Source organism: Vanellus vanellus, assembly GCF_965231255.1.
Source record: "Vanellus vanellus genome assembly, chromosome: 1".
NCBI classification, from domain to species: Eukaryota; Metazoa; Chordata; class Aves; order Charadriiformes; family Charadriidae; genus Vanellus; species Vanellus vanellus.
In genome coordinates this window covers 89869771-89941859 of record NC_138905.1, presented here as the reverse complement: position 1 = coordinate 89941859, position 72089 = coordinate 89869771, and the positions used below count along the sequence as shown (strand labels likewise).

At 43.0% G+C, this 72089-nt stretch overlaps 2 protein-coding genes across 4 annotated transcripts; both read right to left on the bottom strand.

Annotated features, from left to right (window-relative positions):
* Positions 1-12375: 12375 nt before the first annotated feature.
* USF3 (upstream transcription factor family member 3) lies at positions 12376-41893 on the bottom strand (the record flags this gene model as incomplete). Its single annotated transcript, XM_082498519.1, has 6 exons — positions 12376-18932; positions 20058-20154; positions 21727-21809; positions 24207-24235; positions 26345-26409; positions 41846-41893. The coding sequence occupies 6 exons, from the start codon at positions 41891-41893 to the stop codon at positions 12463-12465; spliced, it is 6792 nt and encodes a 2263-aa protein (XP_082354645.1). The 3' UTR covers positions 12376-12462.
* A 5967-nt stretch (positions 41894-47860) lies between these two features.
* NAA50 (N-alpha-acetyltransferase 50, NatE catalytic subunit) lies at positions 47861-71517 on the bottom strand. Of its 3 annotated transcripts, XR_014269241.1 has the most exons (6): positions 71339-71517; positions 55866-56002; positions 55265-55384; positions 54230-54296; positions 49633-51823; positions 47861-49588 (listed from the first exon to the last, which is right to left on the bottom strand). XR_014269241.1 is itself a non-coding variant. In XM_082483930.1 (5 exons), exons 1-5 carry the CDS (start codon positions 71344-71346, stop codon positions 51643-51645), a joined length of 513 nt encoding a protein of 170 aa, XP_082340056.1. In that variant the 5' UTR covers positions 71347-71517; the 3' UTR covers positions 47861-51642. The 3 variants fall into 3 exon arrangements, 2 of the variants coding, with proteins under 2 accessions (XP_082340056.1, XP_082340057.1); XM_082483930.1 differs by having other exon boundaries at positions 47861-51823; XM_082483931.1 differs by having other exon boundaries at positions 47861-51823; positions 55866-55999.
* Between the last annotated feature and the right edge of the window lie 572 nt (positions 71518-72089).

The following is a 72089-nucleotide window of genomic DNA, read 5'->3' as shown; positions in this document are numbered from 1 at the left end:
ATCTCCTAGAAAGGTTTTGCAGTAGCTCATTTTTGTGTTTTTCTAAGTTGGAGTTTGTCGAGATGGTCAATAAAATGAATGTTCATGCCTTCCTGCTCTGCAGGTTGGTCTGAATTCTTCTTGCTCCAGCTCTCGGCAGCAGCAAAGAGCACTCGGGGCAAAGGGGTCCCCAGTGGTGTCACACAGCTGCTGTCATCCTTAGATCCTTAGGAGCCTCACAAACAGTTTCCTGAGCATTGCTACAGATGACCTGCTTGTTTTCTTAACCAAATTGCCTTTGTGGGGCTACCTGGAGTAAAGAACAGACGCTCTTGTTTGTCACTGTAGCCCCTTTGGCAGAGCGCAAAGAGGGCTGGAGGAGGAATGACACAAGAGGCTGCCAGCAGCTATCTTCCCGAGCACAGCTGTACTCCTATGGAGATGTAGCCGTGTTTCAGGCAGGGTGTGCCAGAACATGCAGAAGATGGTGGTGGTCCCTGTGTGTTGCATTTTATTAGGATACTCTGAGCTTGACTTACGCAGATGGAGTTGTGAATGTTCAATGATGCTAGAAATAGGGGTAGGTTTTTCAGGCTTGTTGTGAAGCATGAGCTTCTCTTCCTTAACAGTGTATGCATGGACTGCAGGGAAGGAGACAGCACTTGCTTTTGACTGAGTAGCACCAGCAGAGGGATATCAGGCTGGGGATAGTCCACATTTTCTATTCAGCCACCCTGCAGCCTTGCCGTGTGTTCTTGGTCTGTCTAAAATGTCAGAACCCAATATTATCTACGCAGGTTTGTCTGCAGCTTCCTTTTTCTTCCCATAAAAAAGTCTGCCCAGAAATCTGAAGTACAAAAAAACCCAAACCAACAACCCCAAATCCTTACTGCTGAGTGCAGCAAGACTGAGCCACCCCAGTCAGGGGCTCCTGGTGGGGCTGTGGTGCTCTGTCCTGCCCAGCATGGTTATAAACATGCTGTGCAGATGGAGCCACCTGGCTTTCTGTACCCAGAGGTGTATGAATGTTTGACCTAACAGATTTTTTTGTAATGCATGCTCTGTGCTGCCCTGTCCTCCTCCCTGCAAATGCAAGAGCTGGAGCAGGAGCCCAAGTGCTGCACTTCCAGTTCTCTGACCAGTGAAACCAAAATTTGTTGTAATAACATCTATGCAGGATGTGCTCTTTCTAGAGCTCTACTTGGAGGGCAGGTGGTAACAGGCAGTGATAGCACGGCTGCCAGCACCATCCATTCCCTCCCTTCTCTCTGCCTCTCTAGTCCTGGCCCCAGCAGCAGGAGCAGAGGTCTGAGGCACGGCTGCATGGAGACCTGCTGCATGGTGCCACCTGGAAGCTGCATGAAGAGCTGCAGCAGTAGGTCTGTTGAGAGGTGATATGCTCATGTGATGGTCTAGTCATTTGCTACTGAGGTGAGCTGGGGAGCAAGTGGGGCAGTGCTTTGGGGCTGGAATTGGGGGAGGTAGCAGAGGGAGGAGAGAAAATGTCCTGATGGAGTCCTCTACCACGGCCCTTGCACGAACAGCCTCTTGCTCTAGCAAGTGCCTGGAAAAGTTCAGGTCAAGCCCCCTGTGTGCCCTCAGGGTGGCTTACAAGGCTTTGTGTGGGGAGGTGCTCGCAGGATAGCAGTGCTGCGGCGGGCAGGATAGAATCATAGAATTGTCTAGGTTGGAAGGGACCTTTAAGGTCATCAAGTCAACTGTTTTGGGGTGATTAAAGGTGCTTGAAATGGACATACTGCCCTGCTGTTGCCTGAGGCTCCACGGTTAGAGCATCAGCCTCCTGTAGGAACTTCACCAGCCTTTAATTTTTTACTGCCTGGCTTCTCTGGTGTCCATGATCACACCATGTAACTGCAATTGCACCATGCAAAGCACTCCAGAACCCACTGAATATTTTTATATGAACCAGGATAGCTTGGCCAGAGACTCCAGTGCACTTTTTTACTAGAATTAGCAAACGCTGCCTCCTTCAGTCCCCGTGAGCCAGAGAGATGGGGAGAAACAGGACACTAGTTTAAAAACCTCTTGATCTTGGCAGATCATCAGAACTGGTGTACAAGCGGGTATTTGCAGGGGAGTGAGACTGGGAGAATCCAGTGCTGGATCCTGCTGTTTGTGAGTCTGATCTCAAGTCCTCTTTGTTCGCTGCGCTGCCTTCACACCCACTGCTTAGTCAGGTGCCAGGCCTTGCAGGACTGCCCTTACCCCATGTTTTGGTGTGGAGAAAGATGAGCAGCTTTTCCTCTTGTACAAGGACGTTCTGCTCTTGGTGTATTTTGTGGTGGGCAGAAGTCAAGGACATAGGACAAGGTTTTGGGGTAGTAGGAATATCATTTCTTTGCCAGACTGAAGAAGGGCTTGTGTGCCCCAAAGCCTGTCCAGTTTTGTACACACAATTTCATAAAAGATATTCTTTCTCCCTGTGTCTTCCACAGTCTGTAGTCTCAGACCTTGTTCCAAGCTCGTACTTATTTCTAACCGGGAAGCTGGTTATCTTCTCTAAGTAGGAATGTGAGAAAAAACTAATGTTGAACAGCAGTTGGAAGGCTCAACGTAGGAGGTAGAAGAGCAACATATGGGCTCGCTGAGCTATGCAGAGAGGAGCACAGCACGCGAATGTCAAGGTGGTAGCAGCAGCGAGGGAGAGAGAGGGTGAACAGCACAGAACATGCAGAAGAATGTGAGAGAATTAACATAAATACAAGAAAAGGCGCCTCAAGCCTAAGAGATGGGAGGAAGGGTTGGAATCGTCTGCCTGCTGCTTCTGTGCATCCAGCTCAATGCATCAATTTTTAAAATTTCCTCTTAGCTTTGTTCTGCCTCCTGGTTTCTGTTTGTACTTCAGTTCTTCCACCTAGCGGCTGCAGGGCCCAGCCTGACCCGGCCGCTGCAGGGATGCCTCGATGGCTCTGGCTGGTGGGGTGCCTGGCTGGGCTCTGTCTCTCCCGGCTGTCCTAGTCGAGCTCGGCTGTGCATTGTTCCACACCTGAAATGCGGCATCTTTAATCCCGCTGCCCTTCACTGGGTGACTGCCATCGGGGAAGGGAGGAGGGCTCCCTGGGCAGGTGGGGGACACTCGTTCCCTGACTTGCAGGTGTCATGTTGTTCTTGTTTCACCTTTCTCTGTTCACTGAGTGAAACGGTGTTAGACAGAAGTGTGTAGAGAGACAAGCGGAGCAGCTGGTGTGAGTTGTGTTAGGAGGCGGGAGCCCTTCTGCTGCCGATGGGCAGGTAGCAGGGTCCCTGCTTCCATCACCTGCTCATCACAAACCTGATGCTCAGCACAAACCGCTTTAACAAGTCTTGAAAGAGAAGCAAACACTTCACTCGTCTGGTGAATTCTCCCCTCAGTGAGTTTAAGTGGCTCGCTGTAACGGCTGAGGAGCTCAAATGCAGCAGGAGGTGCTCTAGCTGGAAGTGGTGGCTGCCAGAGTAACTTTCCATACATTGTGGGAGCTGTACCTGCCCAGAAACACCTGCCTGAAGCTTTCTGCAGTTGCTTATTTGCCAAGCCATGAGATATGTTTGCTGGTTTTATAAAAGAGCTACTAACACTCAGCTTTGTACAATTTTTGTGTTACTCTCTCCTGCAACACCTTGCCCCATTCTTACACCAGCCTGGGTCTCTAACACTTTCCCAAGTAAAAGCCAGTGCAGTGCTGTGGTTGGGTGAAGAGATTTTTGGGTGGTGCATGGCCAGAAAAGTGCTGCTGCTGAGCAGGCTCTGCTCTACCTCCCCCCGTAGCAATGCTGTGACCTGTCTCTTCTCACTGCCATGCTCTTCACACAGCTCCTGGGCACCTGAAGGTGTCTCCCCTCTCCCACAGCTGCGTTGACCTCAGCCCCAGGGAGGAGGTGGATACAACCATATAGTCACAGTTTTCTCAGGAAATATAGGTAAAGTTGATGGTCTGTCCGGTACAATGCAAGGGAGACAGAAGTAGTTTTTGTATTACAAAATAATAATAACAACAACAGTAAACCACACTCAACAGTTTAGAGAACCTATTAGGATCATGCAAGCTGACAGGGTTAGAACTGCCACCACCACCCCTGGGATGGCAGAAAAGCAGCCCAGGCAGAGGGAGCATGCTGCACTTTGAAATATGAAGGCAGTTTTAGGAGAAACGTTAAGTTGACCACAGCTAAATGCAGATTTTGTGCCTATCAAAACAGCTGTATCTACACAGAGCAAAAGTGGGGGGGGGGGGGGGAAGTTAGCAGTGACAGCAACAGGGAGATACTGAGTTTATCCAGTATGTTACCAGGGTGTATTTAAGACTGAGGTACGCTGCCCGTGGGTATGCGCCACCTCTAGCTTAAGATGGGGGAAGAAGCACTCTGAACCAGTTTCACTTGTGCCTTTGTCTGTGGTTTCCCTCACATACAGGTGCATGTGGCTGCACCAAGCCTTTGTACCAGCTCAGCAGGCCTGAGGGCCCCAGCAGCTCTCAGCCTGGAGGAGGGCTGACCAGTGGGACCTCACTGCCCTGGGGCGCTGCTGGGGCCTCGGTGGAAATGGCGCCAGCAGCCCTGATCCATCTCCCGCAGGTAACACCGTACCTGTGTCCCTTGTGGTTACAGTGGTGAGGGCATCAGCCCATCCTTGAAGGTACCGAGATGCCTCGCGCCGTGTTTCACCCCCCTCTCTACCAGAATAGGAAAAAGCAGGTTGCTACAGCAGGAAACTCCACCTTTATGCAGTGAGCCGGCAACATGCCGACACTGAACTTGGGGCTGTTGCTCCTGGGCAGTGCTGGGTGCGGTTAACTCACTCCGCCTGCTCTCAGGCCTGAGCTGCCTCTCGAGGTAGGGACTGTGGGCTGAGAGTAGGTTACTGTGACCGCTCAGAGACCGTCCTCAGTCCTGCACACATCTTCTTGATGCTCTGAACCACAGTGGTCTCTGAACACAGCCCCCTTGTTAAACTATAGATACTGTCATTAAAGTAGTAAAACAGAAGCTCATCTGTCTTAACACTAAATTGAAAAAAATCATCTTCCATAAAGGCATATTCCGTGTCCATGAGGATTTTGAGGTTTACAAGCAAGGCAGCTTGGAGGCCGTGAAAGGAATTGCTTCATAGCAACTCTGTCAGCTCCTCCTGCATTATGCTGCCTCCCCAAAAGCTGTCACTTACCTTGCAGTGTCTCCGTACCAGTCTCTTCCAAACCACATCCTTCAGATTCAGACTGTGACAGAAGAACTGTTGTAGAGCGCTTCACAACCAACGCGGCAGGGCGTGATGAGAAGCATTTTACAAAGCTGAAGTTGTATCTTAACACAGTGATCACTATCACCTGCACAGGGACAGCATCTCCCATGCATTATTCAGATACTTGATTATCAGTACATGTTTCTTCTGGAATATGTAGTTTTATATATTCAAATAAAGTGGTGCATAACTCTGGTATATGCAGAGCATATACATGAGTGGAGAACTTTAATTGTAAATTCCCATTCTCAAAACAAAGCTTTTATTTTTATCTTGAAGAGTGAAATGCATGGCTTGCCACAGGGAAAGAAGCTGTACCAACAAGAATACAGTATTCAAAGAGTGTTTTTTTTTTTTTTTAATAAAATACTATCATGTTCATATCTATACAAATAATTATTACAACTATTAAACAAAGTATTACATTTAACAATAGAAATCTCAGAACTCTGAACAAGATCATGGTTTGGGATATTTACACCTGAATGCAACAAATTTGTAAAAAGATGTCAAAATAAACAGAACAAGATCTTATTTACAATTGGAAGATGATATTCCTGTTCATTCATTTTAGATTTCTCTCCTGCAGAGTTCCTTTTTTTCCATTACAAAATAGTAAGGGCTTTCCACTGGGGCTGTATCCAAGTAATTTACAGCTGTATAAAACAGAAGCACAGCAGAAAACCCTGGACTGAATATAAATAATTTACATCGTGGAGGGCAACAGCATCTTTGATTAATCTCCTGTGGCAAAATCCTTATTTGTTTCCCTTCTCACAGCCAGCGGGCAGGAACAGGGGTACAACCCACCACAAGCTCAGTTGTTTCACATTTGTGATTGCTGAAACAGCAGCGCATATTGCAAACTTGGAACCTACTTGTAAAAATACTTTTTGTGAGGCAGAAGGAAATGTTTTTTAAAAAATGTTTTATTTATCTCATAAAAACTGGTATCAGCAAATGATAAATGGTTTCGGGGTAACTAAGCAGGGCTTGTTTGCAGAAAGAAGACAGTTTTGTATCGTCATGACCAAAAACCTCTGCTAAATCTTTCACTGGTTCACAGAATAACTTGCTCTCGGTATAACTAGTGGGAATAAAGCGTCGATGCTCGGAGGTTTTACTTTTACTCCAAGGATCGCAGAGGAAGTAGGGGGTTGAAAACACCCTCACAGGCAAACCTGCGTCTGCACTGACACTCCTGTCCACGTGGCTCCTAGCTGTGCTGCATCAGTGGCAGTGGGAGAAGGGAACAGCAGTAGTTGATAGCTGAGGTAATGATAAAGAATGGAGCTCCTTATATTACTGTATCAGACAGCAACACAAATTTGACTGATCTGGTATAAATAGATTCAATGCTACTGTCTTTCCAGTCAAAGTGAGATCATTATTAAAGTGATGAGCATAAAACTTATTTGGGGAATAGCAAAAGATCACAGCTCTTAGCTCAGCTGACTACACTTCCAGAAACCGATGACAGCGTGACTTTGTGCCAGCGTGTCCTTGGGCCAGGACTGCGCACGTACCTCTGAACAGGGTGAAGAGACAACAGCAGATCGGAAACAACGAAAGGACCCCTTTTCTCCAGCAGTGCCCTCTGCAGTTGCTCTGCCACATGATTTGTTTCCTGCAACAGCACTACAGTCACCAACCACAGCAGCAGCAGCGCGGCTTTAAAGTGCAGTAGGAAATCTGTGCAAAATTCAGGAGGCTCTGTACTAGCACAGCGTTTTGTTTTGTTTTGTTTTTTTCTTCCAGAGAGGTGCTCTTCCACCTGGGTAGCAGCGTAGTGACTAGAGCTGGGAGCAGGAGCTAGAAAACATATTCCAGTAAGGCTCAGCCACCAGCTCAAATCACTTCAGGTCTAGGTTTCCTTAGCTACTCTTAAATTATGTCCTTTCTCTCAATGAAAATTACATAAATCCTAATAAATTACTATTTTATTGCCTGCTTTCAACTTAGTCTGACTCTGCTCTTATTTTCCTAGGCTTCTTAAGGCATTAATCAAGGACTACACTGACACACATGCAATTCGGCCCTATACCCATTTGCTATTGTTTGTTGAGGTCATTTTAGGCCAAGCTGAAAACCACAGCTGTGGCAGTCCCACCCTAGAGGTAGGGCTGAACCTTTCCCTTCTGCTGCTTATTTTGCTAAATTAGGCAGTACTGGGTATTTTTCCTTCCTTCAAAACCAAAACAAACACTACTTTGTGTAAAAGTGACCTTCAAAAAGGTACTATGGAAGAGAAAATGTTGTTCTTGGGCTAACAAATTGCAATTAAAACCACAAAATCTTTTCCAAATGTATCTTGAAAAACAAAGGAACTGCTAATTGCCCAGGTAATTCTTAGGAGAAAAAGATAAATCATTGGTGTCACAGATGTCTGCTGAAGAAAATGTATTTGCTTGTCCAATTGGTATTATAACAAGTAAACCGGAATTATTTGATCTGCAAAATTTCCCACCTCCCCACCCCCAAAAAAACATGTATCAAGGTAAGGTGAGTTTTCCTTAACGTCTCATCAATCTGATACCTAAACACAACAGCTTCAATGATAGGGAAAAGGAAAAAAATAAAAGGGAAAAGAAAGAATAGTTTCCACCCAATGGCAAAGATATTGCAATCGCTCCTCTTTCTGAGAGCAGAGCCCAAAGCCCTGGGAAAGGGCCAGCAGTCGGCAGCTGAAACACCGACCTGTCAGTGCCACAAACTGACCTATGAAACTAAATGCCAGAAACCTGGTTGATGTGGAACGGCAGGGGTGATCCCGGTTTACGATGAAGAGGAAAACTAAAACAATTTCATAATTAAAAAAATAACAAAAATTACTTAACATCTGATTTCCTCTCTTTTGATGTGAAATATCCAGTCCATCCGCTGTTCTTCCTAAAGGCACTGAGCAGGAACACGTGAGAAGCTGAAATCTGCGGCAAACCCACAAGTTGCTCTTAAACCAGGGGACCTGGCCAGATTCAGCATTCAAAGACCATCTTGGACAGCCAATTAGACCAAAAGACTGCACAATAGAGACAGTTTTTCTTTAATTAAATGGATCTAAAAGCCAAGCAGCAGTGTAAATAATAGAATCTGGAAGTAAATAAAAGTTTGGACAAATGCATTTAGATGAAGCTCCCACAGACAGGTCTGCCTACCTTTCTTTTCACAGCAGTCTTCCTGATCCCACAACAACGCCACAGGGTGATTTAGCATCATTTATGGCACGTAAAAAGACTCATGCTGGTTTGTGGCTGAACTTCAACAGAAGTTGCCATGTTCAAGGAGTGTAATGAAATGATATTTCTCCACCCTGGTCTCGGCAGGTTTCAGAAAAAGTCCTGAGAAGGACGAAAAAATGTCATGGTGATTATGCAGGAATCACCATGCCCTGTCACAACAATGTGAGGTACAATCCTCCAGGAAGACTGAGAGTCACTTGGTAATTACTGTTGAGCCACACACCGCAAAACTGTGCAGTTCCTGCAAAATCATAATAGTTTTTATATCATTGAAATGCCTGTGTTGTGACTACCTGCACTACAGGTATTCTGTGAACAAGGTCACTATTTTTGGTCCTCTTTGTAAACAGAAAAGGGGTACATGAAAGTTACTGACACAGTTACTGCCTCTTCAGAAAATGAGGTACAACATTAAAAAAAACAACACAAAGTCACAGCCAACATATCCTATTGTGAACACTGAGGATCACATTTAACCTCAATATAACACCAGTGAATTTAATAGTGAAATCAATATGAAGGAATATATAGAATAGAATAGAATAGAATAGAATAGAATAGAATAGAATAGAACAGAAAAGAATAGAATAGAGTAGAATAGAATAGAATAGAGTATTTCAGGTGGGAGGGACCTACAATGATCACCTAGTCCAAGTGTCTGACCACTTCAGGGCTGACCAAAATTTAAAGCACATTACTAAGGGCATTCTCCAAATGCCTCTTAAACACTGACAGACATGGGGCATTCACCACCTCTCTAGGAAGCCTGTTCCAGTGTCTGACCACCCGCTCAGTAAAGAATGCTTCCTAATATCCAGTCTAAGCCTGTCCTGGCTCAGCTTTGAACCATTCCCACGTGTCCTATCACTGGATCCCAGGGAGGAGAGACCAGCATCTCCCTTTCCACTTCCCCTCCTCAGAAAGCTGCGGAGAGCAATGAGGTTGCCCCTCAGCCTCCTTTTCTTCAAACTAGACAAGCCCAGAGTCCTCGGCCATTCCTCATAGGACATTCCTTCCAGCCCTTTCACCAGCTTTGTTGCCCTCTTCTGGATGCATTTAAGGACCTGCACATCCTTCTTGAATTGTGGGGCCCAGAACTGCATGCAGAACTCGAGGTGAGGCTGCACCAATGCTGAATACAGCTGTGTTTGATGCACCCCAGGATGTGGTTTGCTCCCATGGCTGCCAGGGCACACCGCTGACTCCTATTGAGCCCATTGCCCACCAGTGTAAATTGGAATAATGCTGGCTAGCTTCCAGTCCATAGGGACCTCCCCAGACTGTCAGACCTTTGGCAGATGATCAAGAGGGATCCTGCCACAATACCCATCAGGCCCCATGCACTTGTGAACGTTCAACTATTGCAACTGGTCCGAATAAGTTTACAGGCTCACTCTAGTTTTCAAAGACATCATGAAGTAGTGTAGTTTTCCCAGCAGAGGAAACTAATGTGGTACTACATGAATGCCTGGAGCAATGAGCACGATTAACATTTTCATATAAAGTTCTGGAAGGCAAGGCTTAATTTTTCACCACTTTGTCCTGAAAGCCAAATACACCATTGCACACAATGCATTTAAAGAGAGCAAGAATGGCCGTTTTGCTTCCCTCCTAAAGGTCCAGACAAGTATGTAACGCGCAGCATAGCCACTGATTTAATACCCTTGCCTTTATTATCCACAACCCAGGGAGCCACTCATCCTTATGGAACTCATTTCACCACCTGAGGCAGCCCCTTTGGGATCTACTGCGTTAGGGAAATCAATTTGATCAGAGAGCCTCCTCAGATAACACCCAGACCTGCAGTGCACTTAGTCAGTTTGGTGTTGAGGACTGACCGCCATTCCTAAGCCTCCAGCTCTGCACAGGCCGGTTGCTGCCATTTGGTTGGTAACTATACTTTGGCAGCCCATTTCACATTCAAACTCAGACAAGCTGCCTTGCTTTGAAGTGAAATAAATATTCAATTTATCATTTTTAATAAACAAACACAGAAAACTGAAGCACCGCTTAGATTTAGTGTCCTAAGATAAGCTCCATCTGCATGAAAAAGTGATTCCCAATTTGGATCAGAACCATTTTACTTAGCTTTGCAGGAAAACATCAGACCCTTGGTTATAAGAGCAGAGACGTTGTCAGGACAGACTACAGACACAGCCCAATTAGTTTTTATGTTTAAGCCTCTCTACTTTCCTGGATCAGTGTGAAAGGACTTAGCAAAAATGTGGCCTGGGCAGTCAAACTATGGAAAAAGCCTTCAGAATCCCTCTTTGTGGGTCCATTCTTGAAGATGGAGAATATCTTCTTTTCTGCCTTTCAAAGAAAAAAAAAAAACAAAACCCTAAAAAAATCCAAGGGAGTCTGCTCCTCCCCACGTCCCCTCTAGCAGAGGCATTGGGGAAGAACCTGTGACAGGTCCCAGGAGCAGCAAGATGATGCGCTGGTGGGCAACACACAAGTGCTTCAACCTTGCCCTGCCCAGAGAAGGGGCCCCAGAGCAGTTTTTGCCACTCCCCGGCTGGTAAAGGGAGGACTGCACACAAGGAAACCTGAAGTTACTCTGTTATTTGAAGAATCAAAACCATAATGGTATTTTCAAGCACATAAAAACGAAAAGACAAATATTTCTGCCTTGTTTGAAGGAAATCACACTGCAGAGCCATTAAATAAATAAAACTTACCTAGTTCTTCCCTTTCCTTTAAAAGAAACGGGACTGAAATTTGTGAAAGTACTGGAGACTCAGCCAGCGCACGCACATTCACTCCATCTCTCACGCACATACAAATACATCCCCCTTCCTTGTGGTGCTCAAATCACAACATCTTCCTGGTATGCAGCAGTTCGGTCTTGACACGTTCACGTTCCTCCTTCAGCCACAATAATACGAGTTTAGACAAAAGGTGCATTCAAGTGCAGGGTACTGATATTAACTCAGGCCCGATCCTGTCAGTAACGTTAAGTAAAAACTGTGCCCCCAGGAATCCACACTCATTTTGCGGGATGCTACAGGCTCAGTCCTCCTCCCATGTGATGCCTGGTACAACAAAGGGCTGTCACTCACAGAAACCAGAAAGCTGGTGTTTGAGCATGGGCCAAAGAAAAGGAGAGGGGGGGAAAAAAAAAGACATTAAGAAGGTGCTAAACAAGGTACAAAACCCACCCTGAGGTAACTTGCAGCATACGAACAATGAAATGGCAACAAACAAGACTGCTGTCTCTGCTGATGACACCAGAAGGAGTTGTAAGCTACTTTAAAACATTGACCAAGTTCAGCAGTAACTGAAGCCATTGTTAAAACAGATTCAAATAAAATTCTTCTTAGAAATGGAAAACCATGGGTTAAAGAAATCTGAATTTTCTAACCCAGTATTTTTAATTGCTGACCACAGAAACACATAGTATTTTTTGCTAGGTAAAGTCAGCCTTAAGTCAAGTGCATGTGACAAGCTTCAAGCAGACAAAAGCTGCACAACAAATGTCTTTATCAATTAACTCTGGGTTAACACAGACTTGACTTGTGTTGAGGCTCCTGAAGACATTTTACAAAAGAAAAAGGGAAACCCAAGCCACTTCAGGTTCATCTGTAGTTTCGGGGAAGCACATCAGAAACAAAACGCAACCTGTAGCATTTGTTTCCTGTCTCCCATACAGATGCTCTCGCTCCTGTCTTTACATGCATGTTTTACTGAGGGTGGCCCTTACCCTGGAACAATCGGACATCAAACCTGATTGTTGGAAAATCAACAACCAATATTTGCACAGCTCTCAATGTTGCATCCTTACTGTTACTAGTAAGTAAGCATTGCTATAGGCACTGGTGCTTTAAAGTTAGTAAGGTGGATGGAAATACAGTGTGTATATAAATATGAAAAGTACCCATATACATACATTTAGGCAAATAAACAGTGATGCCATGAATGGTCTCTTCAGGGATGCTAGTAAGATCCACTTTCTTCTTCTTAAATATATAAACAACGCATCAGACTAGAAGTCAGTCTTATCAGTTTTCATACAGCTGAGCTGCAATCATGACCTAGAATATGGCTTATGTTGTGGGCAGGTCGGTTTGAGGACTGCTTGGAAGAATCTGAAGCAGATGTGTTTGCAATGGAAAGCAAAGGCGACATTGCTGAACCATCTGGAGGAAGAGCTGTGGCTATTTCTGGAAACAAAGACGTCAAGTTAAAATTGGATAAGTGCGACGTGTTGGTCATGTGCATTGGCGGCATATCTGGCAGCAAAGGAAAACTTGGCTGAGCAAAACCAACAGGCCTGGGAGGAGACAAAATGGATCCAAATCGATTGTTTAAACTTCCACTACTTGGCTTCTCCGTGCTTGGGTTAGGAAACATTTGATTGGGAAAGTAAGGGATAGATATATCGTTGGAAAGGGTAGGGTGGGCAGGAGAGTAAGGAGGATAAAAGGATGGCAGGGTATTTTGGGGATCGACTGGGATTAGAGCTGGTGTTCGAGTGGCACTAGGCTGAGTGACTGGTGGGATGAAAGATGCATTGGCATTTATTGGTGGATTCATGCCACCCTCCGGAATAAAAGGGAATCCAAAATTCTGAGAGAGTGTATGTTGGTCAGGGGCTGTGTTATCGTTGGACACTTGAGGGCCATCAGACATAAATCGAACAATGCTTCCTCTTTTTTCTATCGCAGACTGCTGGCGCCCAAGGATCATACTGCCACTGGTGGACAGAGGAAGATGGGGAAGACTAGGGTCAAAGACATTTCCATGTCTTTGATTTCCAGATCGATTCCTTTCAGGCTGACGTATTTTAGAACCTCCATTATCTTGCAGAGGATGCCTTGACCGCTGAGTAACTGAAGAATTTGGCTGACGAACAGAAGGTTGCCCTTGCTCCCCATTTCCGTGAGAAACTGTAGGGTGAGGATGAGTTGGCCTCACAACTCCATGCATGTTGCTGGAAACAGGCGTATTCATGTGGCTCTTAGTTCCATGACTGTCCGTCATCCTCATGGGATTGGACTTCTGCACAGAGATGTTTGGGCTTGTATTACGACCCTGAATATCTGCCGAAGAAGAAGAACTTGAAAAAGGAATATTCAAAGAACTGTTCCTTGTGTTAATTGCACCAATAGACATGTCACAGCTCTCCCTACTCTGGCCATCACCATCTCGTCGAATGTGGACACTCTCCCGTGCTGGGGGACAATTGTACTCAATTGTGGAGGAGGCACCGCACTGTGCGTTCCTTTGATGTTCTGGGATTGATCTTTGGCTTCCACCAACTTGATCTCCAAGGTGAGGGGCAAGTAAACTCTGCATAAAACTTTGGTGGCACGTGTTTTCATTCTCCCTTGATGGCAGGGTATTTCCTGTTGGAATACCCTGTACTGGCTGGTAGGGCAATCTCTTCTGTCTTTCTATGGATGGCCCAGTATTTTGACCGATTCGAAAAGCTTGCGGCTGCATGCTCCTGAGGGATGACACAGAATTACCAATTTCACTGTTTCTTGAAGCCTGTACATCGAAGTTGCCCGTTGGTTGTTGATTTGGTCCAGCTGGCTTAAATGTTTGACAATCAGAAAGCCGCTGCACATCTGAGCCAACTGTATGGTCGACAGATAACCGGCCCTGCATATTATGAATGACCAGCCCTTTATTTCTAGAAACATCAAGATAGCTTCTCATTTCAAGCTGGTCAGAAACCCTAGGGCCTTGAAGAGATATTCCTATTCTCTGTTCCGAATTAGAGGGTGTCTTCCCAATGAGCGCCTCAGCAGAGTAGCTGGAAACTCTATTTCTTTCCTGCCTATGAGGTGTGCATGTCATATCTGACGGTCTGGTTACAATACTCGCCTGGGACACCATTTGCTGCTCTAAGCCCCTTGAGGTCATAAGTCTCTGCATCTGATTGTGCCCTGACACATGTTCAGAAGCTGAACCTTGCTGTCTGCTGCTAACATCTTGTTGCTGTTGATGCATAATATCCTGATTTATATGGCTCTGAGGGTGGTTATGATGGTTTCTGCTTGTTGCAGGATTTTCACAGTTCTTTTCAGGCTGGGAAGCTCCAAAGTGCTGCTGCATCTGCTGCTGCATTTGCTGGTGGTGAGGGTGAGGCTGACCACCTTTTTGCCGTGTTTGATCACTTCCGTGGTGTTTTTGCTGTAGAGAAAGTTGCGTGGCTTGTGTTCCCTGGATGAGATTTCGTTTCTTTTGCAGCTGCACCTCCTGCTGTATTGTTCGCTGTTGGTGGACACTGTGGGGTTGAGAGTGGACTGCGTTTTCCCCGTGAGTGACATGGTGCTGCAGCTGATACAAGTGGTGCCTTTCTCTTAACTGACCAGCCTGCTGTTGCTTTAAGTATGGATGATTACTGTGAAGGTGAGATATGCCTTGAGCAGGAACGTGTTGAATCGGCTGCAAGTGCTGCCCTGCCTGGCCTTGCTGCTCTGAAATTGATGGCTGAGAACTGCACTGAACTTCAGGTTGCCTCAAAGCTGGTGTTACAAAGTTGCTGTTTGATGGGAATAACCTATTAAGGCCATCAGTGTGCCCTTGATTGCTCACTGACACCACAGAATTGGATGAATTAGGAGGGATCTGACTGACCAGCATTTGTGTTTGATCAGCAATACTCTCCGCTGTTCGGTTCATCAACGCCATCCCTTCAAGCCTTATGGGTGTTGTCTGGCACTGCTTTTGCCTCTTTGCTGTAGAAAGCAGAAGGTCATCTTGAACAGCCCGCTTGGCAGAGTCCTTGCGACCTTCATGATTTTGCTGCTTTAAGTGTGATTCCTGCAGCTGGGAAGCCTGCATGGTGCTTGCCCTAATAGCATTCAGTTGTTCCTGAGCATACTCGCTCATCATAGCGGGTCCTGGAGAATGATTGACATATGTGCTAGACGGAAGGGAGAGACTCACAGTCGCAGGGACACTTGCTGGCTCTGAAGACTGGGATAAACTCGAACAGCTCACAAGGGGATGGACAATGCGGCTCTGGTGTATTAGATTATTCACGCTTAAACTGGTTATGCTTGGTGACTGGGAAATGGAAATCTGCAAAGAAGTGTTTGATGTTTCCACACCTCCCACAGAGCAGCTTGGCTTTTCAACCTGTCTATCGACATTTGTCTGTACTGTATCCTGAGCACTGAATTTGTTTGGTGCTGCTTCCAACGGTCCTGCATTGTTTTCTTTCACTGGTTGAGTCTTAAAAGGCTCTTGCTCTCTCTCCAAAGGTACAACCTCAGTTGACTTAGAGACGGCATCCCTCATGTTAACCTGTATTCCTCCTCCACCTTTCTCAAGGTTTTCCTGGTCAAAAATAGCTCTTGCTGCAAGAGCTACAATGTCAGTCTGTTCTGAAAATGTGCAGCTGTTACATGTACTGGTTGAGGTGCTGCTAGTAACGTCTTCTCTGGTGGTATCTGGCAACATAGATGCTACTGAGAAGCCTCGACTGCTGCCAGAGCTAGTTGACATAGGGGAATCAGCCTGCCTGCTAGCGATAAGGGAAGCACTGACTACTTCCTGATCAGAAATACATGAGTGATGCTGGGAGAGAGTGTCACCTTCCGTGTTCATTAACAAGAGTTCCTGTTTCTCAGGCAAATCAACATTTGATTCTGCTGATTTAGAGTTTTCCATGGGAAAATTAGAATGCTCCCCCTGAACGCTGAAAGAAGAGTTTTTTTCCACAGCTGTTCTTTCTTTCGTGAGATCAGACAGCATTTTGGTTAGACCCTGTCCTTCTAACAGGTCTGCATCTTGCATTACCACTGAGGAATCCTGCGTAATGTCGCAGGACTCTGAAATCATTCCTGCCTTGGAAGTATGACCTGCTGTGCTGCTCTGTGCTGCTGATGTCCCAACAACCTGAGAATTTGTCACATGTGCTTCGGTATGAGAGGATGTTAAGGTGCTGGGGGGTTCACAGGACTTGGGAGACTCTGACAAGGCAGAGCTGGTTGGTGGATGGTTCTGAGACCCACAGGCCTGCTGGCGAGGACCAGCATCTTTGGCAGTCGGCGGGACAAGCGCCAGCTGCTCTGACACCACGGACGCCAGTGGTGAGGAAGCAGGCGCCTCTGCCAAACTCGGCTCAGGGACAGAGCAGGTTTTGGCTACCTGTTCAGAGCTCACAGTCTCTTTGGAACAACAGTCAGAAACGCTGACGCCACTCGATGCTGCCACACCACTCGCCTGCGACGTCGTTAAAGCTTGTGATACTGCTGGAGTGTTTTCAAGCAGCCCCTCGCTGTTTGCATGCTTTGCCACTGTCTCCACGGGAGCACCGTCCACCTTCCCTACATCTTTGCAAGGAGCTGCTGGGCAGGACATTTTACTGTTGATTGCTTGGTGTTTCTTTGTACTTGGCTTTTTGTTTGTCCTTTTTGATTTTGCATTGGATGGCAAGGCAGCAGCTGCTTTTTTAGGGGAAGCATTTATTGAATTAGATGCATTAGTTAATACTGAAACCTCTGCAGGTACTGAAGATGCCACAGAAGTTGGTAATGACACACAGTTAACTGTGGCAATCTGGTTATTGACAGTTGTGGGATTGGTAGGATGGCTGAGAGACAAGTGTAAGCAGCTCTGTCCAGCCATTTGTGATATGCTTTGATTGAGGTTAGCTAAAGCACCAAATGTATTGAGGGCAACATTGGTATTTGGATCCTCGCTGGTGGTGGGTTGAATAATTTGCATAGGGGCTTGATTTGAAGCTCCAGATGACGACATCACAGGCTGCAACGCAAAAAGCTGCCCGTTCAATGAGATAGTTTGAGGATGCTGTTGATTTGACATTGTAACTGAAAAAGTTTGCGTAGAGCTAGAAGATGGCAAAGAGGATGGTCTTGGTAATATATGGACAAGGTGTTTCCCTCCAAAAGTCTGTGGAAGAGAGGCATTTTGTATGGAGCTGCTAGAGTTCGCGATTGCAGTTGGCCCATTCACGGGAACCCTTACAGAAGCAGAAGGCTGAGCAGAGAGGAGGGGAAGAGGATTCTGATTAGCAGCTTGTATAATTACAATCTGCTGACTAACATTTTGGCTGGGAACTTCTGCTCTCATAATCGGAGGGCATGGAGTGGGGTTTGGAGGCTGAAGAATGATGACATTCTGGTTAGCTGGTGCTCCTGTAACAGCTGACCCAACTGGCTGAGCCATCTGAATCACCTGCATAGCTGAATTTAATGGAAGGATATTTCCTGCAGCCTGAGTTTTAACCTGTGGCTGGCTGATTAATGGCTGCATAGGTAAGGGTGGGCACGAGGGCAAGGTAACGACAATCTGTTCAGCTGCCTGGCCATCCCCAGGCAGAGAAGTGTTCAAACTGATACTTGTAGTCAAAGGCCTGCTGTGAGCAGAAGATACAGTACCAGCACCATTAACTGGCTCATTTAATAGCGTAGTCATTATACCAGATGGTGTTTGGCTTAGTGGCTGAACAGTATTTCCCGCTAGCTGCAAAGTTGTCCACGTGGTCTGTGTGTTTCCAGCTGAAGGCATCCGTGTAAGGCTACTCATGTTTTTCAAGTCTGAAGTACCAACACCCGAAGAGCCTGAAAAAGACCAGCAGTTCTCTAGGGGACTGACAGGCAGAGTGCTTATTGCCATCGCAGCCTTAACTCCTTCTGCTGCAGAAGTCACAGGCATTCCAGCACTACTTACCAAGTCTGTACTTTTGAGGACATTTACAGAGGAAGGACTATCAGCAGTAGACAGTCTCACAGATGGCACAGAAGCTGTGTCCGTGGTTGAAATGACACAGCTTTCCTGAAGGTCACTCCTAGAATTGTGTGTATTTGAGCAAGTTGCATTCACCTGTTGAACTCGGGAGGCTTCTGTGGAGGCACTGGAAGGAACGCTGGTTCCTTGCAGGAGTGTTTTCTTTGTTAATTTAGTGCCCTCATCATCATTTTTACTTTTGGGAAGATTTTGATCATTTTGTGGTGCATTACTTGAAGAACACTGTAGTTCCTGTTCTGTTCCAGATCGAGATGCACTCTGTGAGCTGGCAGTAGCAGCAGTGAGCACACCTCGCTCATTCTCTGGGGTGGAAAGCTCAAGAGCGCTCCCTGCTGGAGCTGTCTGAGCAGATGTCAGCGGAGAAACTGTAGTTTGTGACCATGGCTTGTTTTCTGTGGGGTAAATACCAGAAATAGTCACAGGAGTCACTAGGTTGCAAGTTCTCTGGACTGGCACAACATTGGCTGTTTGCTTTTGTAAATTATTACCAACATTAAATGTTATTCCCTGGACAGATGCTCCCTGGTTATTTCCATTGGGTTGACTCCCATTTGAATAGACAATGATGTTCTTTTGAACCTGATCACCAGGAATAACAACCGAGACCTTTGCATTTTTGAGATTTCCCTTCCAGTGGATTGTAGGGTCATCATATAGGCAAATATCATTTGCTTTCAGTAGTTCAATGTATCTCCCGTTTTCCTTTTGCAGTTCATCCAACTGTTTCCGGAGTTTTTTTATCTCTTCAGCTACAAAACAGTGAGAGCACCCCATTACATTACCAGAGCAAATACTAGTTAATGTTACCACATGACTTGGACAGTAAATACTATGTAGTATTGAAATAAATTTTTAATAATGCATGATGTCTTCAAATGGTTAAAATAACATAAATGAAGACTCTTAACCTGATAAGCGTCTCCACTGAGTGGAAAAGTGAATGAACTCCACAGACTATTCCGTTACAAATAGCAGGATGTGTCAAATTGTTTAGTTAGAAAAAACATCAGGACTAACTCAGATGAAACTGAACACTAATCAAATTGTTTAATTCCTGAAGGAAAGACGAGCACATTAATTTATCTCATTAATTTATCTTTTTTCTTTTCCATGCTCCCTCGCAAACTCTAAAACTATTTTTACTAAATTGATAATCTCATGGCTTTCCAGGACAATTAAGTTCCATTACATCAAAAAATGATATGCAAAATTAAATACAAAGCACTTACGTAAAGCCACAAAAATTGGCAATGCACTTGAAGATGGCTCACCTAATTCACACCCAATTATATTGGCAAGATAAAAATAAACTATTTAGAATTCCATTCTATGGGTAGAAATAAAAATCACAAACTGCAACATTAGCTCTGAGATTATTTCTGTCATACCTCCATCACTGTATTTTTATGCATCTGTTCAAGAAGATTTTATATAATCTATTATATTTTTATAAAATAGGCTTTAACACTTTTACAGCATCTCAAAGGAAAAAAAATAGCTCTATGCATGAAGGATACTCCACGTTTTCGATGAAAAAAATCTACCTGAAGTTTGTCAGAAATCATTCTGGTCACTGCAGTAGAATAAATCAGGACAGAATGTACTAGATGATGTCGCATCACCTATAAGCTCTGCAATTATATCACAATGCAATGGCTTCATTATCTCATATCTACATGCAAGAACACGCACTTGGGCATTCTGTTGGCTTCTTGTTTCAAGATATTCTAAGCAGCTATATTTTTCCTGCATGCGCATAGTGTTTTGGGATTCCCAAGTTTGTTGATCCAGGCTTTGTTGTTAGTCAGTACTAACAGACACACAGTGGAAGGAGTGGCAGAAATTCTAGAGCCTCCAGCAGCATCTATACTTACCCTGTTCATTGTTCCCTCCATTTAAAAGTAGTTCATCATTCTGTCTTTTCATTTCTGTTATATACTTAAAGGCCTGATCCAGGATCATGTTCTTGCTCTTTAAAAGAAAAAAAATATATAAAATTAGGTCTATCACTGGTAGATCCATTAATGATGAAATTGCCCTCACTCCAAGAGGTCTTTACTTTAAAAATGTGCTCACCTGAATGATTCTCTGAATATTGTTGGATGTTTTGTTGGGTTTTTTTTGTTTGTTTGTTTCAGGGTTTTTGTTGTGTGGTTGTTGGTTTTTTTTGTTTGTTTGTTTTGTTTTGTTTTTCAGATGAACCACGGGTTTCATGAGTGATACTGACCCTAAAATGCCATGAGTTTTTACAGAATAACATTTTCAATTCTGGACCTGACATTTTCTGATGCCTGCAGCTAGATAGTAGGGCCACAGAAAGGAACCGTAAGCATCATTGCTTGCTGAGAGCCTAATTTTCTTGTTCACTAGTAAGCATATACATCACATGAAATTTCCAGGATACTGCCTCATAAATATTTTATTAGGCACGAAACAAATGTGGAACAATTATCCAGAGAGGTGTATGCATAATTTTGAAACTAATATACTGGAGAATATGGAAAATCTGCCATAACTCCTCCACCATCTTCCTTTTATGAAACTATGCTTATTCTGTCTGCAAAACCTCTTGTTCATTCCTTAATTTCTTCTTCTACTGTTCTGTAGGAACAGCCTCTGCTGTAGATTGCTGTCTTGAAAAAGACACTTCTGTGCATCAGCCTCAAACCATTTGTCTTGCTTCATCTTTCACAAGGACACTGCCTTAACTTACTATTATTATATCACTTTCTGAATTGCTTTCATGAAAGACAACAAGACTAGGCATGCATTCAAGTCTGTTTACCTCTTAGGACATTAAGTGATCACCTGCAAAGGGCAGAGAAGGGATTGGAGAATAACCCAAAAAATGATCTTGCTCAACCCATAGCTTTCAGCACTCAAGCATCATACAGGCTACATTAAACAGCATCAGTAGTAAATGACTTTGCCAAACTGGAGTTGCACAACGTAAGCAGCAACCCACTGGCCAGATCCAACTTACTTCTGTCTAGCCTGCCACCCTGCCTACAGAGGAAAGGCTGAACAGCTATCCATCCACTCAACGCAACAGGGCAGGGAACAGTTGAGATACAGGACTTTTACCTTCTGTTGTTTCTAATGTTCAGGCACCCTGAATGAGAACTTTGGGAAGCTGTGAATCAAATGCACAGGCAGACATCAGCAAGCTGACCAAATCGCTACGGGTAAATTAGTCTAGCTTACACCTCCTCAAAGATACTGCACATATGAATTGAAGAGAAAAAACAGTCACATGTCCAACTCGTACCATTTCATTCCTTCAGCAGTCATATGCAATACCTTCAGATACAAAGCTCAAAATCTGTGTAATTACATTCATGTGGCCTTGCACTTCCAAAAAGGAATTCTATTACAAATAATTTTAAAATAATAATAACTAGTAAGTTTTTCAAGCATAGTAATTCAGACAGTTTTGCCTTCTTCCTAAGACAAATAGCAAAATAAGTATTTATACTTCTACAGGCAAGGAAACACACGAGCATCTTACAGGAAACTTGTATGTACCTCTGAACCGACACTCACCTGCTTAAGTGCTGGAGAGCAGGGGATGAGTTCTCCAATTCTGTTTATCCCAGCATTAATCTTCTTCTTTCTATGTCTCTCCACTAAGCAAAAATAATATGTGCTATGTCATCTTGTTGGGCAAGTCAGCACAACAGTAGCATAACTAGTACTAATTAGTTAATACTAATAACCAGTAAGGGCTCATAAATACATTATTTCATGACATACTGGAACCCTTAGTAACTTGAGGGAAGCAAAAAATTTCCTCTAAAGTAAACATCAGTTATTGAATTAATACTCAGCGGAATTAAGACCTGGAACATATCTTTAAAAGGTGGGGATGTTCTGGACCCCTTTGTGGAAAAGAAGAGTTACTGCAACTCAAAATTCAGGTTTTGTAATGCTTTCTAGCTGAGTTTTATGAAACTCTTTTCACAAGGCAGATTGATTAAATTCAGCCATAGAGAAAGCAAATGAACTAAGATTATGGAAAGAATCCGTTTCAGATTTGGGGAGGAAATCCATGTCTCTTAAATCCTAATATCAAGTTTAGCACTAAAAGAGAAATAATTTAAACTGTACCAGTTGTCAATCTGAATTGTAAATTTACATTGATGCAGCAGCCAACACTGAATATAGCTGAATCTCTAGGTATATAGACTATCAGTTACTCTTGTTTATGTATAACTGTTCCACAAGGTCTAATTATGACTGGCAGTAAAGAAAATATTTAATGAACAGTATTTCCAGTGAATTACCTATTTTGGAGAAGGTCAGAAAATGCTTTGTTTATAGTCTTCTAATGGACTCTTCACAAGGCCTAAACGCTGGTGCAAAGGGTCTGCACTACAAGTCTACCAGTGTAAATACCTTCAGGCATGTTTTTTTCAGACCATATTAATCTCTGTTTTCCACCCACCATAGTCATCTCCCTTCAAATATAGTTCACTCTCATGTAGCTGGTTTTTTGACTGAGATACTTTGGTGTTCTATGCAAACTAAAACTATTAGATGCCTTTTTCTCAAAGAGCCTGAAAAAAGTCCTGTCATGGCTTTGTTAAGATTCAAATCAACGTATCATTCATTGTGCTGAATATCGCCTTGTGGTTTGTGCAGCCAGGCTGCTTTTGGTGGTACACAGAAACACAGAGTGATCGGCAGATGAGTATATTTTATTGTGCTCCTTTACAAAGGATATACTGATTTAATTTAAACAGTTTTATTTCAGTAGTCTGTCACTTCAATTTACATTTTTTAAACTATTATTTTTTGTATCTCAGGACAGACTGGTGGTGTTGACAGAGACAGGCCTAAATACACTAAGCACAGCAAGACAAAGTCTCTTCTGCAATAAATTTACCATATAAATCAGAGCAGCTGTGCAAACATTAACACACATGATCCTTGGGACTTAATTTTTATATATCTTACTAATACACACAGATATCTCAGTGGTTGTGAAGTGCTATTCCTTTGTTTTGATAATAATTTCAATGCTCTACCCAGCTTGTCCAGATATTAATGACTAGGCAAGCTACAGGGTTGAAGGAAGCTGGTCCCAACATCTTGCAGAGTTCAGCCCTGTAGATGAAGACTTTGGAAAGCTATCAACAAGTAAAACAGGAACTGAGAATCAGAACGAAGTTGGTAATCTTAAAAGTAAACTTGATAAGACTATTTCCTGATACTTGTTAAACCTTAAGAAATTGACCACACCCAGGGCACAGCCCGATAAGCACTATATTCCACAGCTTTCACATGGAAACTACTCAGTGGTTTTTCCAGTTGAGTTTGTGAAGATCACACAGTAGTGCTGTTGAGTAAAAGAACTGGAATCAATTTCTCAGCATAAACCATGCCAAAACCTGTCAGACCCCTCCCCAGTCCATCTTTTTGCAGCTACTTGCAGAAGATGTCACTGGAGCTAGACACTGGCAGGAAGAAAAGGCTGCATGGTGCCCAAGGGATGCGACTCCTGCAACACACAGATGGTATTCCCACAGAATTTCACAGAATGTCCAGGTGGGTGCCTCAGGGACAGGCTACAGGAATATTTCCAATCCAGGGAAGCTCTAAAGCTCTTGGGTTGGATATCCACCTCTAATTTGTATAAGTGTTGACCTCTTTATTTTAAGAGAGGTGGGTATTATTTGCATGTGAATGCCTGTGCGTTTATTTTCCTTTAGAATTGAACACAACTGAAAATGTTTACTTCTTAGTTTAGTAGCATTGGAAAGCAAGGGACATGGTCCTACTTTGATACTTGGGCATGCTACTGTAACCTTGTACTGTGGAAAACGGCAAACTAGAGACTAATCAAGAAGCCTTTCTGCACAGATATTCTATGCAAGGACACAGAAAGGTGTTTGGTAGGGTGTTTTTTTTGGTGTTATAAACTCCGGAGGAGGAACCTTCTCCATCTCCTTCTCCATATGTTTTACTAGTTCAAAGCATCTGTGCGTATTTCCAGACCAAACAACAAAGCATAATGTTCCTACCTGCATTATGTGTCTCCCGGTTTTTCTTTCTGTGAAACATAAAGGGAAAACAGTGATGTGAAACAGAAGGGAAAAAATCTGCATACAAACCAATGTTTCTTTTATTATTTCCATTACAGCTAAAACCACTAAATATTCTATTCTGCTCTGTGAACAAGAACGTAGTAGAAGTCACATTCACAGGGACTGGTTTTAGACATCGGTGTGAAATAGTTTCTAACCAAAATTCATTTCTGTTTGTACTTCAATAAATTTCAGCATAACAAGGCATAGTGTAATACCCCATTTGATTATTGTTACATGTATTTATAGAGCAGAGCTGGATTTTTATGCTTCTGTTCAGCAACAACTACACAGTAGCAACAACTACTGAACGCTACCCAGTGTTCAGTAAGGCCACATATTAAAAAATTAGAATTAATTTCTGAGCAACAGCATAGTTAATTATTTGTTTGAAATGTTGCTTTTGTGTTCACTGGATCAATGAAACAGGAGAAAATGTTACCATGCAAATTGATTTTTCCAGACATGTTACCTTCGAACATCATTCCTTCTGGTATAAACATGCCTTCTTTGTGAGAGAAACCAGAATTACCATTCCTCTGCAGTTATTCTTCATCACTGCCTCAAAATTCTGTCTAGGTATAATTGGAACGTGTGAGGGTTGTCTTCGTTTTCAGATGTACACCTGGAATTTCTGGACCGATGGCACCAGGTCAGAATCATTGTGCAATGACTCAAACTGCTTTGCTGGAAGTCAATAAATCCCAAATGTGTACTCTACATATACAAATCAGATGTACTGTATACATGCAGTAAGCCAAATACTTTCAGGAAGTATACTAAAGCAAAGCATGTGTTGTCTGGAAAGAGAAATATTCCAGAAAAAAAAAGTATCTTTCAAAAACTTCTGTCCAGCAATGCACTCTCAGTCTAGATGTTTGACTAAAGTATGCAAAAAGCAGAGCAGTATCTTCTGCTCTCCTTTTCTACTGTTACAGCAGAGTCCAGATGTACAAGGAATCTGAAGTGAGAATGCAAGATACATGTGGATGACACATGACTACGATGGGGCGTGTATCCTTTACACTTTGAGTTGATACGTGTTTATTTCAGGTAACTCACCAAAAGTAGTGTGCATCTACAGTAACTTGGACAATGATTACAAGACAGTAATGTTACTGCAGATGGTCAGACCTGGAGACATTTGTTAAGAAATAATGCCTAAAGATGAACATCTTTGATGCCAACTGAAGCCCACACATCTGTTCTACAACTACTCATTAAGTGATTAATCTCCCGTTCATCAAAATCTTGCACCACCAGAACAGGAATGCATGTAAACTATCATTTAAAATGGTTTCTTATTTTACAGTAAGCTACAGTTCTCCCACTTATATCCAAAAAAATCACCTGCCAGTCAGAACTGGTCATATGTACAAGAATATAAGGGCCGGAGAGACCCAGCTGCCCTTTGATTCCCATTACACATACAGAATCCAAAATACTCTATTAGTGGGGTAAGAAAGAATCACAAAATCCATGAAGACTGAAGAAAATACTGTAGGACAAATCAATGTTCTCTCTGAGCTTTTCTTACCATAAATCATATCCTACATGGCCAGCTAGCGTATGATGCATGCTGTATTTAACTAGGGACTGAGTCACTTTGTTACAGATTTTGGTCATAGTATCGCTGTTCAACCTTAAGATGCATTTTGAGTTCCAGCAGAGATTTGAGATGTAAGACGCAGATTCCACTAGGACTTGAGGAAGAGATCTAAATTATTCTGTCAAAATGAGTATAGTGACCCCCAAATATCTACAAGTAGTCTCTGCAATAATACAGGCTGCACTTGAACCAAGGTGGCAACAGTTTTATACACATCTGAGTAGTCAGTGTAATAAAGAATCACTGTTGCCTAGGTGGCCCAGGTAGACATGTCTTTGACAAATAATTTGCCATAGATAGAAGAGAGAAAGGGAGCTTTGTAGCCATAGTTCCCAAACTTTTGGATGAACCCTCAGAACTTCTTGTCAATACCCTTATTGCCAAGCTTTTAGCTAGAAACCTCGTAACTGTGACCTGACCACAGACTACAGAACTGCAAAATAGACATTTTCCCACAGAAACTCACCGATGTTGCTTCTTTGTAGGTGTCTCATTCTCTGTCATCTCTGGCATAGTTTCGGAGAAGAGAGCCTGAGAAAAATTGTGTAAGGAATTAACAACTCCTACACTCTTTTGAATTTGTAGCACACAACATTTGTTACATGGTTTTGCCTTTGACCACAAGGACAGGGTTATATTACACCATATGCAGAAATCTACCACCTGGATGCAGAGCAGCTGGTCACATGAACATTAAAAATGAAGTACGTTCCGTATTGCGGTGCTTTGTGAACCGCCGCTATCTATGATGAACTGGTTTCCATTTCCTCAATTACTTTAAATATAAAAACAATTATAATCCCAACTACTTTAAGGAAGCAAGAAGGAAAATTAGCATAGATGAGTGTTTTTTTGAATGGGAGGAGGTACAGATGAACCCTCTTTCATCAGCCCTTCCTAACTGAATATGCATTCAATTCCCAGTTCTAAATAAAGCATAAATGCTAAGCAAAAATACAAGCTACTACAAGGACATTTTATTAAATACAAATTTAGTGTTATTAATGTAGCAAATTACAAAACTTACTTGCTATTGAATTAATGTATAGCTTAAAATGGCCAAAAATGACACCCTATGTTATCAGATATATAAAATTCAGTTAAAAATAAAGTTATGAAATAAAGTTATGCATAACAGCCTAATAAATTGCACCTACTTGCCCTCAGCTTGAACACATCAGTAGCCTGTATTTAGACAAACAAAAACTTTATGAAAAAAATAAACAAAAGATGAGATTAATGATGGTCGAATATGTATCTACCAGAGGAATGAATTTTAGAGAGCAAGTGACATGAAGTATACTGTAGATGACAACAGGAAAAAATATAAATCTGTTTTTTGTTAAGGCTGAGGTCTGTATTTAGTTTCATGCTTCTGCTCGTTGCCTCCCCAACCAACCTGTTATTGCAACTCTTCCCATGGGCCCTCAGACTCCTCATGGCTTCACCTCTCCCTGGCTCCTCCTGGAAAGCTCATCGGCTTCTTTGAACAGGCTTTGTATCTTTAGGGTATTTTTTTTTGTTTGTTTGTTTGTACTCTAAGGAAGTGGGGGTGGTTTTTAATATAACTTTCAACACCAAGCAGTTCTTAATGTAAACTGAGCCTACCATTACTGACACTGACATCAAAAACAAGGAAAAAAATATCCTTATGAACCAGAAAGCCAGCCATCTATAGAGCTCCCAAAGCACTGAAGCACACACTCCAGAGAGGGCTCTGTGCACATGCCTGTGTATATGTGTGCGTAACATTAACAGAAATAATCTGTATTGTGCCAGAAAAAAAACTTGGATGCTGTTCTCCCTTCTTTATACTCTAAAAGGTTAATTGAATGTAGTGCTCTCATTCAGTAAAGATTAACTGAGGAGAAACATCAAGGCTGATACTGTTTACCACTCTACCCCTTAAGTACGTTCTCTATTCCTATGAAGACACGGGAAATGTTGGCAAGCCATGAAGTAAAGCAAACAGGTGATACCCTGCAAATAGATCCAGCTTGGGAAACTCAGTGACTGAAGTTTTCAGGAACCTAATTCAACTTCTCCACCTACACAACAGTGCTCACACCATCACAAAACTACACACAATCCTCCAAGACAAATTACATACAGCATTACACTGCTCCACTGGGCATTACATACAGCCTACCTGAAACACAGTCACCAAAGACTTCCCTAGCCCATCAGTGGGAGGGTGTCACTTTCTATTTATATTTTTTGACAGGCTTTGCCTTTTCCACTCTCACTGACCATGATCTGCATAAATTATGAAAAAAATTGGCAGTTAACAGAGTCTTTTACTGGGGGAGAATGTAGTGGTGCAACTTCAGCACTTCCATTCACTCTCTTATAATCTCATGATACTTTATCCTTAAAATCAGATTTCTTCTTTAAATCCATTCAGCTTAATTCACTAACAATTTTATTTTTGTTTATACATAGTCCCATTGGTACCTCAGGTCCTCCAAGTTAGTGAAAATAGTGAAAATTCACAACTCTGAAAGCCAGGAAAACCAGTTTCCCCACCCAAGGCATCTGTAACATCCCTCCTGTGCATAGCTGGTGAAGGTCAGCAGTAAACCCTGGGAGAGTTCAGCAGGTATGCAATTCTGATTATTTAACAACAACAACAACAAAAGTAAATCTTGCTAGAGCCCAGGGATCTTTTACACAGCTGGCAACCAGAGAGATGTTCACGCATACATTGAGGGACTGAGGTCAGCACACCTTGTTTCAGTGTTTTTTTTTTTTCAGTTGTGTCAAAGCAGCCCAGCAGAATCTCTATCCATTAAGGCTACTGGCAAAGACAGAAGCAGCAGAGTAGCTAACCTGTAACACTATGCTCTCTTACATCCATCACTACAAAAATACCTTCTGTATCAGGTAAAATAGCAATTCAATGGGGCAAAGGGGTCATTTAATTTAATTTGGCGTATACAGTACTATTTCTGTGTAGTGGTGTAAGGATGTGAGCACAGAGCATGTGGACATAATTCTGGTACAGCAAAGCTCTCAAACATTCTGCTTAGAAAAAGGATGCATCATGTTGCAGTCACATACCCTTTTTCTTCACTTTTCTGCACCATTACATTCTGCAGGCATTACTAGACCACAGCAAGTATGCTGGAAATCAGAGGAAAAAGATGAAAGAGCTCTCAGTTTTAGTGAACTTAGCATTTTTGAGAGACTAATGTATTCACCAAGGAACCACATTTTTTTTAATCTTGCAAATGTATACATCTTCAGAACCAGAAGATTATTTCTGTATTACAGTATATTTAATATAGAAAGCATTAGTGTGAATTTAGATGGCCAGTTACCATGCAAGGCTACAGATAAAACACCACTGTGTGAAGATGAAGGGTGTAAAAAAGCACCCACCCACAAATATTCCCCCCAAGAAGAGACACAGCTGCCCTGACTCCACCTGCTGCTCCCTGCACACAGTCTAGATCACATTCACAACCCCACAACCACACCTCTCCAAGTCAGAGCACCCACTTCTCCCTTCCAGCACAGGCTCTCCATACTCCTATATTCTTCTGCCCAGGGTCCATGGCCCCTCAACCCAATTCTTATTCCTAATAGCAGCATCCTTACCTCCCAAAGTCACGATCTACACAGTTTTCTGATTGCCTTATTTCTTCCTCCTTAGCAGATGCCTTGAATGATTCAGCAATACATGGTATCTAGTATTTGGGAAGACAGGCAAGGCCTTAGTGGAAGTTTGTCCTGAAATTTATTAATATAACTTGTAACCATTTTTTTGATCCTGAGAAAACAGAAAGTCCTTATTACAAGGTGTCAAAGACTCCCCGTTTCTTTCTTCCTCTCTTGCCTTTTTTAAAAAATTATGTCCAAGTGATAACATTCCCTGCACATTTCAAGCCAGATGCCACTCAATATACACTGAGTGTATAAGCCTCACAAACTATCAAATATAAACAACTTTAAATTTGCATTTGATATACTTCAGTTTTACTGGGATCTACAGCCGATTTCATACAGAAGACAGGGCACAGGAATGCAATGAATATTATTCTAACTTCACTTTACTGTGGAATTAAAGTAATTCCACAAGTCAAGTTTATCGAAGTTTACCATTCAACCAATGTTTCCCCAAAATTTTCAAAGCAGTTTTGTGGGAGCAATAAGAAAAACCACCAACACTGTACATATTATCTAATTAACCAGTTAGTTTATTTCAAGTTCTTATATTCTACCTGAAAATAGGTGATTAATTGGATTAATTGTATACAACTCCGAGGTTTCTATGGGATTGTATGGATTGTACCATAAGAAACATGATGAACTGAAGTTGTTTTTCTCCTTATTCTGTAAGGACAAAAACTTTTGCATTTTATTTAATACAGCTCAAAACAGAGCTGGCAATACCGGGAAAGTGATATCCTTAAGAGCTGCTGAAAATATGGGCTCTGCAAATTAAAGAAAAAAAAGCTGCCTAGGTGGAGACTTCTGCAGGCTGAGGAATAATGTTTATACTGTCTCAATTTCTTCCTCAGAGCTGTTGTATTACCAGAGCTTTGACAATGGGTTTCTCTTTACTTCTTCCATCTCGAGGAATACTTCGTCATGGAGAGATTCCTTCATTGATTCTCTAAAGCAGAAGACAGGTATTTGCTTTACAAGCTCAGGGGCAAATGTATTTTAAGTTCACTCATGAAATATGCTCACTTGATTCAGCTGAATGCCTTCTGCAGAGAGAATGTCGCAAATTCCACATTCTTTAGTCAGATGAAGGAGAAGCAATTCAACATTTGTATTTATTTAGTACCAAGGTTCCCTCAAGCTTTATGTAGTTTACAGCTCTTACAATAGCACCTGAAATACCAATTTTAATTTAAATTCAATGTCATTCCCAGAAATGAAAAGATATTTTGTGTTCTGGAGATTTAAAATTCTACAGTTCTGAAAAAGAAGGATTCAAACCCAAATTGTCTTATTTGGCAACTTATTTTATAAAATCTTTTCTTCAAAACATATGCACACAGCACATTTTGCTTTTTCTTAAAAAATCAGTCTAGATTATTTTAACATTAACTTTTTACTCTTTATTTAGGAAGTGTTTCCAACCTTAATTCTAATTTTTACAAGAAAATAATTCTTCAAAACTGTTATCTTTGGCTGTACAAACCAATCTTCCTCAAATTAGTAAAGCTACTCCATTCTTCTGTATGAGGCAGGAAGAATCTTTTTAATATGCAGCTACCGAGAGTCCAAATCTGCTACAATCTCACAGTTCTTACTAGTTTTGTACACCTCATGTAGTTAGCCATGATTTACAGCCAAGATTAATTCCAAGGCACAGATGATAACTACTCAAATGCTATTTTTTTTTTTTTTGCTGCAAGACAGTGTCCTCATCTTTCGAGTGACTGCTGGAGCTCTCTTTTCCAATCTTCCATGTATGTTTTAAAATAAGGCAAGCTTCAACCAGGGACTTACTCCAAGCTTTTAATCACAAGCAAGGTGCCCTTGAGATAAAAAGACACGATATACTGCCTTTTCTTTATTCTCCCTTGAAACACTTCTATTCAAATTTTGCATTATTTAAAATGATTGCAGGAAATTAAACTCAAAAGCTTACCTTTGTGATTGTTACCTACACATACCAATTACTTTTGCCTATAAAAGTGATCTGTTAAGCCTACTGTACAGGAAATTGAAAAGGACTGTTTTTCCTGGTAAAGGTAAAAATCCCTTTGATATCTTTCAGTTTGGTTTCTGAGGAAACCAAGGTTTTCTTGTTACTGCATGGTGTCTCTTCATCCACCCACTCACAACAACAGCTAGGCCCACTGACCGACCTAAAAGAAACCTCTCAAAGATACTAAGCTCCCAGATGTATAAAAAAAACTGAGACCGAGCAGAGAAGGAGGAGTGAAGCCAGTGCTGACACTGCAGGTAAGCGACTGGATACCGACTGGGTCTGTGACCAGCTTCGTAGCATGTATGCGCTGGCTAATCAGACTGGTCACAGCATGCACCATCTTCTGCTGAGGAAGATGTATGAGGGATTAAAGGGCAGGAGTGAGCTATCTTGACTTTTCACGGAATACACATTCCCAGCTGACAATTTCCTAGGGCAACAGGACTGTTCACAGAGCTTCTGCAAAAGTTAAGAGAAGAAAAACCAATGCCAATAAGCTAAAACTTGTTACACAATACTCTTTTTTTTTTTTTTTAAGGTGTCTGCAAATAACAAGATGGGAAAAAACTTCACTGCTTTTAGAATTTTTTTCTTTACCTCTTTTGTTTGTACTATCTAAACTTAAATACATTGGTATTTTTCCTCCTGCTGACTTAAAGCAATAAAGTTTCAGTAAGGCTATTATATAAGAACATGCAAGAGAACTAGAAAAAAAACTTCCTCTCTTTTTTTTTTTTCTAACAATATTGGAGGAAGAAGCAGGGTTATCACTCAAGTGATATTCCCTCATATCTACATTAACTTTTATATTACAAAAATTATGAATTAAACCAAAAGACATACTTGCTTGTGACCATTTACTAACACGCAGTTAGTTGCAGGATCATTCTGAGAAATCCTGACCAGATCTCCCTATGAAACTTTAGGAAAAAAAAGAAATTTCCCCATTAATCACCTAATGATCTACCTCTCATGTTTATTCTTCTTATTCTACTGTTGCCACGTCTTAAGTCTTCATAGGTTATTAAGGCCTCATTTATTTTTAAACCTTAGAGGAGGGGCAGAGACAGAGATCACGGCTACTGAACCAAGTCTCTTACTTGCTGATGATGTTCTGAAAACTGTTTAAGGAGACATTTTGCATCCAGATGTGAGCTGCTGCCACCCTCACACATTGTGTGGACGATCTTGGTACTACAAACAGACTGAAGTGGCACACAGCACTAGTTAAAGAAGATGCCTGTGAGAACTATCTCCTGTGGTCTAGATGGAAGCAGGCATTTGGTAGGTAAAGAGCTGTAATTTTACAATTAGTGTACAATTGAGAATCACAAAGACCACAGCTGTCACCCTAAAGAGTGTCCTCAGCTCCTTTAGATCAAAATAAGGGGAATGTCACTCTTTTCCTTAGGAAATCAGAAAGCAATGACCAGCGAAACACTCACAATTCCCATGTTCTTTATATATTTTGTGAAGATTCACAAGTTACCACATACCAATTTCATGAAGGAAGTGAGAAAGTATGAGGAATGTCTCTAAGTTGCAAGACAGTGCTCATCTCCCTGGTTTTCAACGCCCAGTGATCCGCAATATACTTCAAAATAGAAAATTATTTTCAAATAGAAGATAGATATCTAATTATGCTACTCTTGACAAAGGAGTCAAAAAGTCTGTTCTGATGGTAAAGGCTGAGTGGATACAAAGTAGACTGCAGATAACTTCTTCTATAACAGTATCATCTCTGTGTGGGTTAGGTCACCTGTTTTAGATGACAAAGATTGCTCGTACCATGGCTGAGGCTGACTGTGCTCCCACTCCGGTGCAAGAGCATCTGTTGGTGAGCCAAACCTTGCTGGCAGCATGTTGCCTAAAGAACAAATAATTTATTTTTCCTGAAAAAAGCGCTAACATGTAAGTCATGGTCTCTGAATACTGGGACCAAGACGATTATTTATAACTGAGGAAGCCACCCACATAAGAAAGCTGTATTTGAAACACCAAAAACCAACTGGACAAATGCAGAAGCTACAGCTTCTGCAAGAGCCAGTCTAATTCTGCTTTCTGATATGACCTTAAATGAGGCATTTAAAGAACAGTACTTAATCATAGGGCTTGATCATCAATTCAAAATCAAAACAAATGATCCTCACATAGTCTGCTTATAAAACTGGATAAGGTGTTGAGCAGGTATCAGATGTTTCTCTGATAGCTATGCCAGACACACAGACACATGCTAAACCAACTTGCTGATCGTAGTATTGAGAACCCTAACTAACAAGCAGCGTAAAACATCCTAGAACTGAAATGTGCAGGGCATCCAGAGAGTTTATGTGTCAATTTTTTTTCTATTTCATCTTTTCAGATGTAAGCCATTAAGTACAAAGAACTACACAGTCAAATTCTTGAATAGTTTATAGGCTTGGGGTTTGACAAATAAATCTGACACAAACTAAGAATTTGTCACGGGTTCATGATACAGGAAGCAATACTGTATGAGTTTTCACTATAAAGCTCCTTTATAACATGCAGAAGAGATCCATCCTGACATTTGGTTATAAACACTGACCTCCCAGGGTAAACGAGGTCCCTATGAATCTTAATGGGGCTAAAGGCAAAAATGGCCAAGGTAGAAGGTACCATAAAACAGTATTTCAGTTTTAACGTACAATCTGATCAAACCTACTCCCCCACTCCGCTGTTAAGACACATAATTTCTGCGTACATTGACTTTACAAGAACTAGTTAACGAAACTTCCCATCAACTTTCAGAATTGCGGAAACTGGCAACTGTATGAAAGTGCTTCCAAAGCACCTGTCCAGACAGAGTATTGCCACGTCCTTCAGAAAAGGGCAGCACATTATTCCAGAAGCGGTGCTTTCAGTATTACCAGCTGTATTGAGCTTTAAAAAACAAACACACACACTCTGCCCCCAAAACGACAAAACGAAACAAAACCCCCACATCTTTGTAATGTATATTTCATGCCAGGCTCCTCACAAAAGGCTTTAGTTAAAAGTAGAGGGCTCATCCTCCTTCACAACCTCAATGGTATTTCGCACCTTTACTCCTCATAGTTTTTTTTGTATAAAGTGGGTCGACTGGGCAATCGCTTCAGTTCCAGCAACAGAGGACTCATCTTCTGGTCTGGATGTTTGACAGTTTTAAATAATACTGGCAGGGATAAAGCTGCAAACTATTTCAATTAGATTTAACAGAGAGGTCCAAACTAAAGACATCTGAGCCCAGGTGACCAAGGAAAGCAGGCACACTTTCTTAACAACCACTTTCAAAGAAGAAATTTAAAAGCAAGATCAATGTATGTTAGACACCAGAAAATGGAACCACTAGGTGCAAATCCATAGGAACCCCAGATTAATTAATTCCACCACTTTAGGAACTAGTTATTCATCTTAGAAAAAATTGCTGTACATGAGCTCTCCAGGGATAAATAAGTAGTTTGAAAGCACTGCAAAAAGCATGTAAGACTACTGTAGAAATTTGGCACTGACAACAGAGCAGAACTAAAACCAGATTTCCAAGTTACTACCTTGCAGAGGTCTGAAAGAAATGGGTAAAGGGAAGGGACAGACTGATACCATGATCAGGCAAGCTTTACTTCATCAGGAAATCATCATATAAAATTAAAATGCCTTACCTTCATCTTCTTTTTGTATCACTCTTAAATCACCTCCCTATTGCCACCTGAGACTGATTAGGCAAAGATATTTTGAAGTGAAATAAAGTGGGAGATCTCCATTATGTTCCTTAGCAAGGGATAGCTCAAACAGATAATTTTTGTAAGCTAAGAAACACAGGGTCTCCACATCCCTACCCAGAATAAAACAGAAAAAACACAGACAAAGCGAGAAAGGTGAACTGTAAAGCCCCTTGAGACAATTTACAGGTGGGACACTCTATAACTTGCCAACTACAGCAAGTATAAAACATCACCTTGGCAGACACTACTGCTTCAGATAAAGACAATACCTAATAATCCAAATGATCAGCTGTTGAGACTGAGCATCACTTTTGATCACAGACTTAAAACAGAAACAAACCCAAGAAGCCCTCAACTCTCTCCCACTTTCATTTAAATGAACACCAGCTAAGTACCTGACAGCTGCCTCCAAATGAAGATGTTTTGAACTTGACCCATGGAGAGAGCAAGACTGAAGAAAGGGTGTGCAAGTGTTCAGTGCACTATTGCTTAGAAGTTCAAAGGCAGAGCTGCACCCAACTAATCACAGAGCAAGGAAACTGCAACTCAGAAGTACAAAGCACATGCGTACTGACTGAATACAGGTGAATACTATACCAAATAGAAATTATCACTTTTTTTTTTATAGTTTGGATACAAATTGTAACTGCTGCAGTTGTAACTAAAGACAGCAATGACAGACAAATGGTCATGTAGGCAAGATGTACCCATAGCACTTTAAATATGGACTTTTTTAGTACGTGCCCTTCTGAGAGTTTCTTAGATTCTGAAGCAGGTTAGGGTACTACGGAATCACAGAACAGTTGAAGTTGGAAAGTACCTCTGGAGGTCATCTCATCCAACCCCCCTGCTCAAGCATGGCCACCTACAGCCAGCTGCACAAGACCATGTCAAGATGGCTTTTGAATATCTCTAAGGATGGAGACTCCACAACCTCCCCACACAACCTGCTCCAGGGCTCGGTCACTCTCATGGTAAAAAAAAGTGTTTCCTGATGTTCAGATGGAGACTCCTGCATTCCAGTTTGTGTCCACTACCTCTTGTCTTGTCACTGGGCACCACTGGAAAAAACCTGTCTTCATCCTCTCTGCATCCTCCCTTCAGGTTTTTCTGTATCTTGGTGAGATCCCCCTAAGGCTTATCTGCTCCAGGCTGAACAGTCCCAAGTCTCTCAGCCTTTCCTCATAGGAGAGATGCTCCAGTCCCTTCATCATCTTGTGGCCCTTCAGTGGACTGTCTCCAGTATGTCCATGTCTCTCTTGTACTGGGGAGCCCAGAACTTGACACAGCACTCCAGATGTGGCCTCAACAGTGCTGAGTAGAGGGGAAGGATCACGTTGCTTGACCTGAGAGCAATACTTTGTTTAATGCAGTCTAGGATACCATTCACCTTCTTTGCAGCAAGGGCACATTGCTGGCTCATGTTCAGCTTGGTGTCCACCAGGATGCCCAGGTCCTTTTCTGCCAAGCTGCTTTCCAGCTGGGTGGCCCCCAGCATGGCGTTGTTCCTCCCCAGGTGCAGGACTTTGCATTTCCCTTTGTTGAACTCCATGAGGTTTCTGCCAGCCCATTTCTCCAGCTTGCTGAATTCCCTCTGGATGGCAGCACAATCCTCTGGTGTATCAGCCACTCTTCCCAGTTTGGTGTCATCAACAAATGTCCTGAAGGTACACTCTGCCCCATCTAGATCATTAATGAAGATGTTCAACAGGACTGGACACAGAATTGACCCCTGGAATACATCATTAGTCACTGGCCTATAAATAGATTTTGCACTGCTGACCATCACCCTCTGGGCCTGGCCATTCAGCCTGTTTTCAACCCAACTCTACTTATGCAGAGACATAAGTTACACAGAGTTCTAGAACGCAACCTACAGTTGAAACCTGATGCATTGCAAAATAACAATTTTTGCTAACAGAGTCAATGAGTTACACTGCAACATATGCTAAACTAGCCACCACTTTCCTTAGTTAGCAAATTGCCCTTACAGCAGTAATAGGAAAATCTGTAAGATGGCTACCATCCCCTACTGTCCTACCTGCTCTAAAATAATGCTGAGAGATGTAGCCTCTCCCTCACTTCACTGACACTCACACAGGAAGCCAGACAAGAACATTATTTCAACTTAAAATTTACTCTGCAGAAGGATCACAAAGAAACCCCCCACTCCCAAACACGTGCACTGAAACTGCTTACATTGGTACAGGAGTGCTTCTCGCAGTGGCAGTGCTGGCTGTTTGCGGAATTATGACCCAAGATGATGCCAAAACTAGTTAAACTTCTCCAATTACACAGGAAGTCTCAGAATTTACAAGCGAGAGACTTATGTAGAATAATCAAGCATTTAAACTATAGATACATAATATTTAAACAGCATCTCTGAATATTATGGATCGTCTAATAGTGGAAAAAATGAAATGGTGTTCCTTATCTTGTTGCTGATTTGAAGTTGCTCAGTGTTTGGCTAGCACCATTTTATTATTGTAGTAAATGAGTAAGAAGAGCTGTAGCATGGAGCAAAAGGCAATTTCCAACCAATCTAAGATTTGTGTTAAATTTCTAGCTAACATTTCACTGATGCATGAAAGCAAAGCAGAGTCCAACTTCAAAGGCTACAGGCTGACATCAATTAAGCGTCCCACAAGCCACCCACTCATTACAGTCTACAGATGCAGGCAGATGCCCTAAATGGACAATATTTTTTTCCACTTTTAACTTCAGCTACTTGAAGAAGAAACAAAACTTTTTAAAGTTAAGTTCTTATCTTCCCATAATACCTTTACACTGCTTTTAGTAGTGTCAGCAGCCTAAAGAACAATGTTTTCAATAATATTCTCATGGCACTGCCCACCACACCAATGACTTCCATATCACAAAATCTGAGAAACTTGCATTTAGACCTAAAATTAATAGAGCCACACTGATCATTGCAACCTCACTAGAGATGGACCACAAAGAACGCATTTTGGTGTCAGAGTACCAGCATAACAGAGATGTGCTTTTTGATAGCATTGATCTCATTTCATGGTCTTCATCTCGGTCAATTAACCTGACAGAAATTCAGGTAACTGGGGGAGAAAGGCACTTGCTAACAGGAAGCACGAAACATTTTTAGCAGTCTGCTACTTCTTATCTGAATCACATTGGCAAACAGTATGGCTGATGCAAAAGATTGCTATCATATGTCATGGTTGCAAAAGTAACTCATTCACCTTAAAAGACTGATGCCATAGCTTTTCATACAGGAAACAAACTTAGTTTACACACAATTTGTCAAACCTGTGCACATAGCAGAATCACTTTCATGCTTACTTAGAGCATGACAACAGTGCTACACTTGTAAGACCAAACCAAAGTGCACTTTGGACACATGATATGCACACGTAAAAGCTGGAATTGTATTTTAACCAGCAAGTTAGGTTAGCATTATGTAAACGGCACTGCACAATGTTTCTTAATCAGGGAGTTGTGACCTTTACATGTTTTACTGCGATCTGAAACAAAGAAAGCCCTACTGCTCAGCCATTCAATTTGAGATGTTTTCACTCGACTTTCCAGAACACACACATATACAACTCACATTATGATTTATACCCTTCAGAATAGTAAAATGTGTTCCTGAGGAACTTAACTTGAATAAAGGAGTCACAAACATGACAGAGATGAAGAATGCTAGCACAGGAAGCAAGTTATAAAGTGACTGGCAATACTAAGGCTGAGCAGTCCTTCAGGCTGGAGACAAGTACAATGCTTCTTCAGGAGCCTGAGAATTACAACTAGATCCATTATGAAATGATTAGGAAAATTAAAGCTGTCAGATGCTATGCACGGATATGTTTTATGTATCAATTTTCATTTAAACATACAGCTAGGCATACATTTCCACTGGCATTTTGATAATCATGGACAATGTTCAATATTGTTATTTAATTGAAAACTGTCTCAGCTGAAACACTTACTATCCTTCAAAGTGGCATAGACTTCATGACATTTTTAAAAAGTTCTTATGATGTAAACAACTATGATTCATTAAGAATCCCTTCATATCAAATGCTACGCTACTTATACCTCCCCCCAGTCACGTGTCATTTACAGTTATTTTTAAGACCATCTTGGATCCAAAAAATTACTACAAAAACGCAAGCACTATTGTACAAAAATTAAACCACTGAACAGTTATAGTCAAATCTGGCATGTCCCAGCTCTTGACTTCTCTGTGTACTTACTTCTTTCTTCTACTCTACATAATATCCAACTTCAAGGCATACATTTGTATTAATTCACATCCGAGCTGGATATGATTGGTTACAATGTCACACTCCTTATACCAAGACATAGGGGGGGAACCACGTTCACCAAATTTTTTGCCACCTTGTTCATAATATGTCTTTGGAATTTCAGACTAAACTTCAGCTACAAACGTAGAGCCTGCAATGTACACAGCAGGCACACGCCAGGCACACATCACAGCGCTGCTTGAGTGACAGTCCCTCACTCTGTCCTTGGTCAGCTCCCGGGAACACTACTTGGAAAACCAGGAATCAAAGCAGCAAAGCCACTATCAAGCACTTCTATCCTAATTATCTCTTTGCAGCTGTCAGACTTTTTCAACGTCAACCACCATTTTTCACCTGTTCTCTTAAAATCTTCTGACATATCTATAACTAAAAGGAATAAGTAGGTCTCCAAGGGAATAAGTAATGTCCAAATACTTCAAAGTTTGCAACTGTTCTTATACTGCTTCTAACATCTCATGTTATTTTTGAACACATGCACCTTAAAATCATGCTCACATAAGCATTTTCTAAGCTTATTTCCCATTCAGTAACAAACATATTTTCAGTTGCCAAATCTATTTCACCCCAAAATGTACCTATGGATCATTATCATGGCACTAACTGAAAGTCAGAATCAAAAATTCTAAACCCTTATAATAATAACCATTCTCCCATATGAAGCTTCTTCCTTCCTATCTCTCTGGTTACTGCACACAATTAGCTAGTGACAAACAATACTCTGCAGTTTGTTAAAGTGCTATGTAACGCAATCACATAAATAAGATTGTCCCAATGCATTGTACATGAAAAGCAAAGCTAAAATCATGCTTCCAAACCAAGGTATTACATTACCCAACTTCTGAATGCTTAACTATGCAATCATTAAGTTATCTTTGCTAAAAGTATTTTATAATCATATGTCTGGGTGGAGTCTAAGAGAAGGCCAAGCTATTATGTGAAAAGTAAAAATAAAGACGTGTCATTTTCTATGTACTTATGGCCAGTGACTCAACGCATCACTATTCCCTTCTTCTTCGACGTACTTCCACCTTTTTCCAATAAATTTCCCTGGACAAACAGCATCATGTGCTACAGCTGTATTCAGACATGTGTATGCTGATGGACTCAGGTCACCTCTGCTGTCTGTCACAAGGAGCTGGATGCTAGGTGCCCTGCCCTTCATGTGAGCAATAATTGTGATGATCTGCATGTGTCAGATGTTGATTTCCGTGAAACTAAGGACTTCAATCTTAATCTTCTTCTTAAAGAAGACCTCTGTCACTGGCAAATTTGTTTGAAATTGGCCAGAGTTAAGACTACTAGGTGGACAAGAAATAGACAGAGCGCATCCATAAGCCTTCTTTCCTTAGGAGACCAAGCTGAAAACACACCCAACAGGAATAGTTAATTTCCAGGGACTGAATTCTAAATAAAAAAAGCTGGACTTTTACACCGTACTCTGAAGCTGACTAACTTCCAGGTTGAGATGTCACACAAGAAGAGCACACAGAGGCGATGCACAGCACATTCTCTACCCTGGACTACGCTGAGAAGACGTGACGGCTAAGATACAGTGCCCGCGTTTTGCTCGCTCCGGAGCTAACTTTCCACTCACCGATTTATGGGCAGTTGTCTCATATCATCCAAGATTTCAAAACGATAAAAAAAAAAAAAAAGCACCCCCAGGTACCCGTCATCGTTACATTTTCCCCGACTACACGCGCTCGCAGACCCACACGGGGCAGGGAGGCGGCCAATCCCCCCCATCCCAAGCAACGAAACTTGCTCCGGTGCCAAAGCCCGGCGCCCCCCGTCGCCGCCACCACCACGGCGGTGCCCGCAGCAGCACCCCAGGGGCAGCGAGTGCCCGCATGACAAAGGGCCGCGGCGGGGGGTGGGGGGGCGTTGCACCGCCCCGGCCTGTTCCGCCTCTGCAGCCCCTACCCGAGCCGGGCCCGAGGCCCTCCCCGGCGGGTAAAGAGGCCTGAGGCGGCTCCCGGGGCTGGCGGGAGAGGCCCCGCGGCCCCGCGCGCGCCGCCGTCGCCACGGCGACAGGGCCCAAGCCCCGCGCGGGCCCTGTCGCCGTGGCGACGGCGGCGCGCGTGGGGCGGGGGGCGCGCCCTTTGCCAACCGCCTCCTCGCGCCAACGGTCGCCGCGGCGGAGGGGGAGGGAAGGGCGGCCCGCGCCCCCTCAGCCCCGGCACCGCGGCCTCTCCCCGTTACCCCTCTCCTCCTCCTCTTCCTCCCCCTCCACCGCTCCGAGCGGGCCCACCCCCGCGGCAGCGCTCGGCACTCACAGGGGGGCTGGGCGGGCTGAGGAGCGGCAGCCCCACCGCGGGGACCATCCTCCGAGCGGACACCCCGTGTCAGCGCGCCGCCACTGCCTCCACTCCAATCCTCCTCCCCCCCCCCGCCGTCTAACTCGCGCAGCCCACCCTGCTGCTCACACGCGCGGCACAGAGCAGCCAATCCGAGCGCACGGGTTGAGCCCTCGAGGCCAATCAAAGAGGGCGCAGCGGGGAAGGAGTTGCTCGGCACAATTGGGCGGGGCGGGGCCGGCGACAGCCAATCGCTAGCAAAAACATTAGCGGCGCGGCCCAATCGAAGGCCAGAGAGATTGAGACCAGCGAGCTCACCGTCAACAAGTTAAGGTGGCCGAAACAGGAACTACCGGAGACCGGCACCACAGCCGACCAATGAGAGGAGCGGGAAGGGAAGCACGAAGGGACGAGAGGAGGGCGGAAATTCTTAAAGGGGAAGCGGCGGCTACCTCAGCAGCGGCTTAAACCGCCCCTTCCTCCGGCCGGTTTGAAACCTCCTGGTCCGCCGCCCGCTAGTCCCCGTCTCGGCGTCCCCCGCCTTCGTTCCTGCCCCGCCGGCAGCCGGGTGAAGCACTGCGTCTGCCGGGGGCGACTGGAAGGGGAACGGCTGCGGGCCCCGGGTCAGCTCTGGGGCTGGTTTGATAAACCTCCGTGAGGGAACGGCACACGGCACCCCCCGCGGAGCGGGCAGGTAAAAAAAAAAAAAAAACCAAAACAACCACAACCGAGCAACTGTGTGTATACAGTGGATTTTTTTTTTTTTCAGATTTTAAATATTTTTCTTTCTGTCAGAATAACGGCACAACTGAAAGCGGCGTTTAAAAGGAGAACTCCCGGCAGCGGCTGTGGGTAAAGGCTGAACGTTGACTTCAGCTGCTCTGGGGCTGAGGAGCACCCGGAGGAAGGTGGTCTCCCCGCTTTAGCCGGGTAGACCTCACCGGTAATAGCGCTTATATGTTGAAATATAGCCCTGCTTCCCCTGCAATCAAAGCTCTGGAAAGGAATTCAGATTATTTAAAAAAAAAAAAAGGGCAGATTTTCCAAATGGTAAGTGGCAGGTAGCTGTTTATTAGCAACCTAACCAACTTCTGTGGCTGTTATTTCCTTGCCATTATTGATTCATTAACAGAATAAGCTGTTTCAAGACAAGCTTTCTGACACACTGTGCTTTATTTAGTTCCAGGGAGTAGACGATTCATTCATGTTCCTCATGAATTAAATCAGAGCTTAAGAACAGTGTCGTTTCTTCTGCTAAACTATGGACTCTGAATCATTAACAATTCCCCAGTACCTGAGCTTGTATTTCCTGCTAACACGTCTCCAATTCAATTACTAGTCCTATTAAGATAGCTTTGTTTCCCACCTCAATCACTTCCTTCCACAGATGTTCTGCAACAATTACTTTCTAGAACTCTTTCCAAGTGTATTTTACAAGTACTTCATATCCCTGCTCACCTGTAGGTGATACTGGAGTTGCAAAGCCTCTTCTCGAGACAACCTGAAAAGGCAGAGCTGTGATGTTTAGACCTTATGGAGAACATAGATGCCTTTTTCCCCATGTACCTTCCTACAACATTATACAACACAGAGCAGGAAGAAGTGTCTGAAGCAGTGTCAGAGAACTCTTCTGTCACAATAGCAATTAGATGTAAAAAAAAAAAACAAAACCAAAAAACAAACAACACACAAAAACCCCCCAAAATCAAGACATTTCATTTTGAATTGCTGCTGCTTGCAAAATAATTTTGCAGCTGACAATAAGTGGAAGACCCATTTGCCAGCTGTGAAGAAATTTAAAGCCGTAGCTGTTTTTTTGCAGAGATATTCTAAAGTTACTGTAAATAGCAACTTCACAATGCAAAGTATAAGTGTAAACGCACATTTTCATATTTTTTAGTTCTGATGTGACACAACCAAATGGGAGGAAAATAAAATCTGAAATACCTGTGCTCCACCAATTTATTGCCATATAAATGGAGTTACTTTTTTTTTTCCGTTCTTCTTTTAAATGGTAGTGTGCTTTTTCAGTGAATATTTTCACTAAAAAGACAGCCCTGTCCAAAACAACCAGCAAAACCAAGTTTATCTTCTGTCACCCTATTGTGCCCTGGAGTGTTTGAGCTCATAAATCTTCAGATTATCAGTACAATGTTGGATTACAGTAGCAAAAATCCATCAGCAGGCAAAACTACACTAGTGAAATCATATATAACAGGAAATGAAACAGGCTACTGATGTTTAGGGTAGTGAATTACAGACTAGCAATTATATGGCAAGATAGCTTAAAAGAAAAAATCCAAATCAAACAGGTCTTGCACAAATATTTAGAAAAGCTTTACATTGACAAGATGATTTGTTGTTAGTGTGACAGGTTAAAAGGAAGCATTTCTGCAGCTTTATTTTGCATAGTCCTAACCAAGACCAACTTGAATGCATTTTTTGGAATGAAGACATAATACTTGGCTGTAGTGCACATTTGGATTCAAGAATGTAGTGAACAGTAATAGCCTAAGTCTGTATGATATGATACAGCAGCTGATAAAGGTGATCAGAAGACAGGCCAGTGCATCTTTCCCCAGGCGCAGGAGTTTCTTGGACTATGGGCCATACATGCAAGCGGGTGAAAGAGAAAGCTGGCAACTCAGCAGCCTAGAGAGCTTGAGATGGTGTTGCCACAACGCCTTTAGGCAAAATGGCAGTAAAACTGAGTGCTTTTTACAGTATAAAAGCACTGGGGAGGAGGAAAGAAGGCAGGATAAAAAGAGGGATAGGGTAACCTTTCAATCATCTGGTTTATCTGATGCCTCTTTAGAGAGAAGAAAAACAGATATAAGGCAACAGTGAGCAACAATCTCATGTCCCATACAAAGTATCTGGACTAGATGGGTTGAATAGATTTGGAGAAGCCCTATGGGAAGAAAAGTAATACTGCCAGAAACAGATTACAACACTCAGCTGACAGATTGGTTTGAGAGATATTCAAAAGGACTTCACATAAAAGATCCCTGTCCAAAAGCTCTTAAGTAATCTAAGCTACTAGAGGATCAGAGGCTAGTATCCTCACAGGGACAGAGAACTGATTAAAAGACAGAAGTCACAGGGCATAGAATAAAGGATCAGTTTTCACACTAGTGGGAGGTCAGCAGTAGAGTCAAAAAAGATTCATGCTGAGGTCTATACTCCTCAACAGTACTTTAAAAAAGGAAGTAGTGAGGTGAAAATTTGCTGGAGATTAGTCAAGGTAGTAAGAATGAGGAATGACAGGTGAACCTTCTAATCATAGAATCATAGAATCAGTGAGGTTGGAAGGGACCTTTAAGATCATCAAGTCCAACCATTAACCTACCCTGATAAAAACACCATCACTTCTAAACCATGTCCCTAAGCAGCTCATCTACCCTTTTCTTAAACACCTCCAGGGATGGTGAATCCACCACCTCTCTGGGCTGCTTATTCCAATGTTTAATAACCCTTTCAGTGAAAAAATGCTTCCTAATATCCAATCTAAACCTGCCCTGACATAACTTGAACCCATTTCCTCTTGTCCTATCACTTGTCGCCAGGGAGAAGAGGTCAGCTCCCATCTCTCTAAAACCTCCTTTCAGGTAGTTGTAGAGGGTGATAAGGTCTCCCCTCAGCCTCCTCTTCTCCAGGCTAAACAACCCCAGATGTTGAGTAACTGGACACTGTAACAGCAAATTATATCCAACACAGGTAAATGGAGTGATAGACACTGGGGAAAAAACAACAATCTGAGTTTTTCCATGTGAAGTGAATGACTTGACTTACAACTCACTTATTAGATCCTAGCATTGTAACTGTTCTTGAAACAGAATCACAGAATCTCTTAGATTGGAAAAGACCTATAAGATCATCTAATCCAATCATTAACCTAACACTGACAAACCCACCACTAAACCATGTCCCTGAGCACTATATCTACACGACTCTTAAATACCTCCAGGGATGGGAACTCCACCACTGCCCTGGATAACGTGTTCCAATGCCTGATGACCCTTTCAGTAAAGAAATTCTTCCCAATATCCAATCTAAACTTCCCTTGGCGCAACTTGAACCTGTTTCCTCTTGTTCTATCACCTGTTACTTAACAGAACAGATTGACTCCCACCTCTCTGCAACCTCCTTTCAGATAGTTGTAGAGACCGATAAGGTCTCCCCCCAGCCTCCTCTTCTCCAGGCTAACCAACCCCAGTTCCCTCAGCCACTCCTCATAAGACTGGTGCTCCAGACCCCTTCACCAATTTCGTTGCCCTTCTTTGGACACACTCCAGCACCTTAATGTCCTTCTTGTGGTGAGGGGCCCAAAACTGAACACAGTACTCAAGATGCAGCCTCACCAGTGCCGAGTACAGGGGTAAAACCACCTCCCTGGTCCTACTGGCTACATTATTCCTGGTGCAGGCCAGGATGCCACCTGGGCACACTGCTGGCTCATGTTCAGCCAGCTGTCAATCAACACCCCCAGGTCCCTCTCTGCTGAGCAGCTTTCCAGCCTCTCCTCCCCAAGCCTGTAGTGTTGGCAGGGGTTGTTGTGGCCCAAGTGTAAGACCCAGCATTTGGCCTTATTGAAACTCATACAGTTTGTCTTGGCCCATAGATCTAGTCTGTCTAAATCCCTCTGCAGAGCCTCCCTACCCTCAGGGAGATCAACACTTCCACCCAGCTTGGTGTCATCTGCAAACTTACCAAGGGTACAATCATCTCAGTAACTGAAAAAGCAAACTGTTATGACTAAGAGGTGACCGCACACCACAAGTGTACAAGGACCACGTAAATACCCAAGCTTTGAATACAGCGAGGGGAATGAACTGCCCATAGAACCAGCAAAGCTTCAGGAAAGGGCATCACAAACAATCCTGGGGTATCTACTAGTTTCCCTGTAAGAGAGTAACTGAATTGTCTAAACTGTATAGGCTATTAGAGAGGTGACTGGGATGAGGGTGGAGAAGAAAAGGAACATTACAGGGATCACTATAAGCTGAGCGGTTTGGACAGCTGCAACAGTTTAATCAGAGCAAGTCTTCCAGTTTCTGCAGCTGCTGCAGGCCACAGTGATGAAGGTTGCACTGCTGGTAGCAGTTCATCTCCAGTTGTGCCTTCCAGGCCCACCAGCAGAGGTCAGGGAAGACAGCTGGTAACAGCAGCTCAAGATCACAGTCAAGTTTCAGAGCCTGAGCTTTGCTTTTGCATGCTATCCTAATGAATGCAGCAACTCCATCTACCCACAAAGCAGTTTCCAGAGGAACTGAAATAAGCTGATAGAATATTTATATGAACAGAATATAGAATATATGAACAGAATATAGAATATTTGGGGTAACATTTCTTTTTCCCCAGAAACGGTATCACAGTGCAGCTTTTTCACTTCATCAATGGTACTGCAAAGCAGGATAGGAGCAGAAAGAAACTACAGACAAAAAATGCCTTTAACAGAAGAGACTGGAATAGTTAAGAAAATAGATGAGTTTTACTTAAATAGCTTTCTGAGAAGATTCAGTATGGAAGAGTACTCACTGCATCTTAAGACCAGTTAGTTTTACAGATACAGACCATGGTTTTTCATAGATTGTTGTCAAGATTTGCAATAGCTAGAAACAAATTTGAATACTTGAAAAATATTTAACCTATAAAGCCCAAAACACAGAGTTCTTGATGCCTGATCTGTTTGTTTCAAGACTGCTCACTAGTCAATGCAAAAATATTCCAGGACAGTTCCTCTTTCTCTCCTCCCCACCCCCCACCCCCCACAGCAGAGGATTTCTGAGAAAAGGCTCTTAACTTCAGGGGAAACAAACAAACAGACCCCACTCTCATCAGTTTTCAAACACCCATGGCATTCATCACAGCAGCCCAACTGTTTTCATGTTAGAAATCTTACAAGTTACACAGTTTATGAAACATCTGAGGAATATTCTATATCCGAAGTCAGAGGGAAACAGCTGGACTGCAAAAAATGCACAAGACAAGCTATAAATGACATAACTCAAATAGTGCACGTTTATTCTGAACGGTATTTCTAAAGAGTTTGAGAAAAACAAAAACATGCTCCTGATGTACAACAAGGGCAATGATACAGATTAAAAATGGACCATCTTATTGTAAAGAATTTGCTCCCCCTGCAACTTAACTGGTAACATTGAGAATGCATCTGTAAACTGCATACAGCATACCTTTGACTAAATCTTAACTCAAGAGACCAGGGGTGGTCTTAGCCCAATTAATCAGGAAGCAGTTGCAGATTCAAAAGAAACATCCAAGTCAGCAAACACTTTACAAAACACAGACTTTGTGCATAGCAGCTGACCCTGGATTACAACATGGGGGAGAGTAAAACAATTTGGAGGATCAAATTTTTACTAGACACAGGGCACCATCAAGAATTAACAAAATATCACATAAGTTTGTTTCAATTGTAACAGTATGTCATATTTAGTTGGCAGGTTTAACCATTAGCTGCATCATGTAAACTCAGCCAGTTTCTGTATACACAAAATAAAATCTCTCCCTCCCCCTCCCAAAAATGAGGGATACCTCTCCTGGATGATTCTTCTTCCCCTGTACCATGGTTTCCTCTAGTAGGAGTCTTTTTGTAGATAATACCTTCGGACTTCAACCGATGTATGACAAAAACAGTTGCAGAGATTCAGAAATAACTCACATATACACATCTTACACTGTAAAGTTGTTAGTTGCATACATTTTTCTTGCTAGATCTTCATCCAGAACAGGAAGTGCTGGTGTTTTTTTTTTTTTCCACTGAAACTCCCAACTTTGGAAAAAATTTAGTTGTTCATAAGCTGCTATTTTCAACCTAAAAGGAGGTCCTGTTGCAGCAACAACCAAAGTAACTGAAGTTCTCTGCAGTAAGCCCATACTCCACACAATTTCAGTGTCTCTGGGTAACAGCACTAAGATACAGCATTCTCCTCCCACACTCAACACAGCTGATATAATAAAGTACAACTGTTTGTCACTCAGAACTATTGACCTTCGCTCGCCTTTATACATGTACAGGGAACCCAGCTTTCTATGAGATTTAGATTAAACCTTGTGTTCAAGATTCAACAACCGTTTTCCAGGATTAATAGCCTGGGAAAAGGAGTCTTACATTTGTGGTTACTCTCTCTTCCACCTCCTACAAAACGTTTTATCAGAAGTTACAATGAGGCAGGTTTGCTGTGGAACAGGAGCTTTAAGATTTGTTTTCAGGGATACATTCATAGAATGATGGCAGCCCAAAGCAAAAAGAGACAGAAACAAAGGTTAATCCAAGTAAGTTCAGACATCAGACTCATACTTTTAAACCTGAAGGAAAACTGTCTGTGAAACACACCGATTTGTGGAAGCCTACAACAACAGCAAATCCTAAGAGTTCATATCCCCACACCCATCTACCCAACCCAAACACTTACCACTTAATTCTAGAAGAATGAAGAGCACTTTGCTTGGCACCAGAGGCAGCTATGGTCTGAGTTACAGCTGTGCTGCACAAACATCCTCAAATACAATACTATCTCACTCCCTCCACATACTTCTCTTGGTTTGGTCTACAGATGGCCAGAGAAACTATGTTGGCTTATGACAAGCTAATTGTGCTTCAATACGTCCCCTTCTAGAAAGATGCTGGAACTGCCAACATAACCAGTGTGAGCAGGTCCTAGCAGTACTAAAAATAAGCTTTTGTCAAAACTAGGCTGCCTCTGGCCAAGGAAACCGTTTGCATCTTTCTAGCCAGAGTCTGCCACCAAGTGTTGCAAACACAGGTGCTCAGGCCATGCAGAGGGGCTTCTGTTGTTACAGATCTGCCCATTCCCAAGACTCGATTAGTGCAAACCCAGCAAATAGAGTAGCCGGTTTCCAGCATAGGTCTGTCAAGATGCACTCCGACAAACACCACACACCTCTGGGAAAGAAGGAGTAATCTGGAGCAGCATGTATAGTCACCCGTTGGGTATCAAAGACCACATAATGTGCAATGAGGCATGTCATCCCTTGCCTCACCACAACTCCCATCTTGAAATCCTTGGTTCCCAAGTCACCCTCAAATGGCTGGACAGCACCTACTAACCAGATGTATGCTGCAATGCACACTATAGGTTGGAGGCTTTCAAAGCAGATGAAGTCAAGATGCAGATTTAAACTAAAAAAAAACAAACAGGAAAGGAAGGCAGTTCAATATCTACTTGGGGGATGGGGCAGGTTGGTGTTGTCTCAGCTCAGTGCACTTTCGCAGGTGCTTGGAGAAGACTCCAAGCTCAAGTTGGTATTTGTATTGGCATACATAAAATCGCTGGCAACAGTGCATAGAAAGGAGCACTGATATTCAGGCAAACAAAGCATGAAAGGATGCAAAGCAGAGCTTAGTAGAGTTTACTGTAGCTTTGAGGTTACAGTACTAGGAAGAAGCTAGTCAGCCTGTTTTCCGAACACATAAAATGCTCTCATATATGCTGCTTTCTCTGGTGCTCCATGAACACCCTCTCACGAGAGAACTGCATTATTACCACTGAACAGGGAAAGAGGAAAAGAATCTTCAAAGGAGCAAACCGTTCAGTTCTTCACCACCTCCTCCCAAAGGAGGGCATAAACACAGCAAGCCAAGCCAATCCCAAGCAAATCCAGGAGACCCCTGCAAAGCTATGTGATTAGGGTCAGATTTGTGTTTGCCTTCTCAGCCTTGCTGCCTGGTTTCCTCAACCCTTGCCTCATCTCAGATTTGTCACCACAGATTTAGTAGTTGTAACAAATTTATCTGGAGATGGGTGCTTGCCTTATGTGATCAAAGCTGGTAAAGTGGTCACAGTCACTTTCCCCATCCCAATGACATAGATAAAACTAACTGTCAATGAGCCCTACAGCATTTCACCCATTTTTAAAGCAAGGGTCTTGCCTCAGGATTCATATTTTTACAAGGTTACTCTTGCCAACACCAGATCTAGCTCTTACTCTGGCCAGAAGTCTGCTGGGAGTTGGGTAAATGAAAATAAGAAAAAACAAAGACCACTCTAAACCCTCCTCTCAGTCAGTTAAGAAGTGTAGCACCAGCTTGGGTGAGGAGTATTAAAAAAAAAAGCATTCAAAAAAATCAGCCCAGGCAGAGCGAAAAGGTATGGTAAAGTAGCCCACCCTTCTCAGCAAAAGATGGAGGAAAAAGCCATACTTAAAAATATTGGGAAGAACTAAACATACTTTTTTGAGGCGGGGGGAATTAAGAGGAAGAGTGGGAAGTACTGAAGTAACATTCAAAGGCTGGGGGGGGGGGAAGTAAAGTACCCTGTAGGTTATATAAAACACAATAATGTAGGAGTCAAAGGATAAGATATTGCTTTTCCTTTTTCCCCCCCATTGGATTTACATTCTGCTTACTGAAAGAGATAATTCTGAAGGAAACTTGTCATCAGGATAACCTGCTCAAGCCCTCCACACCTCAAACTTAAGAGATCTGCACGCTTTTTCCCACCCCCCCCCCCCAAAAAAAAAAAAAAAGAAGAACCCGCCAAAAAACCCCAAACCGAAAAAGACCAAAACGGAGAGCTCAAAAAAAAAAACCCCAAAACCAAAACACCAACCCCAAACATGATTGGAAAAATCCTTGGAAGAAGCATTACATTTTGTTGGAGAGAGGTCAAGAAAAAAAAATTAAGAGGATGAAGGGGTGGAGTTAAAAAAAAAAAAAAAAAAAAAAATCAAGAGGCCTCTCTTTCCTTATTTGGCGACAAGCAAGTGCAAGAAAGTGTTCATTGGGGTTTTGTTCAGTTGTCGGTCTTTTGCACATCTGCGTTCTGGCCAAGACAAGGGGCTTTGAGGTTTTTCTGCAACACATGAGCATCTGCGGGCTCTATCCTCTTGTAGTAGTTTTTCTTCGTCTCAATGATCTCAAAGCCAAACTTTCTGTAGAAGTCAATTGCGGACTCGTTGCTGATCTGGACATGCCTGGGACACAAAGGAGAATAGAGAGACAGGTATCAGAACTTTCTGCAGTACAGTATACCTCCACACTCAGAATGGTCAAAGACAAGATAAGAAAATGAGCTATCTAGATAGAGTCAGGAACAATGGTGTAAATTCAGGACTGGAAATTTTGGTCTTACCAAATCAGTCCTGAGCTAACACACAGATCTTGGACGGCCTGTGGCAATCATTCTGAGAAATGGCAAATGTTTCCCCTCAGGAAATCTCTTTTAAGGAACACAAATAGCAGAGAGACTCTGAATCATTACTAGCTCAGTAATTTCTATTTTTCTAAATCTAGAAGCGTCAGATATTTTGTGGAAATATATCATAAAGTTTCACCGTAGAGCCAATTTTAACTTCCTCTAGTGATGCTTCTTAGGTGACCAAAACAGTTGTCTGAATGATGATCCCTACACAGTGCAATGCAAAACTGGCAATTGTGTTTGACAGGATTTTAACTCCTTGCTCACTGTTAACTACCCCTCTCATAAAAAAAACAACCAACTATGGCAGCACAAAGAAGCCCTATGGACTTACAAAGTCCTTTCCCCTTTAATCTATCTCCCCCAGAGTTTTACAGATCTTGCTAGCATATTTCAAGAGTTAAGGCCTCCAAAACAAACAGCCATAGGTTCTTCATTCTAAGCAAGTAGGACATTTATTTGCACAAGTTCTATCAAAAAAAAAAAGAGATGTTTGGCTCAGCAAAAGGCATTCATTAAATACTCCCAAAATTCAGTGGGCACTGCACAAGCTCATGAATCACTTTGTCATGACAACATGCTGCATAACCATAGAACCAAAGCAACTCTGGAAGCAACAGCAGAACAAAACAAAAGATCTTAGTGTTAAGCCCAATAAACACCAAATAGCTAAAAGAAAGCTTCGTAATAATGACAAATTTAGCCACTGATATCAAATTGGTGCTAAGCTACATAATATGTTCAGATAGAAGATGCACAAGCAACGGACACAGTAATAAAATCAATAGGCCACTAAAAGAACTTTGTTATGCCCAGCTCTGGGGGCTATTTATCATCATCCCAGAAACCTACTCTGGGAAGGACGGATTACGAAGGATTTATTTTTTGCACTAAAAACGGCACGCAGTTCCTTCACTGTGCACACAGTGCAAAAGCATAAAAGCCTGTGCCAACTAGCGGGCATTTGAGAGACTTCATTACCATTCTTCTGAGGCAGGAGAGGAGGAATACAAGCCAAAAGTAGCTTTACTCAAACTCCTCTTTAAAACACCTGTTCCTCTTATAGAGGTGGCACAAAGCTACAACAGTAGAGGTCTTAGAAGACTGCATCTCCTTGGCAGAGGTGGACTAAGCTTGAGGAGAAAGTCACTCCATTTATAGTGATATCAGTGTGCAAAACACTTCTCACTAAGCATCTTCAACAGTCCTGGCAAGGGTTCAGGGTGCAGTACTTGGGCAGCGTTAAGTTCGTCCAAGCCGTACCTGCTGTGGGACTCTCCCTAGCAGTGCCCCATGCTTGTACTGGTATAAGCAAGCAGCGATGGGTAAGGAAGAAGCTGGCTCAGAGAAGCAATCTGGCCGAAAACTGCATCAGCTCACTTGGTATCCACACAGACAGCAATGCACAGGAAGAAGCAGAAGTGTGCAGCCAGCAGCAAAGGGGACGCGAAGCTTTTTCATCTATGGATTTCAGGCTCTGTTTCCATGGGCATCTAATAGGATGGCAGTGCTCTTTTAGGCAGCCCTGTCCTCTACCCCCACTGCGTGTTCTCATGTCTGCATCATGCCAAGTGCTTATGTAGACATGCAGCTGTCTACCTCCCCCCCCCTAAAAAAACATGCTAAAACCAAAAACAACACCCAAAACCAAAACCAGTTTCCCCAGCTGGGTCAGGTCACTGACCTAGTTTACTGTGTTGCTGCACAAACAGCTGACCTGGCACTGCACAAGAATGGGAATAAGCAGTTTGGCCTTACTACTGAATGGGAACCTAGAGTGCTTGCAAGCACCTCTGATCTGATGTTCTAACTTACACAGTACTGTCATAAAAGACTGAGAGCAAATGCATCAAAACTGCATGCAAGTTTTGCACTATTTTCCATTCTGAGGATGACACTGTACAGTAAAAAAATTAAAAAAGATTTTTTTTAATCATACAGTGTAATTCTGCTATAGAACATCATGTTCTAACTAAGTTACTTTCAAATTTGCAGAAGCCTTTCTAAAGAAAGCTACCTTTTGGTTTTCTCAGCATCACACAGCAAGCCCAAAGTATGACCCCTAGCTTTCTTGCTAGTACTTACAAGATGTCCCATGATCCCACTGAAATACATACTAAAAATGCTCTTGAAACTCCCTCCCTTTGCTCCAAAAATGCATGAGTGTAGCTCATTTACTTACAGATAGATGTTGTCAAAAGTGCCATCTTTTTCACAGATGTTTAAGACATGATTCAACATTTTAGTTCCTGCCGAAAGGTAAAGAGATACTTAAGAAAACCAGAAGTGCACCATCGAGTCTGTACTTAGCCAAGGGCTTTCTTGAGGAGAGGCAGGTTAACTGTAGGTACACTAAAATGACAGAGCTTGAGAGAACTAGGAAAGGCAAATAAAACATGATGTATAAGTATTTCACTATCTTTCTGACTGCTCACAAGTTTTAATTCATTGTTTCTTTGGAGAAAAATAACAGCCCAGAAGTGTATGTATAAAGCAGCTTATTTAAATACTAGCTTCAAGGTCTAAAGCCCACTTCAAAATATGGTCAAAACAATGTATAAAGCAGCGAGAACACCGGTTGTGGTTTTCTAATACAGGCCTAGTGAAGTAATTTAAAATAAAGTTATCTTTTCATTCCAGTTTGTCAAAGCAAACAGATTACGGAAAGGTCTTGCTTAATCTGGTCTATGGATTTGCAACATGGAGAAAAGAACTAATTGCAGTATAGACAAACCAGGTACTACCCCTGAGGAGCAATACTCAGTAAAGATTAAAAAACAAAAAACAAAAACCACAAAATGAAAAAAAAAAAAAGCTTCATTCAGAAGAGTGAAGAGACAAACCAATCAAGGAATGTTGTGTTCTGCTTATACATGACTTGCATACTGGCTGCATACCTCTGACAAATTATTTCATATCTCTGTGCATCAATTTTCACATCTGTAGAAGCAGAGTATTTACATCACAGTATGTAACATGATTAAGCCTAAAATAATCTGAAATCCTGAATTAGAAAATTCTATGGAAAGTCCATTTCTGAAAGGCAGGAAGAAAAGAGCACATCACAAATCATACTCTTTCCCCAAAGTCCCTCCCCCAAAGAAATCAGTGGTCTCAAAGTACACTATCTCGGTTAAAAATCTGAAACAGCATTTAGAAGGCTGCACAGCAATCTGGTTTCTTTGATAACTCAGACACAAAAGAAAATCCTCCTTACCTATTCCTAGCCTTCGGTATGGTGCCAGGCATCCAAGTGTCATGATGTACAGCCTCTTCTGGTTCTGGGAGTGATCCACCCTACAGCACACTGCTCCCACTGCAATATCATTGAAATAGGCTGCCAGGGAGGGAAACAAAGTGTTATCAGTCACAAGTCTCAAACTGTACATACAGCTTCTTCATTTACACCCTATATCTTCCTTCTTTCCCTCTTGCTAATTCTCCCACCCAGACAAAAATATCATATATACATTGTGGCTTAACACTTGGAGTAAAGTTACCAATGGTGCTCTGACACAGTGGTTGGTTTATTATAGTTTAAACCAACTAGCAATGACATCAGGAGGTAAGCTGGCAGCATGCATCTCTCGAGTTTTCCGCTGTAACAGAAAACATCCCTATTCCCAGTAAAATGGAATCTATTTCGAACACAAACTCTCTGAGGTTGGGACTGAGGCTTTTATGAGGTTCCCAAACAGTTATTTTTCCATTATATAAAACAACAAAATAGAAGGATCTGCTATTTAAAACCATAATGGATAGCAATGATGAGCATTTCTGCCACCATAGCACACAATTACTGGCAAGAACATTTGTACCTAATTTGGCTAGTTCGCCAACCTCCAGTACATCCTTGTAGAACTTGTCATTGTAGCTGACAGGAAAAATGACCTGGTTTAGCCTCTTCAGCTGCTTAATGTTGTGTGGCGTCACATCTCCCAGCTCGATCCGGCTACTGGAACAAATCAAAACATGCTTAACATCTGATACACTGCAAAATTTCTAATAATCAGTTTAATACATACCTGAACTGCAATATTCAACCCATACAATCAAGTTTTCTGTTGGTGACTGATTTAACTCCCAAACCCAATTTCAGTCAGTACTATACAGTCAGAAGTTTCTTAGGTCACGTTTAACACTGACATACCATAGTATGAGAGGTTTTATTGGGCAGAGGACAGGAGAACACTAATCTCTGTAGGAGTATTAGCTTTAATTTTATCCCATTAATTTCCTCACTGATCATCAAGATCACAGGGGGAAAAAAACAGCCTAAAACCAACAAACCAACAAAGGAAAGATGGGAGGGACAGAAGGCTAGAATAGAGACCAAGAAAATTAAAACCTTATCCGTGCTTCAAACACAGCCTTAATTTTACCGCTTACCAATATAAAGCTTATGCTTAGACAAAGACTAAGTCATGACTAGACATCTGTCTGTTAAAAGCAACAATACTGTGTGCAGCAAACTCCTATCAAGCCTGTTAATAGGCAAGTGTGCCACTGTCAAGGTGATATATGCATCTATTACGATCATCACTGAAGTAATTCTTCCTCTTGACTGACAGCAGAATCACAACCTTAAAATACCAGTACTGCACTGAATTATACTGAGAAGAAACAGACCAAGCTTCTCCCTTTTCTAAGACTAAATTCCTGACAGAAACACTATATATACAGGAGCAAATTAAAAAAAAAAAAAAGAAAAAATAAAAATTAGTTAACTAGTTGTTCGTATTCCCCAAGCCAATTTCTTGAGTGCAGGCAGACAGTTTTAAAATGGACTATAAGAATGAAAAATAAAAGAAAGATAATTAAAATCTTTTCCTAAATGATCACCACAATATGTAGGCAGGCACAAAGCCAATGCATGTCGAGTTAGAAACACACACAATTCTAGGTTCATCTCAGCCTTGTTCTACTGAATACATACAGGCAACTAGATTGTTTTCTGCTCAAACATTTGTAAAGACACTATTTGCCTTTTTAAAAAAAGTCCGATTCCTTTTTCAAAAAGGCAGTTTTCAAAGATCCTTTTACATCAGGCTTTAAAGTTCATTCTAGTAATATGCAGTAGCTGCTTTCCATCTCCAATGCCTCTTGTGCCTAGGCAGCTTGTTTTTTCAGATAGGTTGATGCCTAGGATGCGACAGCACAGAGAAGATAATAACCAACAACTTTTTTCTTCAAGAACTGTAACAAGTAATGCAGAGTATAATCTGTCTCTGCTTTATTAACTGACTCTGCTTTATTAACTGACTTTTATTATACAAACACCCTTAATCGATCAGTATTCAAATATCACATCAGTTTTAGTTGTTCCTGCCAATGATGGGTGATAAATATACAATGCTTTCTAGGCATTGTACTGCAGCCTGCAAAACTATCAGAAAAAGCTACAGGAATGGAGCCTTTAATGTTTACTTCAAGAAGTGTAACTTACCCTCACACCCACTTTCTCCTTTTCTTTTACAGCAAATAATACAGTCTCAGTTCTGCAAAAGTATCAAGGATTACCATTGCCCACTCTCTGGTATGACACAGATCAGACAATCTCCCTAGTGAGCCTTACAGAAGCTAAACAATTTGTAAGTAGAGCCTACCTTCTTTAGAGAACCATCTAGCATTAACTAATGGACTATTGATGATTTCGTAATTCTCCATCAGATTAATATGTTCCAATTAATTGCTCACACTACTTAGAATTAATGGATGACATTTACATATTGAACTTTGCTGACTCCAAAGTCTAATATTTTGTTACACATTTGCCAAAGAGATTAAAAAGCTCTCTGGTGTTAATCTTCCCATGCCAGTATAGGGGCTTGCAAATTGTTCCAGGCAACTTTTCATCTTCCCCCCTACCACACTGAACATGTTGATCTTTCACGCCTCCCCCGCCACTGCAAGAGCAATTGCTAAGCCATGAGTCCTTGTAGTTTGCCCTGAGCTCTGCCCAATTATACAGCAATCTCTTGAGAGACATCTCACTAGAACTGGACAGTACGTTCTCGAACAGTGATCTCAAGAATGACAGAAGAAGCAACAGTCTCCATATTCTTGCATCTCATCCATGTCAAGATACCCAGGCATGCTACAAGCAACAGCAGTTGGATGTATTTCTAAAGTTTCTAGCTATAAACCACTATATTGTGCTGAAATAGTCTGTAGTGTCTCTTTTCTGTGACTCCTACTGCCACCAGCCCTTTGTTTCACAGCCTTTTCCATCTTCTATATTATTTCTGCTCTCAACAGAAAGATTCCTTTCTTCATGTATCACCACTTTGCAAGCCCCTTTCGTAATTACATTCCAACATAAAGTTAAGTACTAAGCTAGTAAGGATGATCTCCTCACATCATAGAAGTACTCCCATTGTAAAAAAGCATGCTATCAAAGTTACTAGACAGTGGGGTAACTGTAATACTTGTTTTATGCCCATCTTAGCACAGCTGTTCAGCCTAGCTTGGCAGGGCTTCTTCAAGCACACAGAAGGCAAGTTGTGCCCTTTTCTAATCCCAGCCAGCAGTGCTGCTACCTTATCCTCACAAAGGGTAGAAATAAAACCATGGCAGGCAGGTTCCCAAGTATATTTGTGTCTGGAAGAGAATTTTGCTGGAGTAGAAGACCTCAATAATCTCATACTAGGAGTGAAGACTCAGCAACCTGTTTTGCTGCAGTCTGCATCAGAGTGGAAACCAAAGGCAGCAGGTCTCCACTGACCAGTTAGATCAGATTAGCTGCACAGTAAGAGGTCATTAAGGGAAGAGAAAAACCACACTCAGTCCCTTGAAAGCCTAGACCTCTTGTCCAAAAGATTTTATAGTATATTCACTTTGGTGATACTTTTTTTGTATCAGTAAATCCAAGCTTCAGTAGATCAGTAGGTCAGTACTGGGACCCGTACTGTTCAACATCTTTGTCAGAGACATGGGCAGTGGGGTCAAGTGCACCCTCAGCAAGTTTGCTGATGATACCAAGCTCTTAGGTGAAGCAGACACGCTGGAGAGGAGGGATGCCATCCAGAGGGACTTGAACAGGCTGGAGAGGTGGGCCCAAGCCAACATCATGAAGTTCAACAAGGCCAAGTGCAAGGTCCTACGTTTGGGTCAGGGCAACCCCAAGCACAAATACAGGCTCAGCGGGGAAAGGCTGGAGAGCAGTCCTGATGAGAAGGACCTCGGTGTGCTGATTGACAAGAAGCTCAACATGAGCCAGCAATGTGTGATTGCAGCCCAGAAGGCCAACCATATTCTGGGCTGCATGAGAAGTGTGGCCAGCAGGTCAAAGGAGGTGATTCTGCCCCTCTGCTCCACTCTCGTGAGATCCCACCTGGAGTACTGCATCCAGCTCTGGAGTCCCCAACATTAGAAGGACATGGACTTGCTGGAACGTGTCCAGAGGAGGGCCATGAGGATGATCCGAGGGCTGGAGCACCTCTCCTATGAGGAGAGGCTGAAAGAGTTGGGGCTGTTCAGCCTGGAGAAGAGAAGGCTCTGGGGAGATCTTATTGCGGCCTTCCAGTACCTAAAGGGGGCCTACAGGAGAGCTGGGGAAGGACTTTTCACAAGGGCATGTAGCGATAGGAAGAGGGGGAATGGCTTTAAACTGGAAGAGGGCAGGTTTAGATTAAACATTAGGAAAAAATTTTTCACTTTGAGGGTGGTAAGGCACTGGAACAGGTTGCCCAGAGAGGCTGTTGAGGCTGTTGAGGCCCCATCCCTGGAGGTGTTCAAGACCAGGCTGGATGTGGCTGTGGGCAACCTGGTCTAGTGGGAGGTGTCCCTGCCTATGGAACTCAATGATTGTCAAGGTCCCTTCCAACCTAAACCATTCTATGATTCTATGGTCAGTAACATTAGCATGAACTCTGATGATGAATTGATAGCAAAGTTTCTCTAGAGCAAGTCTCTCTTTATACTTGAGCAAAAAAAGTCTCTGACAGACTATTATCGGGTAGTGTGCTTTCCAATATTATTTTTAAACTAATTAGTTACTAATGAAGTAAGAAATAAGGCATTGGAAGACAGTCACTATGGAATATTTCTGATGGCAGTGTAACAGGACAAAGATATATTGTCAGGGGCAGCCAGGACAAGATGGCTGAGAAAGGGACCACGGCCAGAAGATGGGACCTTCACCAAGGTTTCAGACAGGGAATAAATAAGTAACGTAACTGCAGATGCAGAGTCTAAGGCTGCTCATAGCTGCTGAGCCAAGACATCACCTCTGAGGCTGGCATCAGGCCAGAAAAACAAGTTCCAGTAGTAGGTGGCTAAAAGGTGCTGTTGACAGATTTCCTCAAGCCCTTAGGCTCCCTCCCTCTATCTCTCACCACTTGCCACATTCATTGCTGCCTCCTGCCATCTCCTTCTGCCTGCCTCCTGTGCTCTGTCACTAGCTGTTTCCTCATTGCTCAGGAGTTGCAACAGGGCCAGTAATTTATCAGGGAGGATAATATGAAAAAAGTTTGAGAAACACTGCAGGAAGCATAAATCAATATGCTAAATATGTCTGTTTAAATAGTATGTACTCAAAGCATAAATTACTTTGATGTACAGCACTAGCTGATTAAATCAGCACCACATCTATCACATACAAAAGCATTTAATAAGTAAACTAAGTGAGGACATGGAAAGGAAGACCCACATCATGAGAGTTCATCACTTTGCCTGAGGACAGCATGGCAAAAGGGCCACTAGGGCCCCAAGTAAAAACACAGGAAAGCTGGCACTGCTGCTGAAAGCAGCAGTCTTGCTGTCCCCGAGCCACTGATTTCCATCCTCTTGCTGGCACAAACATTTGTGCAACAATGTGGTGAACCAACCCCAATTAAAATTTACCTAGCCAAAAAAAAGAAAAGTTTAGTCAGTCCCCTGATTGGGTTCACCACACAAGTCTTGTGCCAGCATAAAGAGAAAAAACAACTGCCAGGGGCAGAACCCATCAGTTCTTCAGCAGAAGCGCCAGCCTACCCCAGTTTAATCTGGAACTACTGTGCAAGAGGAGCACAGAGATCATTGAGCATCTACACAATTTTGTAGAGCTACACCTTTTAATTTACTGAACAACATGCACTTTGAACCTAAGGACTTAAACCTACCCCAGCCTCAGCAAGATAAAGCACCTGCAACAAAGAACACAAAATGGTCACTCCTTTCTTTTCATTGGAATAATGGAAATAGCTTTGTTTTTTTTTTTTTTCTTCTGTTTCTTAGTTTTTTAATAACTATTTACAAGTGGACTTGCTTCTTCAAGTTACCTCTCATCAGCTAAATCAGTAGCATAAGTTTACTATATCAGCTAAGGTCTGATTAGACCAGTCCTGTGCATTTCAACTCAGTATAGGATGTATGACAAGTTCTTATCCTCTGCTGTTGCAAAGAAAAAAAATAATCATGACCTCAAATCAGGATATGAGAGAACATAAAGACATGTAAAGAACCTGAAGCATCCTGAAGGGACATGCCCTTCCTTAACAGATTATTTTATTCTGTTACTCCAATAATATCCCTAAGAAGATATACAGTTATTACTGGCATCCTACATCTCAAATAGCACTCCACAGACCACACAACAGTCAACTGTATTCATCTTAGGTGTCAAAGCTTCTGGACTAAGTCAGCCACCCCATCCCAAGCACCTGTTTTTATTATGAAAGAATGAGGGACTTGGCTCATCATGTCAGACCTCTTATTACTACAGTGCTCTACAAACCCATTACCCTTTCCTAGATGGAATACCAGCCCTCTGAAGCCACTTCAACATCTTCCATTGCAAGGCTGTTCCTAAGCTACCATTATTCTCATAACTAAACTTTCTTCTGATTGCCAGTCTAAATGTACTCAAGTTCTACCTGTATGCTGTGTCTCATTGCTCATTAGCTTCAGCCGTTGAAGGGTACCAACATACCCTATCCCACATGCCTTTTCAGAGAGCTACCATGACCTCTTTATACTTTCCTCCTTGTAACTAAAGCCAAGCTCCTGGCCTCCTCCTTGAAGACTGGCTCTTAATTCCTACTATTGTCATACTAGCTCTTCTTTCCATTCCTTCAGATTTAAGTTAATTTTCCTTAAACACGGCTAACCAAAACAGCTTGCAGCACCCCAAATGCTTACTGTTGCCTTGTACAGTGGCAGTAAGTTTTTCCTATCTCTACCAGAAGCATTTCCCTGACGTATCCTAGGACTATGTTTGCACTTCTCCCAACTGCAACATACCGTGATTGGGTTATTGAAGAAAAAACACACAGAGACTTTACTAGTGAAGGGAACTGGTTTCTGGTGCGTAAGGTTGCTGTTCATTAAAAGCGTACAGCAACACTGCCCAGCAACGTAAGAGCAGAAATGAAAAGTGATCCACAAAATCCCAGTGGAAGTGGGACTTTAGTGAGGTGACATGCAGCAGTTACCGAAACTGAATGCATGCCCAGAACATCAGCATCAGTGCTCATGCTCTTGCATGCCAGTGCCCCCCTAGACCCTTCAAGCACTTACTAGAAAAAAGCTTGCACTTTTCGTAGGACCAAATGCAATCCAATTGGTCCTACTGCAGCTGCATTCCTCTATCTGCAGCCTACTTACTATATGGCTGTGGTTTGAACACTATTTTTCTTATAACGTCTTAAACTCAGACTGGAAATAACACAGGCTAAACGAAATATTAGCATTTGCTTATGCTAAGGCTGCCTTTTGCCTCTCGATGTATACCGAAGGAGAACTGCCGTATAGAATGATAGCTCAAGATGAAGCCAATTTCCAGAGTTACGGTTCAAAACGCAACACAAATTCAGTCCCAGGGGATAGCAAGTGTTGAAGGCTAGCTTAGAATCAACACCAGGGAGAAAAAGGGGGAATTCCAAGTTTCTTAATGCTGTAAGAATCTCAGTCTCATTCAACTTTAAATAGTGCAAGTCTCTCCCCAGAGGGATGTACCTGACTGAAACAGATCTCAGTGTAACTGATAGCTTGGCTCAGGCTTATTGAAGGCATCTGGCATACTAAATTTAGCAGAACTGTATCTGCAACTCGCAAAACTTACTGAGGTATCATCAAACAGTCAGGAGAGGGAGCACAGGGGAGAAAAGGGCCCTAACAAATTAGAGGACTTCAGAGAAGGTTTGTCACCCGCTAAGCGGCCAACTAGCTTTATTGCTTCTATTTTGGCTTCCAAGTCAAAGTAGGAGTCTAGACAGGATAATCCACTCATAAAACAAAACCAAACCAGAGCTATGAAAGCTATAGACCTGAAGGGTGTGGCTTTGCTTAGATTCAATTCCAAAGCTAAAAGGCCTCTCTAGTGTTTTTAGTGTTTTGGGGTTGTTTTGTTTGTTTTATTTTTCTTTTTTTTTTCTGTAAAACAGATGAGCTATCTTTCTAGGCACACAAGTTAGTCTAGTCCTTGTGGGCAGACCGATATGTTTTCAATTATCTAGAAGATCTGTGGGCTGTAAATCTACTCTGCTTCACTTGTCAGAAAATAAGAAGAATAAATACAAGCTTAGCATGCAAAAAGTCTTACCAATTTGCTTCTGAGCCCCCCTGATCTTCTTTAGCCCCACTTAACTACTGAAAACATGTATTTTCATGACACCTGATACTCTGCTGGAAGATAGCCCCAGGGTGTGTGCTGGATTGTAGAAGGGCAGTGATGTACAGCAATTTTAGAATCAGAACTAACAGAAGACTGCACTCAAGACTCACAATTCAAATGGGTCTCAGTGTGAACAGGTTTCACTGGCATGTGTCATAAATCTCCAAGACATACTTCAGACCCTCCTCGCCTCTCTCCTTTATAACAAAAAAATACACAGTGCGTTACAGTCAAGGTTTCTTCATTGTATTTGGATAATTCACTCTGTTTCAACCTAGAAAACCTAACCATTGTACAAAAGACTGGCCGGTCTTCACATGCAAGAAGCAAAGTTACACTATAATAGCCTCACAGTTTTCACAGATGAAACCTGTTCTTCGAGAGTTGTACTATACTAGACCTCAAATCTAGACTCAACTATGATCACAAAAAAAAAAAAAAGGAAAAAAGAAAAAAAGACAACCCTAAAGCTAAAGTAAGTAGCAGTACAATCACGAAGCATCTCAGCTGTCTGATTACGTGAGGGCAAGTGGGAGACAGCGAGGTCATTTCAACAAGTGTCAAATAAAAATAAACTTTCCCAAGAAAATTAAAAGCTATCTTACTCTGCAGCTGGATACAAAGAACAGGAATCATCATGCTCAGCTGAGAGGATTTTCAAATTCCAAAATATCAGAAACAAATGTAGTGGGCCTAGAACAGAAAAGCAGCCACACATACATCACTTAGTACCCTGTAACACTTTGCTGCTTCAGAGCACCTCACGAGGCACAGGCTTTGATATTATATCTGCCTATCCCAGCTGCATCAAAGTCAGGTGAAAGAGGAAACAACTTGCCTGCAATCGTACAGCAGATAAAGAGCTGCCAGAAATCCTAACTCTTCATTGCTGGTCTAACCACTTTTCCTTATTAGTCAACTAAGCCCACATGAACATTCAGATTTTGAACTATGATGGCAAAGCAGAAGTACTTTGCCAGTTTGAAACAACTTAGCTCAAAATTAGTTTTGTGTCTCCATTACCGATACCCTGGGACATCTTACAAGTTATTGTCCCTTTCCATACTCTCAGTGTCCCTGGATATAACAATTATAACACTTACTTGCCTCCCAGGAGATCATGAACCTTCGCTAAATAATGTTCATGAAGTACCTGATGATCCTCAGGTAAGATCAGAAGCTTACCTTCAAATTCAAAATAGAAGTGATGGTGGGTTCACGAAGTGCCTTATTTACATAAATCTATAGAGCTCAAAGGCACTCCTTGTACTTGTATTAGGTAACAAACTATAGAATTGACGTATCAGGAGAATGGCATTGTCTGCTTCACACAAACTATTTCTATAAGTCACTGAAACACCTTTCTTTACAAATGCTTGTGTCTGTTAGATTAGCAAAGAAAAAGTGGCAGGTTATTATAAGTCTCCTGCCTATACTTCAGATTTCAGTCCCAGTGTTGGTGTTTTTTTTGAGGTGTTCAAATCATGCATTATATAAAGAACACACCGTGAAAAATTAACAGAACATGCTATCAGTTTTATGCGCCCACTGACACATACTTCTACGGCAACAATCATTGCAAGCACCTAACATATCACAAAAAGCTATTTTTGCCGCCTTTCCTTTTCCCAGTTTTGAATAAGAATGATTTTTTTTTTTTCAAATGAAAATCCATGCTAAAGAGCTACTTACTAAAAAACAAACAAATCTCCTTTAATTGCAATTATCAACCTAATCCTTGATCTTTACCCGCAAGAAATTCCAAGTGCCATGTAGAGAAAACTTTCACAAGTTTTAAACTGCTGCCCTAGGTCTCACCCCATACTCTCAAGAGAAGATAAATACAATGGTCAGATGGTGGAAATGGGAAATTTTCTCAGGGATCGAGATTCTAGTCTGCTAAGGGCCCAAAATCACATAGAGTCTGGAAAAGAATGAGGATAGGGAAGAGGAAGGCCAAGTGAGCTCACGAAGCACTTCATGCATCAAGATCTTACCATGCAGCATGTTATTTTCAATCCATTAAAAAAAAAAAATACTCTGCCTCCAGGAAAATTCAAATACCTTAATCTTAGTCACCTAGTGACAGTGTTCTGGGAGTGGTTTTGGCTCTATTTTCTATAAAGCCTCATTTCATTTCCTTCCCATAATGAATTAATTCAATATGCTTTGACACAAATACACAGTTACCCCATTTCAATGCCGTGCTTCTCCACTCACAGGTCTTCAAGATTCTCCAAATAACCAGCGATTCTTCTACACATAGACTGCTTCTCTCTTCCGCTCCCACCTGTTTCTTTACCTCAAATCTCCCTCCTGACAAACTTTTGTTCATTTAAAACTCCCACATAGGTCATTTCTTCCCTTCCCCTCTTTCAGCAGGGAACAGAAAGTAATCCTGACATTGCCTGTCTCACTTGGAGCAGAAGGGATGCAAGGAGGTACTGCACTTCTCTCTTATCAATTCCCAAACAAATATAAAGATCCAACTTCTCCTGTCCTTTCTTCCTCCTCTGGGTAAAAATATCTAGCGCCTTCTCAGATTATTGGTCTGAACACTTCTAATCCTTGCCAAATGGGCAAGCTCTTCAAGTTCTGAATCATTTCCACTTGGATAAAAGTATTTTTCTGGCTCAACCATCACCCATTATTCCCCATTTTAGAAGAGATTTTATGCGGCAAATGAGGATGCATCATTTCTCCTGTCCTCAGGAGATGGCAGCAAAGTCTGTGGTATTTGGTGATTAACTAAAGATAATACATTTTTCACAGAAGAAATGTCCCAACCTAGCAAGCCAATCTATATACTAACAAGCTACATATACATGTAAAAAGAACTTAATGGTCAAACACCACTCCAAAGCCAAGGCTGGGTTCTAAAGTGCTTCAATAAAAAGGCTACAATCCCTGTGCTACCCTCCTATCCTCCCTGCCTCATGGAATGTCTTAATCTGGTTATGGAATTAAACTCAAAGTGCTAAGAGTTATAAGTTAAGTTAAAGTACATATAATAAACTGCACTGAGTTTTTAGAAACTTAATTTAGAAGATATTAAGCTATTTGTAAGCACGCATAGGCAAGGTCTAAATTTACCATCCATGGGATTAACTGCAGAAAGAATAACTCACGCTTTGACATTTCTAGGTTCAGAAAAATCCTAAAACCAAACAATAATTTTCAAGCTCAATTACCTTTTTTCCTGCCTCCAGTGCATATGACAATTCAGCAGTTTTCTCATAAACTTGGAACTTCCTCCCATATACGTTAAGCTTAGCACTGTGCCTTGCAAATGGAAACAAATCAACAGTTCTGCACGAACTCTGTAATACTAACTCAGAAAAGCAGGGAAAAAAACCTTCCCTGTTCTCGTGAGAAACACACACAACTTCAGGACCTTGACGGGTTTACTTCGTGAATCCAGGCAAAACAAGCAGAGATATCAGAGCTTACCCATAACTACTCACCGTACTTTAAATACACTATTGTTATTTTTCTGTTATGCTCAGTATTCCCCAGCTGTGATGTCTCTTCCACAAAGGCAGCTAGAATAGCACTAGCCTGCAAAGCCTCTCAGTTATGAAGTTCTCTGTGGCAACAGCTACCTTTTGTGTAGCATCTAGTCTGAAGGGCTCTTCCACAGCAAGTCAGGACCCTTGGAAACTACAAAGTGTAAGACTTAACTGCAACACATAAAAGTTTAGAGGCAGTCTCCTAGAAGTTTCTTACAGAAAAGCAGTGCACGTTACTTTCTAAGACAGCGGTATAACACACAGCACTCTGCTCCCTATTTCAATCAGTTTTTCGTCATGTGGCTACATGTATGCTGCCACATGACAATCCCACAGGGGGTTCCCATCAAAACTGGAGAGGGTTTTGGTCAACATGACAAAATAACACATATGCACAGGAGCACAGGCACTGGGACCTGCTTGTAACATGCACTACATGCTCTATAAAGGAGCTGGAGCTGACGTTCCCAGTCACATAGCAGATACAAGCATACAATGGAGCACGTGTCCTGCATTACACCCCTTGTGTAATGTGGTTTTTAGGTAAGGGCAGCAGGGAAAGGATGGATGACTTATTCTCACAGGCTTCATCTGAACTGAAAGATGTCAGGAAAGCACCCTTATTGTAAGGCATTGAAAGGCCACAGGCAGCAAACAGCAAATGCTCAAGAATCAATGAAATGGTTAATGGTTGGACGAGATGATCTTTAAGGTCCCTTCCAACCTAGAGGATTCGATGATGTTCTGTTTTCTTTCCTTAAAACTAGTAGCATAACAACTGTAGAGAAAACGCAAAACCACTGAGAAACAAGTGAATCAACGCTGCAAAAACAGTAAAATGCAAGGAGTATTATTTACATCTGCTCTACAAAACCAGGCAAATTACTAAAGACAGCAGAACCCGAGTCCCTCCCACTGGTATTTTTCCTCATGCAAATCCAGTTCTAAAATAGATTTTCAAATTCCAGAACTAACAATAACAACATTTAGCAATACAATAAATGAAAAAAGAAATGAATCTCTAGAGAATCATTAAGTTCACTGACAGAACAGTGAATTACCTCAGTTTTTCAACTCGCGTTTAAAAAGGGGGGAACATAACAAGTCTCTAAACTATTAAAATAATTCAGAAGAGATGGATAGAGTGAACATAAAGCCAAGTATCACAAAAGCAGGTGGGAGGTAATAGTAATTACCAGTTCAGAAGCTGGTGTTTAACTCATCAAATAACAGAAAACCCACAAAATTTTAAGCGTCTCAGAAAGCAAAAAAATCTTCCACTATCTCTGAAACGAAAGGTCCTCTGTAAAACAATCTCAAACCTAATCTCAAACACCTTGATGACAGATACTGCAACCCCATATGAATTATTAACAGACTGCTATGTGTTATTTTGAATTCAGACAGCTAAGAGGGCTGCAAGCAACACAGGTTGACTACACAATCTCTTTTAGATCTGATATTTCAAAACATCAGTGAACTTGCCAGTTTCTTTTTTAAGTCTTTTTCTGCCAAAGCAGACTGTTCATAATTACAGCTGATGTTATGGGTCTTAGTGCTCCCAAAATTTTCTCTGCACTTTGCGGTGTGCGTTACTATGCAACTCATACACTCCCAGAAAGAGTTCTCAGATGGAGTTGGTTTGTTCAAAAGAACTGATTCACAATTTTGGATTTAATACTGAGGACAGATCAGATCCTTTCAAACACCACACTAGTTTCTTTATGTTGGAAGTTGAAGCTTTAGATCTATGTTTGGACCTATCTTCTGACAGTACTTGTTTTTTAGGGATCCCCTTCCAATCTTCATAGCTTGACCAACAATTTGATTTTGTTCCAGAGAACACCTATGTAATTTAATATATTCCTTCTCAAGTCTTTGTCTAGTCCTTTGGTTATCTCATTGTATTTAAATTGGGGTATTTTTCAATTTAAGTTCTATCAGTGTATTTGCCTCAATCTGAATTTTTAGAGAACACCTGGATTCAATATGAAGATTTGTGATTCTGCACAAGAACTCGCTGCATGGTGGTAACAGTGTTTTGACAAGCCAGGAATATGCTGCTCTTCAAAGAGATGAAGGAGTACCAGAAAAGTGGAAATACGCAAGTCCAGAACCCAAAAGAATCAGTTCTGAAGTTGAATTAATGATAAAGCTGCCTGTACGTGTAGCTAAAGTAACAGAAATAAAGTTTGGTGCTCTGGAAGCAGAATAGGGTTGCGTGTTGGGTTTTTTGTCCCTCCATGGCTTTTTATTTAAAAAAAAAAAGAAGTTACCAAAAGTAAAAAGCTCCTTGAAATAAAAACTGAGCAGTGCAAGCAAAGCTAGGGCCCCTCGGGGAGCACTGCAGTATGGCAGATAGTTCTGGCTGTGACCTGCCAGGGGACCTCCATGGCTCTGACCTGACATGCTTGGGCCACTTTCCACCTCACGCATCCAGGCCCCAGTAACCCTGTCCCTCAACTTACGACTGACGCACAGCTAAAGCGGGGCTAAGCTGTGGAAAACAGGAGAATGGTCGACGGAGGATAAAAGGAAACCCAGTTTTGTCAGGAGTGCTGCTGAACAATGATCACGTCAACTGCCACCTCATCTTGGCTGATCAGCACTGCTGCTCTTCTTGCAAACTCTGTCATCCTCATTATAAGGTGACTAAGAGGCAGGGTGCCCTGTTTCATGTAGGGTGATGCAGACAAAAAAAGGATTGCCCGATATCCCAAACACACCTATTTCATGTCAGCGGAGAGTCAGTTTATTTGCAATCACCACAGAACCTCTTTCTACAGATACCTGCCAGCCCCTCATGATGTTTGAAGCTGCTTACGCGCTGTAAGAAATAGCTAAGTATCTGTTATCAAGCAGTCTTGTCGTGTGACCTCACCCCAATTGCTAATAAGCTAAACCTCTTAACCATTTCTTAGTAAAAGCTTAAGTGCTTCAGCTTCCATTCACCCTGCCTTAAGCTGCCAAACTGGAATAATAATACCCAGCATTGCATAACACCAGTTTCAAGGGGACTGGTTTAATACTCCTTTCAGAAACAGCTGTGGAAAACTTCCTTTGTGCGTATGAAGAAACTGAGGCACAGAGTGGAAGGATCAGGTTTTGTGGAACACAGGTGATGCTGAAATCGATAAACATTAAGGGGTTTAAACAACATTGGAAAGCCTGTCCCAAAGTGACCTGTGCAAGGTCAGGCAGGTCATCTGACACCAGAGCAGAACTGCAACTCTAAAGACCTCCAGTCTCCTGTCCAAACACGGCACCTCGCTGCCTCCATGGAGCAGGAAACCGAGTGATTCAGACAACCACATCTGAAATCTCTAGGTTTCCAAGAGCCACCGAGAAGCGAAGCCAGGCCCAAAGCAGCGTGCTACAGAAATCAGACACAAAACACAGCTCGTTTTCATCCATCCACGTTGCACGGCCTCCACGTAGGTAAACACTTAAAAGACTTAAGCCAACAGGAGTGCTGAAAGAATGTTACAGACAATAGCGCTGCAAAACCACTCGTCCGAGGCGAGCAGCTCTTGCGCACAGACCCAACGCGGCTTCTTCGCTATCGCCAGACAAGTACGACAGAGCAGCCAGCATCCCCCCCGCCGGCTGCCTTCACCCTTCGTGTTGCCGAGGGACAACGGCCCGCAAGCCGAAATCACTCCGGAGCGCCAAGAGCCGCTGCGTCCCGGAGCGCGGCTGAGCGCCAACAGAGTTTTCGCTCCGGCAGCGGAATAAACGCTATAGCGGGGTGGGGGAGCTCCCGCAGGGAGCTCTCGCTCCGCTGAGAGGGCACCACCGAGCAGCGCAGGGACCGCCGCTTCTCTCCCTCGAAAGGTGCTGCCCTGACCCCGGCCCCCCGCGGCGCGCGCCACCGCCCCGCTCCCAAAGGGCGGGAGAGATGCAACCACCCCCCCCCCCCCCCGCCCCCGCCCCAACCCTCCCCAGCCCTGAGGCGGCGACGGCGGCTGCCGGCGGCGGCACCGCTCGGCCCCCTCCGCCTCCCGCCGAGGCGCGGCGCCGCCCGCCCGCCGCGCCTGGGCCGCACCGCCTGGGCCCGCTCCGCTCCACTCCGCTCCCCGCGGCGGCCAGCGAGGCGGCACGACCGAGGCGGGCCCAGGCGGGCGCCGCCGCCCTGTCACGGCGGGGCCGGGCCGAGCCCCGCGGGGCGCGCTGGGCCCGCACTCACCCCTTCATGGTGCGGCCGCGGCCTGGCCGGCGGCAGCGGCGTCCGCGCTGGCTGCGTGCAGGGCCCGGCGGTGTGGCTCCGACCTCCCCCTCCTCGGCCCGGGCGGCGCGGGCGGCTCAGCCTCCTGCTCCCGCGCCCGCTCCACATGGGCCTCCGTCCCTCCGTCCGCCCGCCGCGCCGCCCCGCCCCCGTGACCCCTCACCTCACGCCGCGCGCGCCCCCGCCCGCCGACTCGCCGGCATGACCCCTCACCCTCCCCCCGCACCACCTTCCTTCCTTCCTTCCCGCCGCGCACGCGCCGCGCCCGCCTCTCGCCCGGGGAAGGGGGGGGGGGGGGGGGGGGGCGGTACGGCGCCGCGCGGCGTCCCCCGCGTGACCGGGGGAGGGGGGGTGAAGGGAGGGGCGACACGAGGGGAGGGGGGCGGTACGAGAGGAGGGAGGCGGCGCGCCTCGCCTGGCCTCGCCACGTGGTGCGGGGCGGCCAATCGTGCGCGCCTCTCGCGGGCTTCGCGCGGGCGGGGGCGAATAGCTCCGCCCGGAACTGGGCGCGGGGGAGGCCGGCTCGCGCGGGGGCTCTTCCGGCCTGGGCCGCGGCGCATGCGCCCGGGGCGCCGGCGTCAGCTGATCCAGCGCCGCTTCTGCCGCCGTTGCTGCCGCTGCCGGAGGGAGTGGGGCTTCGGGTCTGCCGGTGCCGGCTGCAGGTGAGGCGTCTCGCCCCCTCCCTCTGCCCTGCTCCTTCCGCCCGCTCCTC

What these genes read in the sequence shown, in the direction of transcription:
- NAA50 (XM_082483930.1), bottom strand. An exon ending in TGGCGAACTAGCCAAATTAG is followed by an intron (nt 55,385 to 55,865) that starts GTACAAATGTTC and finishes CCTCCCTGGCAG; the next exon opens with CCTATTTCAATGATATTGCA. An exon ending in ACTTTTGACAACATCTATCT is followed by an intron (nt 51,824 to 54,229) that starts GTAAGTAAATGA and finishes TTTGTGTCCCAG; the next exon opens with GCATGTCCAGATCAGCAACG.